This window comes from Coturnix japonica, chromosome 8, assembly GCF_001577835.2.
Source record: "Coturnix japonica isolate 7356 chromosome 8, Coturnix japonica 2.1, whole genome shotgun sequence".
Classification (NCBI taxonomy): Eukaryota; Metazoa; Chordata; class Aves; order Galliformes; family Phasianidae; genus Coturnix; species Coturnix japonica.
In genome coordinates, this window is record NC_029523.1 from 24,080,019 (window position 1) to 24,152,107 (window position 72,089).

The window sequence follows — 72,089 nt, forward strand, 5'->3', positions numbered from 1 at the left end:
TGGATTATATCATTCTCAGGTGGAAACTGAGGAGAGAGAGGATTCATTACTGACTTCTCATGTTGCTAATTTAAAGTTATGAAAAAATATTACTTAGAAGAAAGCAGAAAGATTTGCTTGACTTAAATAGTAAGTCCAAATACATCTGCTAAAACAACAACAGCAAAATAAAACTTACAAAAAACAACACAAAGTTACTTAGGGTGTTGATCAGAATTATTTAAACTTATTCTCTGTTATCTGCAGTTATCACCAGCTTGGCACGTGGCTCAGCCTCCTGGCCAGACCTCTGGAACCATGGCAGAAGAGGCAAGGTTCACCTCAGGGACTGGGCCTCATCCAGAGGCAACCGTGTAGCATTCTCTGATCCAAGTTATCTAAGTCTTATTTGCATCCACTTTGTTCTCTCAAGAGATGTGAAACAGTTATGGGTGGGAGCACTAGGGTGAGAGATGCAAGCAACTCTTTTCAAAACTGAGCAAAAACTAGTTCACTAAGGAGTCAGCAGATAGGACCGGCAGCAGGACGCTGCTCTGCTCAGCCTCCCCAAAAACCTACATGAAGCGTGGAACATTAACTTTGACATATTATAGTGTCATAAATCAATTAACAGAAAAACAAAATATTAAAGTGACAAATAAAGAAGTAGATATACAATAGAGGAAAAAACAGAGGAAGAAATTTCACTTAGGTGTACCGGAGTTTGCATGAGCTTATGCAATTAAAAAAAAAAAAAAAAAAAAAACTGGGGAAAAAAAACCACAACAATCATCCATGCAAAAATCTGTCGAGTGCACATCATGAAGTCTTGCTGTGAGACATAATAATCCCTATTTTTGTGCGAGATTTATTCTGAGCATTTGCTATTACACCTCTGAACATAAACATAAAACACATACGAGAGTTAATAGGCAGGACAATTCACTCATTTAGATCATTCAAAGTGGATTTGACGTGGTCCCTTGTCTCAGATGGCCATGCACATCTTTCTTGTAAGATCTTTTAACACGTTGTATATCCATCAGCACAAAAGAGACGTTTCTGCCTCTGGTGTTTGCATGCTGCTGTCACATGACCACTGTAAAATAGGTTCAAGGGGCTCATGAATCTGCCTTAGCCACCAAAGATAAACAAATCTGGAACTCATTAGTCTTCACACGGCAGTGTTTTGGCACACAGAGGAAAAGGAGTTATCAAGACTAAATTCAGAAAGGTTGATATATGTATCTACATCTCAAAATGTCTGTTAAACTGCCAACATGCTTCACATAGTCCCTGTGAGGTTTGTATTTTTTCCTGCATTGTTTAAGCTGTCAAATGTTAATGTGTTTCTGGCTTAATTTATTACACTGATATGACAAGTTATGAGCAAATGTATTCTTGTTTACTACTGTTAATATTTTGGTTATACTCATTAAGAGCAGTTTTAAGATTAGTCTTTTTTGTTATTTTGCATGGTAGAAAAGAAACAAAAGTCTTTACCAAGGACTGCATCTCACTTCAGCTTACAGCAGAGGCTTTTAAAAATAACTTGTCCAATTAACTATTACAGCATTGCCAACGGCTGGGATGAATCCCAACAGAGGGGTCTCCCGTATCCTGCCAGATACACAAAGTGTCTGACCACTTGTGGGATGTCATGCACAGAGGAGAGATGAACATCTGCACTTAGGGAAAATCCAGAGTATGGTCTTAGCCAGGTAGAGTGTCTTTCAGCATAACAGAGATTCATGGAATTTGCTGTAACGTGGGCAGGACCATCCTCTCTAATATTAGGGAGAGCACAAAGTATCTCCCAGAATTTTCCTTACTTTATGTAACATTACTTTCTCGAGTTTTCTAAGGGAGTGCCCATTATATGTTGGAGAGGCAACAGGGCTCATGGTGTGAATGTCCTGCTCTGCTCAAAGGGCAGAAGCTTCACATAACAGCACATGGCACTGCCTTATGTACACAATACATGGAAAACACATTCTTCAGGAACTGATGGACAGGTTGATGCAGCACACAACCAAACCTTTCCCATGCTGGCCTTCATTTCAAGCAACCCTGCCTCCTTGTCATGTGGTTACAAACTTACAGCAGAAACACTGGGACCACATCTGCCTTCAGGCCTCACCAACACAGCAGCCATTCCTGGCTGATGGAGACTGAATTCACTGCCTGCCCCCTAACACTGCTCCTGAGGTTTAGTGAATACACATATTTCCTAAACAATCATGTCTGTTTGTTGGCAGAACTCAGAACATCTTTATACATATACAGCACTGTGATGAACACTTATAATGTCAGGCTGTCATTCACACAGCGTGATATAACATGACATAGCTCAGTCACAAATACTATTGTGACAAATTTAGAAGTACAGTTGGATGAAGATTTGTAATTCTGGCACAGGAATGATTTTAATATTCCAAAGTTTGTTTTCATTCTGATTTGGAAGGAAAAGAAGGAAATCTAGAAGGTTTGAAAAATTATCAAACAATTTAGATAAGTTTCTAATTAAAATTCAACTTGGCTGCACAACATGAAGCAGTGAAAGTGGAAGTCCCAGATGAATGGGAGTCTCGGGGCTAAGGAGACAATGCTCCCAGGCTCCTGGCTTCCTATCCATACAAAAAGCCCAGAGCTGCAGCAACCTGCCCAACAGGCTGTCAAGTTGCCAGTCCACTTAGACTCCGATCTCTCTTCCACCCTACAACCAGCTGCCAGCCTGCTCTGGTGCTCACAGAAGCACGTGTCCAAGTAATCATCTGATAGAGGAACCACTGGTGGGGCAGAAGCAAGTCACCTGATCTCCCAGACATGTAGGCATCCAAGTGAATATCCAGAAACAGAACTACAACATTTCATGGTACTCATCGGTGTGATCCAAAGTTCCTTCTAATTTATCACCACACTACTACATCTTCCATGGAGAATTATAGCACAGCTTTTATATTTCTTTACATTTCACACAGATCAGGAGCCCTACATGTACTCCTCCTACTGCCTATCATCATATTCATGTATATATTCCTTTCAATTCTGTGTCATGTCTTCCATAAGAGAATCAAATTCCCAGCTGCCACAAGCCAGCACAGCCATCCTGGTAAAACAGGACCATTTGCAGAGGTCAGTAATATAGAGTTTGTCACAAACATAGTAATTTTCACCTCTAAGCAGAGGTATCTTTCCATCCAGATAACGGAGATTTCTAGATCATGGTGATGAGGCAATCATGATACAAACCTTCTCCATCTGCTTAACCACAAAAGGCACCACTGTCTTCTCAATGCCTTGTAGTATATTATTGGTACAGCTTTCATGCATCTACACCACCACTGTGTGAAGTAGCCTACAATGCTGACATTACTTCAGTCTGAATGTTTCCCTCCTTTATTTTCTTTGTAGTGTTTCCTGGCTCACACGAGAACCCTGCAGAGAACGGATCGAGTGCTTTCATCACTGAGCTCTGCTCAAGTTTGATCATTCAGTTCTCATTAAATGGAATTTCTTTTAAGGCATAAAAGTGCATTGTTTCATATGTATAGGAAAGTCAGTGATGATGGATAGATCTCAGCCTGCATTGGAAATGGAGTACCTCTCTAACAAGTTGTCAATCTCAATTAAGACATCAACATGTCAAATTAAGAAGATACCACTGCACAGCCTATTGTTGAACTGCATGTCAGGTGAAATAAGCACTAATTATACACTTAGCCAGATACGTCTATTCAATATTACTTCAAAACTAAGGTCACTGAGTTATTATGAAGTGGTAGTTTACACTATTTTGGATCCCACCAAATGGCAGGTGGCCATACAAATATGCAACTCAGCATGTTCTGCTTGGTCCCCACAGCTGTGCTGCCAATCAGTTAAGGATGGCTGCAAGTAAATGCTAATTAGCTTCTGTTGATCTGCATATTCCAGCAGCCTCCCAGGATTCCCATTTTGATATGCAAGATTGCCAGTTGGGTATGTGATTGAATTAAGAACTAGAAAAGATTTTATCTTCCATACAGGAAAATGTGGGTCTGAATCCCCAGCAGAGGTTGTTATCACTCTGATTTATGTTTGGCAGTGCCTGTCATTGGAGTGGTAGCAAAGGCTCAGTGCTAGAGGGTGCTGCCTGCCTTCCTTTGGAGAAAGAGCCTGCTTATTAAGAGCAAACACTTACCATCTGGGGTCCGACCCACTCCTGGCTTTTACATTTGCAAGGGTTCCGCCTGTCTCTTCCCCACTCAGTGTCCAGCAGATGCTCTTCTGTAGGTTGACTGCCTCTTGAAAAATAGAATATGAGAAATAAATAAATAATGTGTAGAAAGGTTTGGAGTTGTTGGAGATTTTTTTTGCACTCATAGGATTGCAAGAAGCAAACAGGAGAAGATTTAGCAGGGTTGTAAATAGCCCATTAATAGCTGGCTGGTTAAGTTCACAAGGACTACTTCAGAAAGAAATGGCTGGAAAGTTGTACTTCTGGGACCAGAGTGTTCAGATTTTGCACCTGTACTTCATAAGGGAAAAAAAATATGATCTCATTATGTAAACATTACAACAACAATTTTCAGAAATTTTGCTTGGCTCTGCTAATAGAGAGAATTGGTTCCCTGTAGTGAGGAAACAATATTTCTCAGAAACTGCTCTCTGCAAATGATAGCAAAATGAAATTCATCTCTGTTCCGACTTTTCTCTTTATGGCTTGATCCAACAATGGAAGAAAAATGATTATTTAATTATTGTGCCAAGTTTCTGTAGGTTGATATCATCTCTTGACTGTAGAGATGTTTTTTTATTATTATTTTTTTTAAGTTGGACAGTGGAACATTATGAGCTGCTTTAAAATGACAGGAAACAGTCCTTCCTTAGGGATTTTAAATTATTTTCTTTTTAAATGATGCCATTCTCACAGTAATAATGCTTGCTGGCAGCCTACTGTAAGCAAGATACCTAAGTACATGACCAATAGGCCTGTTCAGTAGGGTTTATAATAAATGCCAGAAATGTGCACCCAGTATTTTCAAAATTGTTGTATTTAGTTATAAGGTAAAAAAAAAAAAAAGATTAAGGAAATGCATCTTAAAATAAAGAATTACTTCCAAGTATTCTAGGTCAAACAAGATTTGCCATCCCCTCTTTTCCTTGTACAATTATGAAGCCAAAAGGAATCCTGGGCTTAATTGTGAGAATAACCTATGAATATGTATGTCTTTATTTATCTGTGGGATAAACCAAGGTGTCGTATGGGGAGAAACAGAACCCTGTGCTTGATTCCATCAGTTGAGAATTTATTTTAAAGAACAAAACGGACATTTTTTGTGCATTAAAGGTGCACTTTCTTTTAAGAAAGAGGAATTATTTACAATCAAAACTGAGTATTGTTAAAGTCTGGTAAATCCACATTTTTAGGTGAGGTGAGTTCTAATCAGGTACACATTATGACTGTATCCATAGCCCCTGTTCAACAGAGCAATGATGGTTAACCTGAAGGATCATTGAGAAGTCAATGAGAATTATATGCTTTGTTGAATTAGGGCCTTAGGCTTCTCACCTTATTAAAAGAATATATCGTATTTCACTTTATTACGCAAGAGTTCAGGGACCAGACAGTTTGGTAGGTGTCCTATTGTAGTGTTTAGTTGTTTTTTTTCCAGTGACACTGCAATTTCAGAATCAAGAGGAAGATTAAATGCCAGAGCTGCTCTGCACTATCCTGTGTTAGCCTCAGACTTTCTGTAAGATGGTTTATTTTAGCAAGGGTATTTTCATTGTACCCTAACTACACAAATATGATCCACAGTTACATCTGTAAATGAATAACCAGATGCACAAAAAACAAATTCCTTAAAGTGACAGAGTGAATATCAAAGAAATAAACAAAAAATCCCTATAATATATCCCTGTAATAAGAATTTTAAACTCTTTGATCTCTCTTCCCTAAGAAGTAAGAGCTGCTTTTCTTGAGTTCTCACATACTGTTAGTTTAACTCTAACCTTGCCTCAGCAGCGGGGGCTGAATCAAGATCTCAGATCTTGGGTATGAGTTGTCTTCAGGACAGAAACGCTGACAGGTGAAAAAACAACAGTTAGAAGGGGAAAAGTCTTAGAATGGTAGCATAGATCTGAATGATTTCAACCAAACCATAACCAAGCTACAGATATATTCAAATCAGTTTCTCAAGAGGTTGGACAAGTCAACTTTCAGGAGGAAAATGACCTGCCTAATTTCAGGGATATGAAATAACATAATGCCTTTTCTCAGTTCCAGGATTCCTGAATTAAGAGATGGTGCTGCAAAGCAATGGCTTACTCTTCCTTAAAAGGCTTCAGCATCTCAAGAACCAGACATAGGCACAGGCAAGACACATATGCCTTATGGTCTTGACAGCCTGACCAGAAAGAGGACATGTCATAGAAGGTCAAATAGATAAATATTCTGATGCACATTCAAATATATATAGATTTTTGTTATTACACCTTTTTCATGGACAGCAGTCCTTAAAACTGAACTGCTAAGATCCAAAATTTTGTAAATTTTGAAAGCTTTTAGGAACTTTAGCTCACAGCCACACATCCTTCAGTGAGAACAATGAAGGAGGACACTCAGATTGACAGCGAGGGTGTAAAACTCCCATTCTTTCCTTAAACACAAAAATGATGAAAACATTTATTATGAAACATATTTTCCATTACTGTATTGTAGAATGTAAACAAGTTCTCATGACATATGGGGCCATGTGTTTCCTTAAAGAGGTGTTATGTATGTCAGAAGCAGCATATGTACCGTGTGATACAGCTACCACCATGGTAAGCATTTGTTATTGCCTAGTGAACAGGTGCATAAAATCCCCATGTAAACAGATGTCATAGCTGCACTGACATCTCTTACTCATGTCTTCTCCTGCAGGAAAATGAGGGGGTTTGTTTCCCCCTCTTGGGTGTTTAATGTGAATGGCCTAAACTTACACATTTGCATCTTCCCGCTTTCACATATGTATCTCCTTCTTGATTGTACAGTAGCTTTTAGAAGGAAAAATAACCCAGATAAGATCCATGATAATGCTCCTTTCCAAAGCCTCCATACACACGCTGTCAACATCCAAGTCCTGCTCCATAAAGAAATTAACTCAGTGCAGAGTCCTGAAAGGTTTCACCAAATTTTCTTTTGATTTTTCTCCTAGTCCCTGGAAGACGTTTCCCCTTTTGAAAAAGGTGTAAAAAAAAAAAAAAATTAAAAAAAAATTTTAAAAAAAGGATGTTTCATGTGTGGCCCATCAGGAGAACTGAAAACACTCTTGTGGAAACACTGGGAGGGTGTTTGGCCAATACTCCTTAAGGTCTCACTTTGCAAGGTGATGCTTGCAGGTAGATGGATCAGTATGACAAGAAGGGATATAGCTGAAGTCTCATCACAGCCACGAGTCTGCACATAGATCCAACCTAAACTGACTCTGCTCATGCAAGAATATGGTCTTTCCCCAGTAGAGACCTCAGAAGTGCCATCTAGTCACACGAGGTTCTAGCACAGTGAGATTTACAAGTGATACAGAGCGGGACCCCTAATTTTCAGGTTTGTTTTACAAAAATGACACAGTTCAAACTGTTTTGAAAGCTTCTAATTCCACAGACTCTTTAAAATACCCTTGATCAAGGAAAGGAGGAGGTATAAATATGTCATTTCATATTATGAAACATTAGCATTCAAGTTAAACAAATTTACCTTTGCCAACCATGGTATAGCTTCACACAAACAGATACAGTCATAAGCGCCATATCTGGCTCTTTCCTTCCTTCTCTCATTCTTTCATTTAAATCAAAACATTTGCAAGAGCATTTCAATACATGCCAAGGAAGTCACTCTCCGCTTTCTCAGACGTGACCAGATTTGTGTTTGTCCTTGCCTGGTATGTATTAAAATAATAAATTTTCCTCCCTTTCCCCCTTCCATAACAAAGTACTCCACTTCTACTCACATACTAAATTTTTAATGCATTTTTCATTTTAAATTCCTTTAGCATCATTTCTGTGGTTCTTGCTTCCTTGCTTTCACACTCCCCTTAGCTATGATTTGGTGCACAAAGGAAAAAATAATAAAGCCAGCTTTTTCTTACGAAGTTACTTAAGAAGACACTGTAATATGATCATGAATGCAGGCCTTAACCAAAGCTGGCTAGAAATAAACCTATTCTTTGCTTTTATTTCAATGAGCTTTAGTTCAGTTACTCCTTCAGGAAAAGTTTCTCAGCATATATTATTTATGTTTTTAGCTATGACAGGCTTCTTCCCAGTGGAATCTGATATGGGCGTTAACAGGTAGGGTAAATCTGAGCACATTCAACACCTTTTTTATGGCACTTTCTGACTGAGCAGCCAGGTTAACCAATGCCCATGAGTTGGACAAAGGGCACTGACTGGATACAAAAGCATCTGCAGGAGCGAGCAGACAGGTGGGCAAGAGATGTCACAGCCCAGGTGCCTTGGCTGCAGACTGAGGACGTAACATATCTTCCTTAAGGTTTCTGTAGATTAACTGTGGCAAACTATGACAGAGCATGAGCCTGCCATTAATAGATAACATCCTGTGACCTCAGTTCTGCTGGCAGAGGTGAGGTGATGCAGTGAAGCAATTGGATCACAAGTCAAGGAAATAGAAAGTAAATCCATTGGGTACCACTGGGAAACGGGGTCTGTCCAGGAGAAAAAGGGTGAGATCCAGGAGAAAAAGGGTGAGATGGAGAACCTTTCCTTAAGTGAAGAGAGATGGACATAGGACAAAATACCCCCCAAAAATATATGTCCAGATATGACTAGAGATTAGATTTGAAACAGCATCCCTTTTTTGAAAGAGCACAGGAACATTACTGCTTTCAGCAAAGCCTCCAAACACCATTACAAATCCCATCCAAAGCACTTGTGCCTAGAACAGGAAAAATCCTGTCTGGAACAGCCCCAATGTAGGACAGAGAAGCAGAGAACATGCTTCCCTGGTACCTTCAACAGCCCTTGCAGAAAGCATCAAAACTCAATTAATTCAATCATGTTCTTGGAGTTGCCATTAATTAACAAATTGCTCTAAGTCAGTGCAGAGGTATTAACTGTCAGCTCACACACTGCAGGCCTGGGCAGATCAAGGCAAAGAGCATTGGCACCCACAGCCAGGCACCTGCAGGGGCTGCAGTGGGATCCTGCACTGCACCCATGTGGACATGGCACTGCTCTACTGGGTGCTCTTGGCTTGGGGATTCAATTGTGTTAACAGAGGATGAGGGTGGCAGCATCCACAGTCACAGGCAGACCACCAGATTTTACAACAATCCTCCCACATCCAAAAAGTCCTGCATCCCCTTTATACACAAAAGGAGCTTATAAGCAGGAGGGGGACAATCTCTATATGCAGTCTGATAGCAGTAGGACAAGAGGGATTGACTTTAAACTGCAAGAGGAGAAATTTAGGTAACATTTTAGGGAGAAATCCTTTATGCAGAGGACACTGAGACCATGGCACAGGCTGCCCAGAGGACTGTGGTTGCCAGATTCCTGGCGGCGCTCACAGCCAGGCTGGATAAGGCCCTGGGCAGCCTGATCTAGTGCTCAGCAACCAGGCCATGGCAGGGAAGTTGGAATTTGATGGTCCTTAAGGTCCTTTCCAACCTAAGCCATTCTACCCTACATTAGCACTATCCAGGTGACTGCACTGGCCATCCAGATCAGCACTAGCTCTACCATCTGAGGCTGAGAAAAATCCTCCCTTTTTCATTTTATAGTCCTGTAGGTTCATCATGTAGGGAAAAAAAAATAGAAAATCTTGCATTCTGGCAGAAAGATCCCAAGGAGAAGGCAGCAGTTTACAAACACGGAATGAATTGTACTCAAAACACAAAGATCAAGTCAAGAAAGTTTATCTTTTTTTTTCCAGAGTACTATCTCAGGACACAGAAGATATGATCTCACATTTCTGCACTGCCAGAAATGTTCTTACCTGGCTCTGGTCAAAACATCTCCCCACAGCATCCCCCACCCATGAAATGGAGCAGCAGCATCTCTAGGGGCAGTGTGAGGTGTTGCACCACTGACTCCAGAGTGCCAGTCATCACTGCTAACTGGGTTGCAGGTGTGCTGCTACACGTGGCAGGAAGCTCTCTTCCCTGACACTACCTTCCCTAACCTCTCATTTCTGGAAACATCTCTGAAGTTTTTTTTTTTTCTGGGAACATTCTTAGGCAGGGTCTGACCTGACGTGACACGGCTGTGCCACAGATCAGATGAGATCACAGCCTAGAGCCAGAGGTATGGCTGCAGGTTGGAGCAGGACCCGTAATGCAACACAGAACTGGGAAAACGGTTTCCTTTCTTCTCTGTTTCCTTTTGTTGCCTTTCCAACACACTAAGCACAGCTACGGCAGGGCGCTGTCTGCCAGCTTACAACGATATTTAAATTTCAATTATTTAAATAGAATTAAGAGCTCTAGAGATGCTCTACAGCCATTTCCCAAGGAAGTTTTTTTCCACTGTTTATATTTCTGAGCAAAGGAACAAGTTACTCTTCAGGCCTGAGCCCACGTAGGAAGAATAACCATCCTGCCCCTGCGGCCATCTTTCTCTCCCCACTGTTTGATCACTCCACTAAGTGTGAACAAAACTGTCTTTATCTGATACCAGGAAATTCATACCAGTCTTTTAAAAATGCACTTTTAGGTTCATATCAAATCTGAAGATCTAAAACAAATATTAACATGCCCCTCTGTGCTGCATCTTTGAATTTGCATATCCTTCCTGAACTGTCCTGGACTCTCTGGGAACAAATCCCTCATAAAAAGTTGATTGCTCCATTTTTCCCTGTGGCAGGAAAATCTTTGGCTGGAAGAAATGGAGGGATTCATCCCAAGATCAGTCCCTCCATCCCACTCCTCACTCAGTAACAGGGCTGGGACAGGCAGATGCAAAGAGTATTGACTTCAGAGTCAATATTCAACTAGATATTATGGCAGCATGAAGGAGGGAAGACAATCTTTCAGAGAGGACTGAAATAACTTCTTATCACAGAGCTGACTAAATTTTTCCAATTAAAAGTAGGGATAAGGTAACTGCACACTTTTATTAGAACTACTGAAGAAAAATAACTAAATTAATAGTAGGCATTTTTAAACTTGGATCCTAGAATGATAACTTTGGAGACAGAAGTTTAGAGCAAGTCTCAGCAGAGTCCTCTGACAGCTCTTTAGGCAAGGAACAGCAGAATTAATATCAAAAGACAGATGAAACAGGAAGCGGATTATTTCCAAACAGTTTTGTCATCATAAAGCAAGAAGTAAAAGGGTGAATTATGGAAGGCATTAGATACTGTAAAGTTCATAAGCTACAAATTACTGGGGAAGATGGAAGAATGGAAAACCAAATACTCACCCCATCAGTTAAGAATTGGTTTTCTAGGAAGAATGGAAGCACTATGACATGTGTTATACTGTGAAGTATCACCCAAAATCTATCAAAATGTAGCTCCAGGGCCCTGATTTTACGTTCCTCCAGTCATTGCTGGTGTTTGTTTTTGCATAGACTTGGCTTGCAACATAATGCTGCTACTGATCAGCATCCCCTATGAAACTCGATTCCTCAATTTTATGTTTATAGAATTCTCTCCAGTGATTAATTCCTGAACACATATTTCAGCCTTTCAGTTGCATGTGGCACAGGAAGCAAAAACGTATTCCACCTATTTTATTTCCCTTCTCCCCCACCTCCCACGTGGGACTAAATCATTTCTTTTTTGGCTGAGCAGCGCTGCAGTGAGGTTTTGCTGTGCCCCCACAGTTTTTAGCACAGTAATGCTGAGACACTGCAGGTCAGTCTGCTGACAGCTCACCGACCATGCTAGAACTTCACTCCACTTCTCCCAAAACCATCTGATCCAGCACCCTGGCTGTGGCATCTCACAGCACTGAAATTACCCAGTTATGCATCGACTGGGGCAGGCTGACAGAAAACTGGAGAAGGCATGTTCTATATCAGTTTTCTGATGGCTGATTTGCACCCCATATTGTGATGAAGTGCTGGACACTGACACATAGCAGATCAAATAGAGCAGAGGTGGAGCTGCGTGACAGCTTGAAAAAAAAAAATAATTAGGGAAATAAAAGAGAAATAAGTGATCCTTCATTTCTAAGGACTTCCGTCTTATCTCTCCAGAAGATTGCTACAGCTAGCTCAATTATTACTTTCCTGGGATGTCTTGTTTGTTTCCACTAGACGGAAGTAATATAAAATTATGCAAATCAGATTTCTTGAAGTAAAGAATCATGGACCAGTCAATAATGTTTATGCATTAAGAAAGGGCAGCTCCTCCTGGAAGAAATAACACAGGGAGCCGATCATAAGTAAACATTTCTAAACAGACAAAGGGCTGGTCCCTGCAGCACAATATATTATCATATTTCCACATAATTAGTTTGTTTTCCACTTGAAATCAGAAAACGATTCGACATTGCATTCTGTGCCTCAGGATGGTGCATACAGTACAATTCTCATGTGCAGGTTCATATGTTGAATAATTAGTAAGAATTAATCTGTTGAAATTAAAGTTCGGAATATTATAGAACTCATGAATAGTGCATGGAACAATCAAGTAAATTAAACCAGAAACAGAATTTAAGAAGCCAGACAATAGCAGATGACTGCTGGCAATCTGTTTTTTAATCAGTGAGTTACAAGCCAGAGGGATGAATATTGTTACCAGCCTTAGAAAATATTGTAAAACCTTAGCAGGCACAATAAAGAAGGCTTACTAAGGAAGAATATTTTTATGATATTTCATAACGAAGAGCACTTCAGAAGGATCTGCTGCCACTGACACATACCTGCTCAGACCAGGAAGGACCAGCCCTACAAATTATCCCATCCATCTGCTCTGCACCACAGACACACTTAGGATTTCTGAGAGCCCAATCTTGGTCCATTTAAATGCTGTATTTGCCTACCTGGAGCCAAAGATGTGTTTAAGTTCCTTCCTAGTTTCTTTGAAGTAATTGTTGAGTTACTATACATCTCAGCCCCATGCACTGACTTCTGGTTTTAAGAATTCAGGACAGTTATGTAATACTTCAATTTTATTTAAAAATCATCTATTAATTATAAATACATATTTTTTTAATGTTTTACTATGAATAAAATACTGGTCATGGCTTAAAGAAACTAGGAAAAAATAATAGGAGAGCAGTCAGAAATCTTGAGGAGATTAGGTCGATTTGTGCTGCAATGTAAATAATCCCCATGAAGAGAACAGCTTCAAACCTAAACGCATACTTGACTTTTTCTATTGTGTATGATCCTGTTAAATTGGAAGAGGTTTCCAGATCTGTTTGAAAAATGGCCACTACAGTTAGCTGAAACTTCAATCTTGAAAATGAATGAATGGAGCCGGTCCAGTACATTGGCTCTGGACCAGTCTTTAAAATACAGCAGAACAATGAATAACTGAATTCACAGCCAGCTGGTATCATAGTTGGGCAGTGAAAGTGTCAAAATATTAGTGACTTTTTTACATTTGTCAAAATCATTGCCAATATGGGAAGCATGGGCAGCTTGCAAATGTGAATCTTACACCAAAATAGTTTTAAAATCTTGCCTCAAGAATATGTGCACAGATCCTGCTTTTATATCACCCATCAAAGGACAGGCGGAAGAGAATAACATATCTTTTACTTAGAAGATATAAGCTGTTATTGATTTATCATCAAACATCAGCTCCTAATGTGGTTGAGTGGTGCTAGATGCCCTGCAGTAATAATGGATTAACCAGCGTTTCTACGTCTTATTTTTTGGAGTCATATAAGCCCCTTCAGTCATTTCTAGGACACAGCAGGTAAGGTATCCATGCAGAATAAGTACTCACATAAAATTTGTATCTATAGATACTTATCCATGCACACTCACACAATGTAAAGGAAAACAGAGTTTGGCCGTGTTTCAGTTACAGGAGAGAAAAAGAAAAAATAAACATATGTTAGTCGTGTCTGACACATCTTTCTGCTCCAATAATTCAAAAAATGTTTGTTTTATTTTTAAAACAGAATTTTGCTGGCAATCGCTGCATACTGTAGTTGAGATACTTTCACTCTCTTTGAAAGAAAAAAAACTTGCATGACCAAGTTACTCTTCTGCAGCAGAAGGGAAAAATGCCATACACATGCAGCAAATTTATTCTCCAATAAGATGCACTCGGTGAGTTTCAGTGCCTGTGTATTTCTTCCTTTCCTTTCACTAACACAGTTCTAGTCAGGCACCGGGATTTCAATGAGACTACATAGATTTCCTTCTTGTGACAAGGAATAAGGCAGCCTAGAACCAAACCAATCTGCCATCGAACAGTATGATTTTCATAGTTTTGGAGCCTCAATCCACCAGCTGTTAATTGAGGATCTCTGAAGGCCTGATGTGTAAAACAGACAAACAGTTAACTCCTGTGACCACTTATACCTGCATCTAAAGAGCCAAGCAACTTCAGAGCAGCACCTCTCCATCACACGCAGATGGACCTGGGGGCTCACCTGGCACCCTGCAAGTACAGCTCTCATTGATGGAGATCCACGTGCGTCTTTGATAAGAACAGGACATTCCTCCTAGCTTTGTTCATTAAAAAAGACATTTCAAAACAAGCAAACATATGTGGATGCATGCTTTGCATAGAAAAAACGTTATACAGATTGAAAGAAGCTTTTTGTTCTTTCTGAACCCAAATAGCTAATCTGTTTTTATTTTTCTTTTAGAATCAATTAGGTAAATGAATAGCCTCTTCATGTTCCTTTATTAGCTTTGTACTAACAAACAGGAGCCTCTGCTACCTTTCCCTGCTCCTCTGCAATGTTCTTATTTCAGCCAAGTAAGGTTTGAGCTGGAAAGTTTCCCCAAGAAGATTTTCATTTCTCATCTTGTCTGATGCAAAGTAAAGACTATGCCAAGTGCCACTGACCTTAACTCTCCCGAATCAAAAATATCTGATGTGATATATAGGAAACTTTGATGTGTAGATATGCTAATCAGTAGAGAAATGTCAAATTTGCATACATTTCAAGTGACCCAACAATATTTACCTTAGAGCTAAGTTTCATATTTTTCTGACAATTGCAGCATTGAACAAGTGACTCATTTAGCATATCTAAGCAGCATTATGTCACAGGGATTTACCTCAGAGTTGTTTGAAAGCATCAAAAAGATGAACATCACTGTCTGAAATTAACAACAAGCCTAATTTGATTTGACAAATGATGTTGATTTAGATAGGGTCACTAGCTATTGAAGATGCGGAGGACAAATAGTGCCTTGAAGCCTTGATAAAACTGAATATTTAAACAGTTCATTATGCAAATTTGCCCTCTACCTGTCAGTAGCGACTAAAGTATAGGGTTAGAGTGCTGGAGAGGTTCTGTGCTAAGGAGACAACTAGTATACATGTACCTGGCTCTTCTTAAAAAAACAGCTCCTTAGACATTTACAAAGTGGATGTGCATCAGCTTCATCCTCCCCAGGTTTGACAGTGACGAAAGAGACAAGGGCTTGATTCCTGCAACTTCTGGCGTCAGCACAGAAAACTTAACTTCATCAAGCCAGCAGGCAGTCACATACATTTGCCCATGGCACACTCAAGGCCTTGTTCTCCAGGCCTTCTTACTATTCCACATCCAGGGACCTAGTGGACTTCAGCAGAGTTATCTACACAAATGTACCTTCTGCTTGGGTAGGAGGCCTGTGGCATAACCAGAGACAGGCTGCCGTCCAGAAATGGCTGGGAACCAGAGAAGTGCAGATTGCTTTACAACTATGTGCAACACCTACACTTTTGCTTTTATCACTACTCCCACCATCACTCGGCAAACTGGCATCCATGATAAGGAGTGGCAGCAGAAAGGAGGGAATATCTTCACCAAGGACTTATGAGTAAAACCTTAAGTTTCAAAGCAACAGCTTGAGATATTTTGTCCATTCAGAAGACAGGGATTTAACTCTAGAGGGTCCATTCTTAAAAAAATTAGTCATAATTAATTGCATCGACCTTGCATAGTTTTAGAAGATCAAGAGCCTTCTAAACTGGTTGTGCTTAGGAGTGAACTGTGCAGAAACAGTAACGGAGCAACTCAGGAGTAGGTGATGGTACTTACACATTCCAGATCTTATGTGCAGATAAAAACTAATTCTGAAGGCAGGCACCACAGAATTCCTAATAATCTGTACAACAGTGATTCCTTAAGAAGTCATTTCTCATTGCTTTGATATATGTGCACTATAACTTCAGACATCCAGTACATCAGTATACCTCAGGTTCCTGGCACCACATCTCTAGCTGTTTTATGCTTTACAAGTTACCTTTCTGTAAAATGCTTTTCTCTGTATTTTAATCCAAACTCAGAAAGTCTCGGTGGTGTAAGATGGGTTGAAATTTTGTCACAGCAAACTCAGAGAAGCGTATGAAAATGTCAGTTTAAGTACTGGCAAGGAGACGATATTGGAAGAGCAGACAGAAGCTATTTAATTAAGGAAGTGTGGGCAAACAACAGCACACAGTGTAGATACAAGAATACTTCTTCATAAACTAGATCCCAAGAAAACCTTGCATGCATGAGCCCAGCCAGCCCTGAGTAATGATACCCACACAAATTGTCTGCGCACCCACTGACCCCATAACCAGAAGTCCCAGAGCAGTGGCCTGCTCAGACTCAAAACAGGAGAAGTGCTGCTTGTGTGCACAGCCCACAGACCATGAAGTCTCTGCTGGAAAATAAGTTGTCTTAGGACTGCAGCATCAGACATGTGTGTTTAGGCTAAGGTGCATCGGTGCACTCTATAGAGTTCTCAGCTCAAGAGCTCATTTACACACACAGCTCTAAGTCATCATAGACCTTTTCCCTTTTTTTCCCCTTTTAGGCCTTTATCACATAGTCTTATCAATTCATTTACATATGTTTTGTAGTAAATGTGTTTTCTTTATCCAGGTTGCCCCTTCCCCCTCCCCCCCCCCCCCCCCCCCCCCCCCCCCCCCCCCCCCCCTTGCTAGTCAGACTAATTGGGAGATGACTGTATTTACCATTTCACCAGATGCAAGAAAACATGTCTTGTGGGTAACTTTGATTTGTTTATAAAGTACTCCCCTCACTCTGCTGAGCTTGTAAGTTCTTGGCTAATTGCTCTCATGTCCATGAAACGGGAGAAACCCAAGTCTGAAATACATGGAAACAATTAGGGCAGCAGAAAGAAAAAAAAGCTTTCCCTGTAAACAGATGTCCATGCCAAGATACCCTACCTAGAGCAACTGGCACATGGTATGTTTGCAGATGGAACCACAGTAGGATCTAGCCACTTATATTTAGCATGCAGTGTTATTTGTTTTAGCTAGCCAGCTAGCAGTAGGTGAGAGTTGGAAGGGGGAACCCCTAATTTCTGCACAGAAGTACACCTGTATCCAACCCCCTACCCCCATAACAATCACATACCCTAAACCTTAATTATTGCAAACACATGAACATGAGGCACGACAGGAAAACCCACCTTCTCTCCCACACAGTTAGGGGCACAGGAAAGCTCGCATTGGAAGAACACAGGTAGTATCATTTGTGATGTGTTATCTTGTTATAGAGTTCTTTTCACATTTCATTTACATGGAAATATAAAAGAAGCACTAAAAGGCAGCAAGTGTTACAGCCTGTTTCATAATGTTGGTGATTTCCACTGCACATTTACTGTAAACTACTGTTAGCATGCATGAAGTAATTCAGCAGTCTGAAGGCCAGGAGGGATCATTTGTTCATCTAATCAGATCCTCCTCCACAACCCATGCCACAGAATTTCCTCATGTTAGCCCACTGTCAATGCTCCTGCCTTCTTGCTGAGCTAAAATGATATCAAATCTTGAAGCCTACGAGTGATGAGAAAGATCTATCCCTTTTGCATATAAACTGTTCAAAGATCAAAGTTTAGCAGTGTACTTTCTATTTTTTTCCCCATTCAAATGCAATGGTTATAAAAGCAGAACCACCTTTGAACTGGATGTAACTGTAAAATAACACAGTACTCCTGAAGCAAGAAGATTTTATTTATTTTTACAAGAATGAAATCACCTGGAGAGAGTAAGAACACTGAAACATCAGACCTGGTCTTTGGGCTTACATCCAAATGGAATGGCTAAATTTCTATGATCTGTACAGCAGGACTAGATAATCATAAAGACTTCTTCTGCCCTAAAATAACCCAGAAGTCTACAAGCTGCCAGCCTGCAATTATTCCTTTAACAAAATCCAATCTAATGTCAGAATGGATAAAAGTATTTTATTCCTGCCAGCTCGTAAACAATGGCCTTAATATTAATCATTTTCTTACAGAAGGATGTTCTGAACACTGATGATCCTCGTGGTACTTTTCATCTCTATAAAAAAGTAGAGGTCAAAATTCCCTTTCCCATAGGATGGCGGTGACTGAAGAACTGTTATGATGGAAAAAGTTCAATATCTTTAAAACAGATGGATTCTTTCAGACTTTTCTTTTGCTGTAGGCCAAGTTCTCCAAGGCATAAACATAGATAATATTCACTATTGCACATACCACTTTTGAAGTTATTTCAATTTAAGACAATTTAAAGCACCTTTCACTGCATTTATTCTTGCAGCTTAGTGCTGCCTCTTCAAGCATGAGCAGGGTAGGCAAATGACCAGTCACTTGGGCTCGAGTAACAACAGAAAAAAGTGGTTCTCTGCCATCGCTGAAGGTCTCCATCAGACAAAGTTCTCTGTAGAAACACGAGTGCAAGCATCTCATCTGAGTATCCCATAAAGGATGAAAACTGAAATGCATTATAATGGTCTGACAGTACATTCCGCTTCCTAATTACAGTGTGAAGTTTAAAAGAGTGACTGTTTGTGAATAAACACATACAAGTTATTAGTTTTTAATCATTAGAATTTAGGACTTTAGAGGAAGCTGGAATCATATGTAATCTTTAGATGATAAAACCCCCCACAATGTCTCAATTGTAAGAAGTGGAAGAAAGTGAAGAATACCAGGAGGATGAACAGAAAGCAGTGGCCTTAAAAATATTCCTGGAATGAATATCACTCCAGTGACTGGACTGCTGCCAAGACATTTTATTCTGTGTTTTTAAAAATGCATAGACTACGAGAGTCATAAAAGAATGTTTTGTCTCTGGAATATGCTGGAAAAAAAGCCAGATATGATTAGACTTTGACATGGGCATTCATCATGCTCCAAACTGAATCAGTTATTAATTCTGAAGGTATTAAATATGGAATGGGTTGTGTGTTTAACAAGTCTGCAGTACTATTATAATAAAATGTTGGACTGATGGAATTTTCAGAAACATCCTTCTGTACATTAAGTTATGTGAACTTGACCAAGTCACCATGCAGCACCCTGAGCCCCAGACACTACAGAAAATCTTTGGGGACATCTACCACCAAACTGATAACATGAAACAGGGGTGTCAGGATTACTTCTAAGGAAATGGAGAAAGAATTCCCATCCAGAGCACAGGATGTACAAATTTCTTAGAAGGTTCTCTTTTCGGAAGCTTGCAATGCACTGGCTCCTTCCTCCTCAGCAAGTTCACATCCTTCTCTGATGGCAGGGACATCTTCACAAGGGTTCAGCCCATCCCACCATTTTTCTCTGCATCCTGGTAGCAGGAAGGTGAAATCTCACCTCCCTCATCCTTAAGACCATCTCTGAGGGCACATAAGCAACTACTTTTGCTATCTAGTTACTCATTGAGCACAACCCCCAGGGGAGATAGCAGCTCTCACGTCCTGACTTCTGTGTTGGCGCTGGTATGTCTGCACATTACAATACATTGAAACCTGCCAATATTTCTTGTATTGGTAGAGTGAGTAGTAGTGTTACAACTTCAGCATCTTGTAGCATCATGCCATTTCCACAGATTCTGCACCAAAGTACTATTCCATTTTTCACTGCAGCATCTCTGCTGTACTGAAAAGAGAAGCAGGAGATCATTCCTCTGGCTGTTTATTAGCACCATTACCTATCACCAAGAGAAGCTCCCTGGGAAAAAACCTACAGCTATAGCTCATAAATGCACAGAACTTCTTCAGGACACCCTACCCGATTCCTTAAATTCAAAAGGAAAAACACCTTCACAGACTAAGAATTTGTTAAATATACATTCACATAGTCCAGTTTTCAACATAAATGCATATCTCATGGAAATGGTTCTTACTTGTACCACTGTCTGTTTTCCCTTTTCTTCAATGCCTGACATACATCATCTTCTGAAACAGAAAAGATGGGGGGTGGGAGGGAGAAAAATCAAGCTTTGTCAATAGTAAGAGCTGATCAAGATGCCCTGGTAGGCTCCCTTGGAACATTCTCCATTTATTTATTTATTTATTTTTTAATGTGATGGCAATAGCAGTAATAATAAGTATTGATGGTGAGCAAAATTGCCAGTGGAACCCTTCACACCGTGTGCTACAGGAGCAGATAAGGGACTGTCACTATGCAGAAGGGCTTTCACTCTAAAATCATAACTAGGCAAAGGGATCATGAAGCATATGAAGCACACAAAGGAAAACTAGGACGCTGCCCAAGGGCCACCGTCCTATGGACATCCCAGAAGCTTGCTCGATTTTTAATGAATCTTACTTTGAAGACAGGACAGAGTTTCCTGCATCACTTTGTAGACCTTGCTAATAAGGAAACCACCACACCAAAGTACTCTCCTCCTTCCTCTCTGACTTCTGCTGCCAAAAGGATTTTCTCAGAATGGGAAAAGTCATATACATTAACACTGCCTCAGACTTCATTACCAGAGGAAAGCGCCTTCTGAACCATGAATTTCTGATACTGAAGATCATCAGTGGAAAAAGCCTTCAGCTTTACCTCTGACATTCAAAGGTTTTGCTTATTTCAGTAAGCATGCACGCAATTTTCAATTCACAGAAATAGAAGAAAAAGATGCTTCCTTATGTCTATGCAGAGTAATAGAGCAGAAGAGAAAGTAAATAGGGTAGTTTTGCTGTTCTGTAATAAACAGAGCTGAGAAGCAATGCAACTTGTTCTCTATGTAACATTGTAGCAGTAGGAACACAGCTGGGGTCTCAGCACCACTCCTACCTTCAGTTTCCAGCAGAGTCTGCTCACAATCTTTCACATTTCTGCTATAAAGGTGTTCAAAACCAGTTTGACCAAATGCTTGTTGGTTCTGTGCTTGTGAGAAGCTTGTTTTACTTAACCCAGTAGATACCAGAGCAGTTCAGAACAGCAGATGGTATGCATGAAGTGGGAACCCTTACAGAATTTTTGTGTAGCTGAATTAAAATCAGCACGGGCTGAAATAAGTCACCCTCAAGCCAGATATGAGCACATACATACAAATAAGCAATGCTCTAACCAAACTAGGTTAAATTCACTCTTTATCAAACCAGTGCAAGCTTGCTTCTAGACAAGGCCCACTAAAATTTGCTACGCTGTTTTAAACTTTTAATACTTCTGGGCAAGCAGCTTATACACCCACTGTGTAGCTAATACTAATGGCTGAGCTGTAAATCCTTCACAAGGGACTTTGTGGAAACACTGATATATCCATTAACACCACAGGAAAATGCTGCTGGGCTCTTCTGTAATTACAGCTTCTTCAAAGGAGAAGTGCCTCACTTGGTCTGCAGAGAGAAGCTTTGAAAGCCTACATGAGAGCAGGCTGATTTGTCACAAGTCCTGATGGCAAGGACATGAGTACATCAGCTCCCAGAGATCCTCACCCAGGTGCTAAAACAGCAGAGAAAAGCAACAGTGCATTCTATCTTTCCTCTACTTTCTTGCTCCTCTTCCTCACTTAGTATACCCACACATTTTTCCATAACCCAACATCCAGCAATGCACCAGTCATACCTTACCTCTGTGTATCACTTCCATGTGCAACACAAAGCTCTTTGCAAGAGGCAATAAACGAGCTGCTTCCTCTGCCTAAGGTCAACCAAATGAGCTGTGATCAGTCCAGGGCTTGAATCAGGTATTTTCGGCCCTGGACTAGGGATGGGACATGCTGTACTGATCAGCTGTCTTTGAGGGCACATACAGCCCTCATGGAAATATCTGAGCTTTTACAGGGTGCCGACACTATTCCAAATCAAGTAAAAATAATGAAAACTATTTTCTGTCCATTTGAGGCACTTGCAAATTACCATTCACTGTCATATCTGAGTGCCAAGCACTATCAGACACACTGACAGGCTTTGAAGCTTCCAGGATGAGGTTGTGTTAATGCAAGCCTGCCTCACCACAGTACTACAAGAATTATGCAGGGGATACTTACACATTTGACCCTGTAAATACAATCTTATTCTTTGCAATTGGTTAAGAAATAACCAAACCTTGATAAGGGGTGAGGAAACTGAAAAAGGGTCATTCAGCTCAGCATCACCACATCCTTGTATGATAATACAGAAAGAAGCACAGCATAAGGATGTCGTGCTCACGTCCTGCAAGCCGTCAGCTGTGGGTGGTACTGCACGATGTCCCAAGGAGTAGGTGGCTATTTCCAAACAAGTCAATCTAGCTTCCCGCTGGCACAAAGTTCAGCTGGATCTCAACTGTGGTAAATGCTGTTTTAGAGCCTTGCTAAAAACATTGCGTTATTGGCCTGTCTACTTCTAGTTTCATCTTCAAACCATAAATAACCAAAGAAGAAATGCTACCTGATGCACGCAGTAATGGCCTCTCACTCTGTTGCTCATTGCCCAAGCACATGGATTGACCAAAATGCACAAAGTTTTTAAAAACCTGTAGGCAGACATCAAGAGCCTACAAATACAGGAGGTAGAGAATCTGGGACTTGAAGAGGCTGCACGTATCGATCCTGCATGCTGGCTTCTGAAAGAATCTCATGCTCATGTATAGCCAAGGAGAGTCCTTTACACAGTCCTTTATCCACATTTTACTGTCACAGAAAGATACTCACCCAGGTCCTGGATTCAAGTTCATCTAGTACTAAGCTGTAGCAGCATACAAGAAGCTTGGACTCATTTTGATGCTTAATGCTCATTTTCACTGAAGATTTTGAACATTTTCTACTCTGCTTACCTCAGATATAACCAGCTGTTACTGAAGAAGTAGTTTGGAACATAGTACAGGGGTAAGAGATGCCATTCAGTTTTTGATCAAAATAAAGTAGAAAAACTCAAGCTATAAGCAAATCAGTGTCTTAGCATTCCCTATTAAATTGTTAGCTGAATAAATTCAGTGATTTGCTGCTTGAAGAACAACTAATTCTTGCCTACTCTGTGACAAAATCCCACAGGTAAGCCAAGGCAAAAATCCTCTAAAGGTTGACAGTTACAACATATTTAGCCCTATGACTGGCATGGAGATAAGAGTCACTGCATACTAGAAAGTTTTCTTCATGGAGGAATGTGTGATACAGTTTCATATTAAAAAAAAAACAACTTTTCAAACAAAGAATTATTTCTCCCCATCGCCTGAAATCATTACAATGTCTGTTCTATCTCAGGAAGCTCTGACCAAATCTTTATTATCAGCATGGCTGTGGACTTCAATTATGCCTTGTGAAGGATTTCAATAATTTATTCAGAGTAAAGGTAAACTCCAGAATTTCCAAAAAATAGTCAAGATATCAAAGTGCTCCATGATGAGATTGTTCCATTTGTATTTTGGCTTGGATTTCGCAACGTAATCAAGAGTCACTCTGATAATTAAAATGGTTAATTTGCAAGAGTCCAAATTGAACACAGACTGCTAGAATTTCTTCCTTTCTTCAGAAAAGGGAACACAAATGAGTGAAATCTCACTAGAATCAATGAAAGAATTCCTGGAAGTAAATTATGTCAGAGCCATACTTATCCTGGGAAAAAAATAATCCACAAATTCATCTAGACAGTGCTTTTCTGCCCAGTATCTGATTAGCTTTACTTCACTACATCTGTAATGTTTCTAATTGTATCTCCATCTCAAAGATGAGGATTAAAAGTGCTTTCTCCAGCAGTATTTCAGGCAGCATACATACCTAAGGTGCATACAATCAGTATGTGTGTACCATGTGTACCATGACATGCAGTTGCCTAAAGAACACACACAGCAGGTGTGACACCACTGAGAAAATGCAATTATATTCCTACAGTATTTGAACAATTTACTGTGATTTTAATTACAAACAGAAATAGACATTTTGGGGCTTTATTTCCCTTTCATTTAAGCCAGACAGTGAACTTGCAAAACATGATCAAGCTAACACTTCAACATAAAGAAAAGGTAATGAAGTTCAACACAACAATTGTCTGTTTGGTCCTTTGTGGACACCTCTAAGACAAGCCACACTTATACTGATACAAATTAGGCAGGGATTGAATACAATGACCTGCATATACCTCCATGTTACCAAAAACACACTCAGGTCCCAATTTCTCTCATACTGCCGTTGGGGATCCTTTCAATTTCTGCCTACATAAGTGAGCCAAGGGGTGGTAGCCTTCAGGTCACGCAGACTAAAAACAAAGCAAATCCATGTTAAGCAGCTGCAGTTGTTTCTGCATATGACTACCCCAAAGATTACTCACAAGCTTCAGCTTGTCACTGCTTTGAGGAGCAGAGCAGCATGACTAAGTTACTCCTCGTGACCTGCTGTTTGCTGCTAGGTGTCAGTCATCAATAAAGCCTCACTCAAACTGGAACAGAGCTTTGTTATTGATCATTTCACTCCCCACACACCATCTCAACAGTCAGGCTCAGAATTAAATGCATCTGCTGGCAATCCACCGACTCATGTTTACGAGAGGAAGGCTGATGCTTGAAGCAAGGGGTCACCAGATGGCTATTCCTTGCCGGCAGAGCAGCACAGCTCGACCTTCAGAGAGCACTGTTGTGTCCTACAAAGCACCGCTGAGCTTCCAGGCAGAGCATAAGATGCATTATTAGGTCAAGCACTTACTTGGCTGAAGACCACTGTGGAACTATTTATTATGGCCAATTGGGGCAGACTGCACTGGGCAGGGACAAACTATAATAAGCACATTATACCAAGCATCATATGCCAAGATCTGACAAAGAGGGGTGAAGAACATCAGTTAATCCTTCAGTCATCTATTTCTCCTGGGTAACTGCACAAGCAGCTTTCAGAACTTCTGCTCACACTTCATCTAACCTGCTGGAGATCACAGACCTCAATTTCCCAGCCCCAAGTGCTATCTGATCCATTCAATCCAATTCCTCTGCAGTCAGAAAAATCCAGACTGAACTACATAGGGTTAAGCACTGGCCAAAATATCAGCAGAAGCAGGAGGCTTGTGTGCTTTGAAACTCTGTTCAACATATGTCTGAAGGATTTTTGGGACTGCACAGAACTGTAGAAGAAGAAAAGATTGGCAAGGCAGATGTTCGTTGTTTACTGACCCCTGATGAAACCTGCCCTTTCCTTTACCCATTTGAGATGTTCAATAGATACGTTGGTGCTGATTTTTAAACCATGTGCTGCCAAAAATCTGGTGTATTTCTACGTCCCTGAGAGTTTGAAAACAAGAAGTACACTAGACTAGTGTGAAAACACACTTCCTTATGGCAGGTTTATAAGCTGATCACTGGAAATGAATTTCTTGCAAAGTAACATGTTGAAAACCATGACAGGCTCATTGACAACAAGCAAAGCCCTCACATTTCTATCTCAGGAAGAGGGTCAGTTTGCAGAGCAGGCACCAAGCGATTGTTTATTGGAGCTTCTGCAGAAAAAAAATTGAAATTTTGCCTTCCGGGTATTTATGTGGAAAAAGCTGATACTGTCACAAACACAAATAACACAAAATCAGGACTGTGAGAACTCCCGACTATGCTCAAGCTTTCCTTTCCACGCCATTTTCCTATATGGCTAGCATGGCAACATTAGAGCCCCAGCCAACATGGTAACACTTCCATCTTTGGAAGAGGCCAGCATTTTGCTGTGCTTGATTTTCCCCACCTGTCAAGCATGTCTTGTCCAAGAATATTTCCCAAGCAGCTGAAAAGATGGAGGTGCAGACATGACAAGCAGAACATAATGAAGCAACTTCCTAGCACAGCTCTCAGCATTGCTTGGGCAGCACCAGCTATCAGGACTCTCATTCATAGGAAGCCAACACCATGGAGGTCCCAGATGGAGTAACTCAGCATAAAGTCACAGGCACTATTTCTGTTGCGTATTCACCCCCTGCTTCTGGAGTGACACTCAGCTTAGCTTCCACTTTTAAGATCTTCAGACCATGTGACTGCAAGGCAGTGAGTCCCACACAGATGGCATAGTAATGCTGTTGTGAAGTCTGTGCAACCTCAGAAGTGAACCTAACAATACTCAACACTACAGAGCAGCATCCTGGTATCCCATCCAGGAAGCTACCAAAACCCAAGACCAACCTATTCACTCAAGAATGCATATCAACAATTTAGTTATGTGCTGCAGGATGTGCTATTGTCTCAATTTCTTTTGTGCAGATCTGGGTATAAATAATTACATGTCCATGTAGTATATCAAACTCAGAAAAGAACTTCTGCCCTTGTTAAACATGACACAAAGTTGAATACTAAGCTGTGCATAGTGCAGACAAAATAGCATTGCTCAATAATATCAGCTAGATTAAATGAAATATCATCCCATACATTATGGAACAGCAGAAACAGGTTTTTTGAAGGCCAGGCCTTTTACCTCCAGCAGCAAAGCTGCCTCCTCCCCCAGCCTGCTGAGCAGCTCGCATGGGGCCAACACTGCACCCCAGCTGCGTACAGAGCAGGGATTCTGCACCCCAAGGCAATTCCTGCCCTTACATTCCAACTCAGCATTGCTTAGTTCATTCACCTCATCTCTCATAGAAGGGAAGGAAAGTAGAGAGAAGGCATGAAAAAAAGAAATCAGGAAATTTTTATACAGAATTAGGTACAAAAAACAGGGAAAGAATGCATGGAATATTAAACAGAGGAGAAGAAAATTGATGTTTGGAGTCCCTGACCTGGCAAAACAGCAGGGTGAGAAAGGAAGCAGGAGTTCAGACAGTTTGGCAGCTGCCATCATTGTTAATACATCATGCATTCTCCATTAAAAGCTACAAATATGGCAAAGGCCAAAAGCTTAACAGAATACATGTGTCATTAATACTTCATGATCAGTAACGTGAAATATTGCAGACCCTTGAAAGCATACAGGAGTGCTCTGAGAGGAGGAAAGCCTCCCTGTGCTGCACAGCCCTGTCAGAGGGAAGTCAGTACAGAAGAGAGAGCCTCAAGTACCAGAATGGAGAGTGCTACTGCATCAATGTTACCAAACTATAAACACAAAGCAAAAAGATTGCTTTAATAAGAACCAAGAATCCTGAGAGGAACCAAGGTTTCCTGAGAGGAAAAAAAGCTTTGGACAATTACACTACAGATAGCACAGGAGCTATCTGTATTTTACTGGTTCATGGTTTGAGCCTTTAACCAGGTAAGCAGACAGCTACAACATCCAGCCCACTGCACAAGTTTAGCAGTAATTAAGCAAGTGAAGTTTCCCGATGAACATACCTAGGGATCTGCCATTTGGCTGCTGCTCTTTGTTGAGCTTCCTGTTTTACAAGTAAAGGAGGTAAACACAAAATTAAGCACTCGAGAAACAAATCATTGACATACTCCACACCAGATGCACTGGATAACGACATAAGCAAGTTTGGGGAATATTCCCTACTCGCTCATATCAAATTTCCATCTCTTCAACAGATAGGAAGGCAACAAGCTACCAAACACCTTAAGCTGTTGTTTTCAAGTTTTATTAATGTATTCCTACTGCCATTTTCAGCTCCTAGTCAATGGCTTTGATAGCTGACACATCGTTTCTATCACATCTTATTTTGCTGAAGGCATTTTTCAGCTCCCTTAAGCCTCTCCATTTCCAGCTCCTGTGCATGCTTTTGTGCTACTATTAATTTAAATGACCTTTTTTTTTCCCCCCTCTCTTTTTCAACCTTAATGAGATCCCAGGATTATAACTGCACTTATCAGCACCCACAGAGCTGTGCTCCCCACTTTAGGTTGCGAACACTGGAGTAAGTAAAGCATCTCACAGACCAAAGAAATCCTACAGGCAATGTAAGGCTCTATGTATGCCACACACCTTTCTGCTCTCCAGGAACACCCAGAAAGTTCTTGCTCCTTTTCATCTCTGGCACAGCTGGACATGGAGAGAAGCAGAAAGTTACTGAGCTTGTAACCTAACCCAGTAGAGACTCCTAAGTAAGTTACTTGCAGCACGCTCATGTGAAGTGTCAGCATAAACATATACAGAATATAGTAGCAAGAATGGGACTATGGAGAAAGCAAGTCAGAGTTTTGTGGTAAGAGTATAGAATTATACAAGTGTCATATTGGATTATTTACTTTATTCTTAACAGGAAACATCCTTTGGTTTCAGGAAGGCATTTAGCAAGCTTTGATTCTGTTTGCTTCTCACTAAGAGATAAGTAGAGATCCAGAAAGATTCTTTCCAGATTTTCTCCAGCCTCCATGAGAACGATGAACATCAGATTTACTTTCCAGAACCTGGAAGGTCACACATCTAGCACTGGGGTTAACTGAGAACCCACTCCCCTTTATGCGATAGACCAGCAACCCCATACCCACCTTCTCCAGCTTCCAAGACAGCATCAGACAAGTAAAGGACCAAGTCTTTCCATCCCTCCTTGGCATGCTGGCCTCCCACAGCTTGCTTCTCCAACACCTCTCCACCTACCACTCCTGTTCCTGCTGGGCTACAGCCTCTTATAGCAGCTGTTTTTTGATTGGCACTTATTCACATATGGGGGAGGCAAATAGGTCCTTCATTAACCCTTTTCAGGTTGCTGCCAAGTGTGGGTGTTGGGGGTTATGTGTCATTTTTGTTAATGAATTGCCTTCTGGAATTGAACCCTGTGCTTCGTTTTCATAGCTGTGTCATCTGACACATCAAACTGGAAGGTAGAAACAATATATATTCTTAATCCTATTTATTGTCAGTAAACGAGGCAGTGAAGTGGCTGGATGCAAAGGCTGGCTCTGAACAAGCATTATTTCTTTATCCATGGTAAATTTTAAAAATTCAAGGCTTTGGAAAATAACACAACTATGAAGTCTCCATAGCCCTCTTTCTTTGATTCTTATTTTGCTAGATGAGGTCTAAGATGAACAAGAAGGAAGAAAAGAAGCATTTCTTTTCCCCAATTTTTCTTTACATCTTTCCCCAAAAGCAATTCGTGTTTGGGTCCATCACATAGCATTCAACACACATTTGCAAGGAAGGCTCCCCGTGTGCTGGTACTGTGAGAGAGAGACAAGCAGTGTGTGTTGCTCCTCTGGCTCACTGATGCCTTGCTGTTGTTGCCTTTTGTTTTACATAAGCTCCTGGCCTAGTGACCCATAGGAAAAAATCAATTGGAGGAGGTTTATCTAAATAAAAAGGTACAGCACCCCACATGGGGATGTATGGAATTTGGCTACTTGTGAGAAGATGAACAATGCTATCAATAGCCTGAAATATAAGATACCGGTGATTTAAATAAGTATCTAAAAGTAATTTTAAATCTTTATTTACCCAGTTTAACATGGGTTAAGGACAAATTTGGGTGAGAAAAGGGTGGGACCAGCAAGGTGCTCTAACTGCTTCTTTTGTCAGTAAAAGTAAAGAGCAGAAGTAATGGACAGAAGGTAGAAAAATGCCCTCCATCTTCTCAGGAACAACAAGATCGAGCATTCTACAGTGATGTGAGAGGGCTGATCACTTAATTCACCCCTTCAAGCAGCTTTGTGGCTATTTCTAAAGCCACTTGCTAATCACTTCCCATTCAAAACTTCACTTACCATCACGATATTCTGTCTTAGGTACCACTACTCCACACAAGTGCAAACCACAAACAAAAGTGCCATGCTGATATAGATACTCATGTAAGTCATTTTAACAAATAGTCAGTTTTACCCAGTTTTGAAGGAAAAACACAGCTAATAGTTTATCAGTTCAGCAAAAAGCATCTAAATAAAATGTATTTGATGTCTTCTGCATGATGATATAATACATCAAAAATCTGATTTAAAATTTTTTGACAAGTTGCCGCAGGCATTATATCAAAATTAGCCTTGTGATAATGTTGCTGAAAGGAAGGAGGAGGGGGACAGCAGAACACCATGAGTTAAGAAAATGAGCAAGTAAGTGGATGAAAAGGATGTTAAATGTGGAAGTGGCCCCAGCACTACAACAGTTCCAGGGAGTGATGTCTACATGACATACTGTGCACAGACATGAGCTCAATCTGTCCACTTCCCAATGTGGCCAAAGCCTTGTGGTTAACAGCATGCCAAGACTGAATGGGAAAGCCCTGCCAGTGACTAAATATATTAACTTGGGCTTGGTGCTGTGTTAGCACAGCCACATGGAATTTGGACAAACTGGAACACAGACAGAGGCTGCACATGCTGATGAGATACTGGCAGATGAACTCTATGTTCATCCGTAAAAGCAAACAAAAGGCTTTCCTGCACAACACCATTGTGAAACCACTCAAGGAACCCTTTCCAAATTTCACCACAAAACTGAATAGGCAGGATAGAGTCCCTGCAAGAAAGAATGCAGAGGATGCACATCTGGATAGGCTTCTAATTGGTCCAAATGGTGCTCTTTCTAGGCTGCACTTAGTGCAAACTCTGTGCACACCATCTTTCTCGCTTAAATATACAAAAATCCCCCTCCCATGTGGACATGCAGAGCTTTACACCTTAAAGGTGAAATTGCTTTGAAGGGCTCCAGTGCTGGCATTCTTGATGACTGTTAAAAACGTGGTATCTGCACAGGAGATCAGTGCTTAGAAACCAACACCGGTTTCCTGATAATTTTGTTTAGATTCATCTTTAAAGCTTTTCTTGATTTGATGCCTGACACCGAGCAGTGAAAGAGCCACTAACACAGGGACACTACACACAGTCATGCTGAATTTATAACTCTGCAACTACACCTCATCTGGAGGAATGGCCATTCTTTCAGCTACACTACTTCATTCTTTGTTGTGAACCTGGAAATTGACAGTGCTGCATTTTTTATTTTTATTTTTTTTTTAATATGCTGCATATATTTGGAATAGGAGAAACACTCACCTTTTACAAGGACCTGAATCAGGAGCTGTATGTGGTATCAAAAAATGCCCTGAGTTCCCTCCCTTGATTTCCCTTACCTCTCCAGTGCAATGCCACACATCTTGGCTCTAATTAGGAATAGCAGTACCAAAGCTGAACAGGATTTAGAAATATTTATTTATTTACTTTTTTGTAAAATCAGAATCAGGAAGTATCAAACATCCTATGAGAGGGCTGGTTCTCCTGAGACCTCTTCCACCTCAGTTTAGTTTATTCAAATAGCTTTGAATCAACATCTGAAGCAGCTGAGAGCTTTATCCCATCTTAACGTCTGACCCCCATCTCTAATAGTGGAGTGGACCACTGTGAAATTACATCCAAAAGGAATTTCTGTTTTCACAAGTTCTCTGTTCAGTGAAACTTCGCATCCATAGACCAAATCTGCAAATTGTCACCGTGCCCAGACAAGTTACTTGTCATTACGATGATCTGAAAGGCATCCATACAAAGAAATCATTTTGACTGAGCTTCGTTCCTCAAGGACAACGCCAAGGTTAATTTATTTGTTTTTCACTTTGAGCTGGGGGTGGACAGTCCCTGGAAGAGGAGAGTTGTTTGTCAAACCCATTTCTGTGAGTATTTGCTCACCGAGTACTGCTACTAATCCACACCTTCCCAAATATCCCCAGGAACGTAGGCTGTGCTCATAAGCTCAGGTTTTTTTTTTCTTCTGGGTAGAATTCTCCAAGATTTGTAACAGTGACAACTGGGATAGCTAAATATCAGTGACTTGTGACACAAGAAAGATACCAATAAATGGAAGACATCACATTCATGATAAGTAAGTGTTGAAATAAGGAACAAAAAAGAAAACTGAATACTAAAAATGATATAGCCCCGTTTCACTTGGAGCATAGGATCACACATTTATAAAGGGGGAAGTTTTCCCTCCCTTCAAAAACTGCTCTCTGGGGTAAAGCCAAAATACTTAGTCCTTCTCCATGGCCTCTTTAGTAATGTGAGATGGAAGCTCACTAGAAGTCTACACTGGTATTGGTGAAGTTTTCTGAGGTTCCCTCCCACTTACAGGGTCTTTCTGAACTTTCTATTTGTTGTAACCTTAAGGCCCAGTATTGGATTTATTGAACAATCAAATTCCATGTTACCTAAGAAAGGATTACAAGACTGTGGTTAACTCTTCCCTATATTTTCCTTTAGTTCTGATATTCAAAAATGCAGTTGCAGGTGTATAATAGCCAGCTACAACAGCACCTCTAGAAAAAACACCTTTCTTAAAATAACCATTTACACTGAAAATTTTGGCTCTCATCAACATTGTGATGCAGCTCAAGGAATCTACTTCTAAAACACAAATGCATATGGTGAAGCCACACTTAAGGTAACACCGTTAAAAGACTGCATTTTGAACACACCATGTATTTCATAGCAAAAAGTAATAAGCACAAGCACCTATCAATAGAATTCTATTTTCTTGAGCTGAAGTTCAGTATCTACCAACTAATGAGTGTTTGGGCTTTTCTGACCTTCTGCTCCTCAACCACATTGCTAGGTTGAGCAAAGGGGAAAGTAGGAAAGGGGAAAAGATTGCTCACCTGTAGCAGAAGATTCCAGATTTGCAGGAAAAAGGTTCACTAAGTATGAATCTCCAGAAGAAGGAAATAATAATAATAATAATAATAATAATAATAATAATAATAACTCCCCAATGGCAGTCAGCCCTTAAATGAGGTCTAAGAGAGGTGCAGACAGGTTTCATCCCTTCCAATCCCACAGCTGAATTGCTTTTTCCTGTGCTTCCAGGGCTGACTGGGTCCTTTCCCCAGGTGCTCAGTGATTGTTTCAGTCCATGACTCAGCAGCTCCCATACAATCAGTAACTGCTGGATGATAGCATAATTAAGATGCTATGTCACAGATATATGTACAGTGGCAGAAAAAGCCTTCAAAAATAGGTATAGGGAACACTTCAAATTGAGTGTAAACACAAACAAAATAACAACATTTTGCAACGCGATTTTGGTATTTGTAGTGGGAAATGTCACTTGCAACACAAAATAAACTATTAAATTTCAGCCCCACACCAGATCTCCATGCTCTGTGTTTTTGGTCAAGATGTGGACTTGGACTCAGAACTCTCCTCAAATTTACAGATGTGTGTTTAGCGGTAAAATGACTTTTTATTGACAATGTGTGTCATATCCATTTACATTCTGGCCAGGCCTCCAGTATTGAAAACCATATGGCTGTTGTTTTAAATAGGTTGAACTCTTTTCAAAATCCATTACAAGTGTGCTAAACACCAGCTTTCTGAAATGAACAGAGTTTGTTTAGCCCTGTCTGCATCAGCAGCTACATGTGTATAGTGGCTGCTGAGGAAAACCAAACCTGCTGCCTCCATCTATAATGGGACATTTTGTCAGGCCACAATATTTAACACCCTTGAGACATGAAGGACTCAGACTGAAATGAAAAATTTTCACAGTATGTCTGTCCATTAAGAAAGCTTGATGAGGAACAAATGAAAGAAACATAGTTTGAGGTTGACATTATTATCCCAAGCTGAAGAACTGGGCTGGAAAGTAATACATGTCCCAGTGTCAGCTGTTCAAGATATGAAAGAAATTGCCAGTGGTCACCAGATACTGAAAATTGTATTAGCTGAGACTGGAAGGTGATGAGCAGAAGCTGCAGCTGGGCTGTTGTTACAGAAACTGCAGATCTGCTTTTAGCTTTGGAAGAGCATCAGAACATCTGCAAGCTTCATGGGATCGAGTGCTCGTGACGAGCACCTCTCTGCAGGACAAACTCCTTGCTGGTCTGGGAAGTCCCACCCCCACCATGCTGCAGTCTCCCAAGTAATCCAGACTCAAATAGCTTCCCATGCCAGATCACTGCATCACTAAGCTATTTTTCTTTGCATTTACTTTTATTAATAGGCCTTACCTGTAACTTTGTTAGAGCTTGTGCTTGCATCCCCCCACTGAACAGCAGTAATAATTAATAGAGTTATTTATTGTAATAAAATATGAGTGACAAAAGTGATACATGATAACCAAAGTTTTCCAAAGAAGAGGCTTTTCTCAGATGGAGCTCTTGTGTCCATATATCCCTAAGAGCCACAAACCTTCCCAGGATCCCAGAGTGGGAGCACAGCACTTTACTGCCCCAGGACAGGATTGTCCCATCCCAACCCCAAAACGTCTCAACAGTCCGTTCTAATCAACAGCATCACTCACAGGAAAGCAGGATGCTGAGGATTCTGCTCGATCCTGAGGAGATCAAAGACAGTACTGAGCTATACGTGTCTTGCTGATTTCAATACATTTGTTTTGCCATGGATGAATGCAGAATTTGGCCAATATTAATTACCAAGCCACATAAATAGCAAGGTGATTATTTTCAATCTCTCGCTTAGCATGTGGCTCAGTGACTCAGCTACTTCACTTGGCTACAGCCTTCTGCAATTAATTACAAGTTGTTGGACACAAATCCCAACCACAGGAAGAAATGAACAGTGCAGCCACAAAGAAAGAAAAGCATGTTTTACAAGGCTCCAAAGAGCCTCAAGTTTGTTGTCTTCAAATACTCCCAGGGATAAAGAAGAAAATAAACTTGTGCAAACAAGGGAACAATGCATCTAGGGGAAGCCCTGACTTCTAGCACCATATTACTTTGTGCAATACATTAATGTTAATCTGACACAGCACATAACTGGAGAACTCGAGTTAAATAAATGAAATCAGCTGTCTGACTTCTTTAAGATAAATGATGTTATTACAGCATAATTGTATAACCCCATATAGCTTACAGCAGCAAAAGGATGTGTATTTCACATGCCCTACTATAATTACATTCCCATTATAATTTTGCAGTTAGTTGCTATGAGCTCTGGTCATGAAAACATGCCAATTTTGTATGGGATTGAAGTCTGCCTAATTTTAGCAAATTGAGAGCTGCACAAAAGAAAAGAGATAAATACTATGTTGTTATTTTTCATTAGAGAATTGCTATATTAAGAGGCTGTGATCCAGCTGTGTTTGTTTAAATAAAAGTGTGATTTGAATACCTCCTACAGCTATGTTCCTGCCAATGAATAAAAGATAAAATGCGGCTCTGGTTGGATGTTAGTCTCTGAGTTCTAGCTGACTCAGAGATTTATTGTTTAACATAAGGAAGTGAAAAGCATGTAGAGCAGACCACACACAGGGCTCTTTTGTGTATTGTTTCAAGCCATACCACTAATAGATTTGTTCCACCAAGGCTTGCAGCAATTCAGCTGTGCTAAAATGCTCCACTTAACTGTGAAAAAAATAATAATAAAATAGTAATTATGTCTAGATGGCAAATGCAGCTTAGGCTAACACCATGAGAAATGTAAACAGGAACTAATACCATTCAATGCTGTATGTTATCATCATTATGCTAATGAAATTAAGCTTTTATTTCCAAAAAACAGGCCCTTTAACATACTACTTAATATCTGTACAAACACACTTACTTTTACTCGCAGCCCAATATGACTCAAGTTGCTGAGCTAATATTCTTCTAATGCTATATATGTATATATTTGCATATAAACACAAAATGTATTGTGCATGCCAGTAATCAGTCTGAAACTTTTCTCTAAGTACTTGAGACTCATTGTGTGTTGGAAAAGCTTTTTACAATGCAAATAATATGATGCATATAAATGCTCCTTGCATTATAGCTGCCTGTTTTGTGGATTCCTCCATGATGATCTTAGACTGAGGTACAGCATTCTCAGGGCTGTATGTTTGAATGGATTTTGTTATAGGCAAGTGCAGAAGTGAGTGGCTGTGTGCCAGTCTGAACTGACTACAGAAGTGCTTTGGGTGTCAAAGGGCTGACTGGGGCTGTCTGAGTTCATTTGAATAACACAGGCTTCTCTGCTTGGGGAAAGGGGAAAAGGAAAAAGAGAAAAGATAAAAGGGAAATGGAAAAAGCATCAAGTCTTTTTTCACTGTAATCTTTATGTTGGATTTGCAGCTATAATGGATCAATAATGCACATTACACATGTATACATGTTAGCTCAGTGATGGATAACTATATTCCAGACTTGGGATAAACTGAGCAAGGAGGTTAACAAGGTTAATAAGGAAGTAGCAATTTCCTTGAATAAAATAAGCAGGGTACAGAGTATTCAAAGCCAAAAGGACTATGAATGGTCAATGTGAGACCTGAGATATACAGAAGGAGTAAAATCTTGCTGTTCCAACTCAGCAAGCTCATCTTGCTTTATATGAGGAAAATGAGCTTCATACACAATTGCTCACTACTCTGGAGAAGACAGAAAGCACAGAGAAAGAGCAGAACCTCAAGTCCAGTAAAAGCTATCTGGACAAACACAGAGTTGGTACGTGCTTAGGAGAACTGGAAACTCATGGTACAGTGCAGGCAAATGATGCATTCCCATCTTCTCTCCTCACAGCACCCCAGATGCAGATGATTCAGCCCCAAGCTGAAGTCATTAAGTCCCTGGGGCAGAGCAACCGACACCCAGTTCTTTGCTCAAGCCTGTGCTGAAGAACAGCCTGTAGCCTATGAGTGTATTAGAGTTGTAATATGTGTGTTTTGAAGATACAATCTCAGCTCACTCTACAGGAGTTTATGCTTCAAACTCTCAAAAGTCTTAATAACAATATAGGCTTCTTTTTATGTAGCACCTGTCAACCCGGAGGGACCAAAAACACTTCAAAAACTGTGTGCTGTTGCTGTTAAAAAACTCAAAAAGCCCTGCTCCAGTTGCCTGCAGGAGGCTGAAATGGAGGATATTTATCATTAAAAAAGAGCAAATAATTAACTATGAATAATTTATCCTCTCAAATCAACTTCTCTTTGACTTTATTGAACATCTGCAAATAGGTCCTCAGCCTCACTCTTAAGTTTATTTGAAGGTTCCATTTCACTTTTTTATGTTACCGCATACTTTTACGAGCCATCTACCTAAAAACACTGAAGAGAGCAGAATAAAGATGAGAAAAAATTAAATGAACTTGTTATAAAAATGACAGAACACAGTAGCACGAAGATAAGAGAAGCGGGAGCTTTAAAATAACAATATGGACAAAGGAAATAAATATTGAATAAAAGGATGGGAAGAGATAAGCGAGGTGTGGAAGAGAGTGAGATGAGCAAAAAATGGTTGGATAAAAACATTTTATGGAGGTGTTTAAATAAATAGTACTCTGGAGCTGAAGGGGAGAGAGAGGAGCTGTGAGAAATGTGGTTGTTTGGGTATGCGTGTGTTTGGAGCAGCCATCCCAAAGAGAGCTCTCATCATCAGGATGCAAGGAAGGGAGGGAATGAGTAAAACTGGGGAGGGACACATCAAAGCTGTGTCACGACAGAAGCTGTTTCTGAAGCTATGATTAATTCACAGCTTAAAATAGATGGATTTAGACTTTTTCCCTCCTGCTCAGAATTTGTCTATCAACACGCTTTGTTTATTTGAAATTGCTGCAATATTTTCTGAAGATCCATTTCAGTTAAGGGCTGATGACCAGATATTTGGTTTCACCTGTTTTGAAGTAGTGTTTGTGGCATGTGATGGGATGCTCTGATCATGCGAAACTCACACTTTCCAAACAGGAGGGAAATCACAGCTTGCCATTTAAGCACTTTCTACTACACATGAACAGTGCTGGCATGAAATTCTACCTATATACACACAAGGTAAGTGCAGCGAAGAATCTGTTGGATGTCTTTTTTGAATTAGTACACAGAAGGTTTCATCTGTTCCAGGAGAATTCCTCAAAACAGCGAGAGGCAGCTTTAGAATGACACCCTTACTAAATGCTCTAAGGAGAGAAATGGAAGTAAAACTTGCTTTCAGCTTCTCCAGATCACTAAGAAAAGCCCTCCTACATGTGATTGCTTGAGACAGAGTACTCTCCCAGGTCCAGCTTGCTTTGATCTGCTATTCCTGGCATTTTAACGTGATCAGTTCTTTGTGGGTTTGCTGGAGTTCTGCTACTAATACAGAGTTGCTGACATTTCATTATTCTCTAGGCTTTACTATTTCAACCCTTCACCTTTTCCCCTCTTTCTTACTGCTGGCAGGGTTTACTTGCAGTTGCAAAAATACCGAGGAGCTGATTTTCTAGCTGTGACTGAACTTAAATAAACTGAAAGAAGCAGAACTATTGTAGGATTACAGCAGTTCAACAGTTTACAATGTGAAATGATTTAAGTTCTGACACTTATTTCCTCAGCTATCTCTCCTTATCGAAATATACCGCAAATAACAGCTCAGCGTGCTAGCGCTGACAGTAGTGCTACTGCCTGCCGAAGGTTATAGCACTCCTTGCAGGGATCCCATTAAATGAGCAGCATCTGCCAAGCACAGCCCAGCTGCCTTCATGCGTGGGCAGAAGGTGCTGGGGAGCAGCGACAGGAGCTGCTGGGAACAGGGCGGCTGCTGCACACCTCCAGCTGCACAGAAGTGGAGCATGGACACTGAAGTCAGTGTAGGTCCCTTCCATGGGGCCAAAAATGCCTCACAAAGCTGTGAACAAACCTTTGGGTCACTGCTGCAAAAGAATGGAAAACTATCCACTGTCAAATGGGAGCAGGAGGGAGCAGGACTTACTCCGGATCCTGTGTGCTAAGCGCATGCAGCTAAACCTGCTTCTCACCTTCAGCAATTAGGAAGTACCACTGCAGTCAGAAAAGTATGGGTAATAGGGCACTTGAACAGGAACCCCAGGTAATTCGTTCTGACACTGAGCCTGACAGAGTTCAAGAAGTGTCTGGATGCTGCTCTCAGACATAAGGTCTGATTTTTGGGTGGTCCTGCGTGGAGCCAAGAGTTGGACTTGATGACTCTTATGGGTCTCTTCCAATTTGGGTATTCTGTGATTTCTATGGTTCCATGATATCTTTTGATACTAGACTACTAAATACTACACCTAGGTTACTGGTTACCAAATATAGTAGTTAGCCTGTTTTCTTGCTTTAAAGAAAGTAGAGGCCTTAAAGCATGGAATTAGTTAAATGCCACTGTAATACAACACAACTCATGTTCACCAATCAAATCCTCTTTCACCACCCTTTTTGCAGATAACGAATCAATAAATCAAATATCCAAAGCTTCATGATCAGAAACTGTGGTTTTGAGATTACCACTATCCTGCTTTGCAATCTCTTCCATTAGTTCATTAAGTTGTTCCTGAAATACTATCCTTCTGGTGAGGCCATTTTACAACCTCTGGCAGCCACAAAATTTCTCCTAACTTACAATCTAAAAATATTGAGGACAGTGTATATTCATTTGATATTGTACTGACTTCATGTTCCCATACATGGTGCAACTCTTTATGGAGCCAAGTAAAATATTCTAATGCTTCAGCACTGTATTAAGGAACACTCGCTCACCTTTTACAGCAGTATTTACCATAACATAGTAGAATGAGACTCCATCATGCTTGGTGCTGCAGAAATATATAGAAAGAAAGAACTCCTGCCTTGCAGTTTCCAGCCAGAACAGAAATGGTACACAGAACTTGAGGAGAGAGTAATATAATGGAATATTTATTTTTAAGGTACTTTTAAACTGTAAATATTATTAGTCCTTCCTGCCTCTCCTGTTTCACTGACTTAGTTATCACAGAGGTGAAACTCAAAAGAACCAAAATGAAATGGTGGTACTCACTGCACTATGCATGAGGAAAAAAAAACATGAGAAGAGAGCAGTTGGTACAAAATACTGTTCTGTGAGCAACTTGCCCAGTTGCCATGGTAGAGCAGAGGTGGATGGGTACTGCAGCAGAAGACATAAGAATATATAAGCAGAAGAATATAGTACAGGGCAAGGTAAGGAAAGATCAAAATGATTATAGAAAATGTTGAACATAGTGATGTAAAATAGAATGAATTTGTCAGATGAATGGGCAAAGAAAATAACCTCTACTTATGTTACTCCTTTGGACCAGCTAGATGGGAAGTCCATGAGATGGAAAAGAATGAAGTCCAGGCTTGATAGGTTCCTGGACAGAGCTAGAGGTTGGCAACTCTGCTCAAGGCAGAGGGCTTGGAACTAGATGATCTCTGACCCAAGCCATCATATGATTCCATGATTTTCTGGGCCAAATACTGGAATGAATCAAACCTGATTGTTCCAGGCTGCAGACATGAGTGGTGCAGACAGGGTTTCTAAAGAACGAAGGGGATGACAGAAATATTAAGGATATGTCAGAAGTTAACAGCTGACTAGAAAGTATTTCATCTGTAGCAAAATAGCTGGGAAGACATGTCTATGCCCTGGGATGGATGGATGGATGGATGGATGGATGGATGGATGGATGGATGGATGGAAACACTTCAGATGATGGGTCAGTGGGTGTAAAGACAACAGCTAAATATGCTGAGTGGCTGGAATAAAAACAGGCAAAAAGTAGGAAAGGATGAGAGCAGTGTACAATGAAAAGAGCCCTGGGGTACTCTCACTTGGAAGGATTAAGACAGGAGAGGGCACAAGAAGAAGCAAGGTATAAAGATAGAAAAGAAATTCTGAATGTTTAGTGTCAGAGCAGAAAAGTTATCCCATACATCCTGCTCGGATTTCCACCCCATGTTATTCTAACTTAATTTTGCACATGAATAAAGATGTTCTTGCATACTGCTTTTTTTCTGTTTGTTTTATAACATTACCTGCTATTCTCCACAAAAGTGAGGACTGCTTATAAAAAACTGCCTACTGTACTGTACTACATACATCAGTTTATTAAATGCATGATTGGTAGGGATGAGAGATACTACTCAACAAAGATCAATTATTAATGTTCTTGGATCATCACTGCAGAACACAACAGTCATTTTCATTGTGAGGCTTTATCTCTCCTCTCCTTCTGTAGATACGATACGGTTTCTCACAGGCCAGAGCCACAAAGCAGGTTCAAAAGGGAGCCTGGCTAGAGGAATGTGTGGATTTTGGATGCAGTTTTGTTATGCCTTACTTCAGCAGAATATCCAAGGCAACAAAGAGAAAGGAAATGTGAAACCATCCAAAGCACTGGCTGAGCTGGAGCGCCAGGGGGGGAAGAAAGTGCAGAGAGACAGAGAATGCCTGAAATGTCTGCAAAATGTAACTCAATTATCAGAGATCAGCCATAACAAGGAAAAAATCACATAAGGCTGTAAGAGCTATAAGTATCAAATAGTTACGTTTACTGCATTTATAAACAGATATCTTTTGGCAGGAGACTCAAAGAGGCCTCCACAAGGCACGAGAATCTGGGCTTGAATCCATTCACTCTGTGAATTAATTGACTTGGTTTGAACTCTACTGTTTTCAGTTGGAGAATTCACTGTGAACATGTTGTACATATCTCAGATATCAAATAGCAAATGTACTGAAGCCAGATACTGAACTGGAGCCAGAAATTTTTCATTAATCAGTATTGTATGCTTTCTGTGAATAGGAAATAGAACAACAACAAAAAGCAGACAAGAATGGGGAAAATATTTTTCTCTCTCTCCCTGTTTCTACACCCCCACATATGCTATTATTATTACTCAGTATTTACATTACAGTCACACCCAGTGGTTCCAACTGAGGCAGGAGCCCCATGGTGCTAGGTACTGTACAAAATAAATACACTTAAAGAGACAATGGCTGCTCTGAAGAGCTTAAAATCCAAACAGATGGGATGGATGGGAGAGGCACAGAAAGGTGACTAAGTTGGCCAGAGGTCAGACAGTGTATCCGGGGAATTCTGAGAATCCTTTTCTGGGGCAAAATCCTGAAATCATTGTTAATACCTCTACATTATAGGGGAAAAAGCAGTTCAGAACACAGCATAACAAACCAGGCTTGCACCTTCACCAGACTCCAGCAGGCCTCCAGCGCTGCCGATCAAAATTCACTTCCTGGCAAAATAGGGAGCTGAAAATAACAATAACAGATTATAATATTGCATTCAAATACTCTCATGAAAGGGCAGATTTAGCAATGAACTGAAAGTACAACAGCCCTCACCACCATCTGACAGAGAACAGGCTGCTCGATTCCCCATGCTCCTTTCTAATCCACAGATTTACTCCAGATTTACACCACTGAAGAGGTCAGATCCAGTATATTCACAATCCAGGAAAGAACGGTAGGCTAGACTTCAGTTTCTTTGCAATACTCCTTGGCAAAGCATAGAGGAGAAGCACCCCACAGCTGGCATTGAGCACAAATTAATGCAACCACACTTTTTCAGCAACGAGGCAGCAGCCATATGTTTTGCAAAGCATCGTGTTCTGTGCTTCAGTCTCATCTCCCACGTAACCTGTCCTGCATAAAGCTCCATTACTGTTTGTTTAGATTGTGATATGCCATGGCCAAAACATTTCTCTGGAAAATACAAGCAAAATCTGCAGGAAGATAGTGTAAATACGTGAAAAATCTGCTGGAATTCGATGATAGTTTCTCTGTCTTGTCTCTGCTTTTTAAGCTACCTATTTGCAAGCCAAATATATACATAAAAGGGAAAGCATATTACACAGTTGCCAGAGGGAAGGATATTTCTACTTACACAAATGAGCAGGGGGAGATGGAGACAGAGAGAAGAAGACCATAACCAGGAAAATAAACGAGCAGATGGAGAAAACAACAAATGAGGAAATAGCACCAGGCAGAGTCATGGCTGTGATTCCAGACAGCCCACCTGCAAATGCTGCATGGTGAGCATGCATAAGAGGAAGAACGTTTCCATTGGCCATCATGGTCCTTGCCTCCCAATACTGACACATCCTAGTTGCCCTGAATGCTGCTGAACACTGAGGAAAAAAACCAAAACAACAACAAACCAACCAACAAACAAACAAAACCCACCAGAATCAAGCTGAAATAATGACACAAAGAATTTATTAATGATTCTGTAACTTGAGGCTTCTATCAGCAAACTGGGTAAGTCACTCATGGAAAATGCTGACCTGAAATTTTCACCATATTCCCTTACCCTGACCCTCAGCATCCCATTATCTTTGTCTCCAGCTGTTTCAGAAGTTGGGGGAAAAAAATAATTACAAAAAAAATAGTTTGACTTCCCAAACTATCTGCCTTTGAAATTATAATCATACTTTGCAGAGCCAGACCAGAATAGCTTGATGTGATCATAAAGACACGTAATTGTATACTGCGCAAGAGAACCAGTACCGTGGTGCCATATATGTAGACATCTAGATAAAGGACTGCTTGGAATAAATCCATTATTAAGCTCAACTAGATGATGCATGTTAAAATACAACTGATTTTTTTCAGCAATGTTTTAATTTGGTTTAACTCAGACTGGCTAAGAATGACTTTTTATTCCGTGAAGATATCTGCAGTGCTTGAATGGCTGCTACAATAAATGCCTCTGCTCTCTTCTGTGGAAAAAAATATGGCATGAGATTTGTTAAAAGCTGGTAATTCTATTATTTCATCCGATTCTTTTTCTGGTTTATATGGAATGCACAGCCATTTCACTCCAATTCCCAATTTCCCACTCCAATTTCCCAACCAAGAAAACATTCATCAGCTCCCAGCCCTCCTGACCAGTAGCTCATGTTATGGACTTAGGAAGGTAAACAAACACCAAGGGAGCACAGAAAGGAAACCTGAGCACTTTTCTTCCCACCCTGGCCCCTTATTGCACAAGTCATTGGAACAGGTAGGAAGGAAACCACTATTCTTCCATATGTTCAACACAGAATCCCTGAATGTCTCCCAGTCTGAACTCTCTTTTGCTTCACACTTAAAAGTTTTGCTCCACGTTAATGGTGAAGATTTTTGACAAATCAAAATGTGGCATGGAGTTCAATGATTTAAGAGAAAATACCTTTAATTTGGGAAGGACTCTTCTATTTCATTATTCTTTTCTTTTTTTTTCTTTTTTTAACTAGATGTTTTGATTGGTATCTTTTTAGTCAAATGGCCCCTGAAATCACCAAACTTCCTCAGGGTAGAGGAATGCAACTCACCAGGAACTGAACTCCAAAAGCAGTAAGAGACCCTGACATAATTATCCATGCTCATAAAGCATGCAAACTATTCTTCCTTTCAGCACCCCTTTTAGCCTGTTCCAGAAATAAGTATATTTGCTTGTAGCAAAGTCTGAAGAAAGCGCAGTCAATAGGCAGATGTGTTACATTTTTGGGTAAGAGTCCATTTCCTTTCCTCCTCACCTCCCATTTCTGGTAGCTATGCACTCTGAATAAACTATGAGTAAAATCCCTTATTTGGCATGGGGAGATTGCCAGCTGTTGAATCCAAAGCAGTTCAATTTAATCTAGACAACCACTGTCTGGTTCCAATGAAATATGAATATTTATTGTTACTAAATACATGAATTATTTACATTATTTATATCAGCCAGAAAAAAAATTGCAAGCATCTTTAAAAGAAGAGATGGCTAAGCTGCTGACTGTAAAGAGATAGAAATATAATAGTATTCTCCAAGTATTTTATTTATGAATTGAACATGAACAGTTTGCATAATGATCTAATTTGGGAATCTATATGGCTAGATGCATGGATACAGGAATAGGCCTGGAGAAATATAAAGAAAAGCAATGTGATCCTGAGGGGACCAGACTGCTGTAGGATGAAAGCCAGGCAAAGTGTTCAACAAACAGGTGATAATAAGCAAGAGGTTGAGACTGGGGGAGAGTGTATGATGCAAGTGTGAAGGGAGAGGGAGGAAAAAGGGAGAGCATAGAAGAATGTTAAGGGAGAAGTCATAGACCTTGGGAAGGAACTCGGGTAATTCACTGAAGTTCAGTCAGGGAAAGGAATCTGAAGCTGAGAAATTTGTTATAGGTGGTGATCCTGAGAAAGGAGAGCCTTTCCATTTGGTTTGTGTAGCAGGTAGGCAACTGCTGATAACAGCCTGTCTAGAATTTGAAAGGAAGAGCAGAGGAGGAGCAAAGGCACTCAAGGATTCAGCCTGAATGAGAATGGCTGGAGCATGGTCGCAGCTTAGTGCTAACCAGTGCTAATAAAGAATACGTTACATTTCAGAAATGCGGAGCCTTCTTGTGTTATTATGCAGCATACTGTATGCACACACATGTCAGGGTCAGCCCAGTGGTACTCACAGCACAGGGAGAGGAGATGCCACAGGAAAACAAAGCATCACAGGAGAAATGGATTAAGTAGGCAGTGCTGGATTCACCCAGAAAGATGGATGTGCTTTGAACAAGCAAAGGTAAATTTTTGTCTGCTTTTTCACCCCTTTACTTTCACATCTGGGGAGTGTTTGCTGCAGAGATATGTAGGAAATGAACTGCTTCAGGAAATAGTTAGAAATGTCCAACACTTGGGAAACATTTTTCCACAAATCCTTGTGAGCTTGCTCTCATAGGGCACCTTTGATTGAAGGTGAGCAACACAAATGCCCTCTGAGCTGTTCATGAGATTTAAGAGGTATGAACACAGAGACAGCATTGAGTATGCCCATTTCACAGGCTGCATCCAGAAAGTCAATAATTCAGCTATGCAAAAAAGATAGATTCCTTAAAAATACCTTTATTCAGATGCTACTATGACCAAACTTTGTGTATTTTTTCAAGACCTATTTGCTAAGAATCTATGAAAACGTGAATGAAGAAAATGTGAGGCACCAGAAGAAGAAAGAAGGAGGCCTCATGGCTCAGAGCACGCAATATGTCTGTGGAAGTCCAAGTGGGTCAAAGACAAACTTGTTTGCAGCTGCTTTATAAGCAAGATGCAAACAGCAGTGCAAACTGCAGAAACATGAGAAAGACTTTTGCTTTTAAAAGAAAAGAGAGGAAAAAAAGCATTCTGAGAAGAGTGAGCAAGAGCAGCATTGAAGAGGAAGCCATGGGATTAAAAAATGATATTGCTTTCTGTTTCATAACAACTGGCAGACAGGGAACAGCTCCTTGGGCGTGGAAAGTAAGCACAGGAAATTATGTGTAATTTCCCTATAATTTAGAACTTCTCTCATTCTGTACCATCATGAAAACAACTCCTCTGCATACAGAAAGGCATAGTAACTCTTGAATGGATCCTCTTCATTCAAGGCCTAAAAAAATTTGTTCTTTCAGTTGTCTGAAGTGTTTAAGAGTGTAAGGAGCACCCTCTGCTGCCCTGAGTCACATAAAAATTGTGTAGATTCTGGTGCTTTATTAGGATTTTAGTGTGAGCACTAAAAGTCTGGCTCTTGGCAGTCTGACCTGTGGCATGCACTAAAGGTGCCATCTTTCTGTGGTGCCACACTGAAATTTCCCTTTCAGAGCAGTTTCAAGATACTTAAAGAAATGGGCTGCATCTGCTGCATCTGAGAGGGAGGAGTGTGGTTATCTCTAATGTAAAGATCCACATTTGACCCAAACAAAAGGGAATGGAAGAATGGAATTTTGCTTTAGATTCTTGTATTTACATATGAAAAAAACAAACAAAGAAACAAATTCTGGTTGAAATCCAAGTGCTAACATTAAAGAAGTGACCAAGAAAAAGATGAGGCTCAAGTTGTACTGTTATACGAAAATGAAGGACAGCTGCTGTTAAATGATGCAAGAAATATCCAGGACTTTCTGAAGCTTTAGAAGAGGCCTGTCACTGTCTTTGAAGGGTTAAGAAAAAATGTTTATGATCAGAATATTTCTTAAAATCCTGTTGCAGACTTTTCTGCATGTCTTTGGACTCAACTGTAGGTATAGTCATTTTGAAGTAGTGTTGATGTGAATTTCAAAAGAAAAGGATGATTTTGAGAAATTCCATGCTAGGCAAGCAATACATGCTTACATAGCGCTCACTACTTCAGCATGTAAAATAACTTTGCTATATTATCATGTTAGATGCTGGGCAGACCAAATGTACTAATGGTCCCTACTTGGAATAGCATTAAACTGAGACTATCATCTTGCTGAAGTTATCACATGTCCTGTTTTAACCTTTTCTGCAATTTCCCATGCTGATGTTCCTCCTTTATACATATTGCCACAAAGATGCACTGTTCCTCACCTACCAAACTGTATGAGCAGCTGGGAAGGAAGGTGGACACGTTCCTTTTCTCTGCTCTAAATCTAGAAAAGATACTGAGAACAGCCTCAGCTAATCTGCATTTTCCTTCTCTTATCCAGTGTAACACCCACCCAGTTAAAGCACCCAACACATTATGTAGCTGCTATTAGTAACAGAGCTCTAGCTCAGAAATGAAAAATGGTGGATTAATATTAATTATTTTATAGGTCTCAACTTATATGCTATATATGTTTCAACTAAAGGTCAATATGGCATTCTTTAATTTTATATCCATCTGCTTCATTAGGTAAGGAAAAGTAAGCCAGGTATAATGGATTTTCAGGTAGTTTTAATCAACAATTTCATCAACAACACATTTTTCACCTGTGATAACAGCATAATGGGAAACTAGATCAATAAATTAATTATATCCATTGCTTTCTAAAGTTTTTTGTGTTTTTTTGTGTGTGTGTTTGTTTCTTTTTAGTGAATTACAGTAAGCATGTGCTTACATGCTTACATGCAGGTAAGCATGGAAATTGAAAAGAAAAAAAAAAAAGAAAAAATATATATTACCTTTCAGTGTTGGGCAATTGATCTCAAAATGACATCTGCCTACTCTTCTTTTTTAATACTTTCACTATTATCTTGTATAGAAGATCAAAAATTAGGAGATTTCTAAACATAACATCTATAGCATAACAAATATGCAGTATAATTGACTTTACTGGCATATTAGTCAGAACAGGATGATGTAACAGCAGACTGCTACAGGATAGAAATGGCAGCTATATTAATCTGAGGAAAATCCAAACTCTTTACTTCATGGGAGCTCCTCCACACACTATGACAAAGATAAATACCCTCATCTCTTCCATCCACCTGAGGTTTTGTTACTGACACAGCAAGGGAGGCATGGTAGCAGTCAGAACTGTAGGGAGGCACCTATACAGTCAGGATGCTTTCTTGTTAGGAAGAACATTTCCTTACTGAAAGGCTTATTTGTCTCCAAGATATTGAGTTCTTAATAGCCTAGGAAGAGGAAAATAGCTACAAATCAGCCAAGACTTCTCTGCAGACCTTAGCAGGTCTGAAAAACATTTGTTCTCGAGAAAGTGGAAGCTGCAGTTCTCCTGTTTGCTAGCCTTGCTAGCTCCCCTAATAACACACCATCTACAGTCACAGCTCTTCTGCTTATATCTTGTATGTGCTTTGTTGTACAACAGAGCACAGTGCAAAGAGCCCCAGGCAAGCACCAGGTTGGGCTGGTAAGTCTATGGTTCTACACAAAATGGATCCAAAAAGCAGCTCTGCCTCAGGATAAGGCTTATTAATTTGCAGTTTTGCAGAAGTATATTTTAATTTCAGATCCAGCCCAGAGAGAGCTATAAGAGTGTCGCTACCTTCTGCCTCAGAGATTCCAGTGATTACCCTGTACAAAATGGACAGGAACTCTAGTTTACAGTTTTGTTAAGCACTACATATGTGCTGCTAACTACTCTGTGTTCTTTACCTCAAAGGACATTTCTTTCTTGTGTTTGTTTTCTAGCACTGAACAATACTGAGAAGGCTGAAGTTACAGCAAGAAATGGGTTCAGCAAAATAGAAACAAGATGATCTAAGTTGGCAAGTCTTCCATATCAAGGTCTATTCAGCATCACGCCTCGATACTGCTTCCATCTCTCCTCTTGATTCTCCCAATAACCAAAAATAATCAATCTTTAACATTTACTTCTTAATGTGCTGACATATTCTAATCACCAGAAGAACTGAGTCCAACACTATTTTCTTCTCCTTGCTGGGCTCACTGGTTAATTCCTAAAGACATCTTGCTTCCAGGCATTCCCCGAAGCTTTCTGACGCAGAAGTCTGCACCATTTGGGAAGATTTAATTTTGTAGACAAGTATCACATCACCCTGATCCTCTGACCCAAATGACAGGTCAAATTTAAGAACATCTGGGACTGGATTCTCTGCTGGTTTTGGGGAGAGAACTGACTCTAATTCTTTGACTGAGCAGTGAAGGGAGCCCTGTACAAATATTAAACACATAAGTGCATGAGTAGTGGAATGGATTTAAATCTGAATTCTGAGTCTTATAAACTTGAAGTGAAATATGAAAACGTGACTTGGGACTGATTTTTTTTTTTCTCTATAGTTGTGTTGTGGATTATGCGGAGCCTCATAAAATTTAAGTTCATGATGCAACCTTCCTTTAGCTCGGCAACATAGAATTATTGGCTTTTGGCCACTTATGTTCATGAAATTTGCTATAATTCCATTGTCTTGGAACTTCTGTTTGTTATGTCATTCTTGGTTGGAAAAGGCCACTACATTCAAAAATTATTAGGGGGTACACAAGGACAGACACATGCACGGAGACAGCCTGATCACAGATGCCTTGTTTCCATAGGAAACCAAACTAAAAATAGACAGTTTCCTAAGTGTTAAAGATGGAATTTTTATTTGTTATTGCATTTGTAAACCAAACAGACCCACTATTCATATGGTTTTCCCACATGAGAAATTAGAAAGAAGCCTTTATTTTTCTGATAAACGCATCAAGATATGTAATACAATGACTAGTGACAAGCAGCCAGATGATCCAAATGCCATGATCTTCTATACTGGATTGCTGAGTAGTCTGTATGGCAGTATATATCATGTTTCTCTTTCTCTTAGCAATAACTCTAAAATCATTTGATAAGCATGGAGAGCTTGATTTGCTAGAAACACAATGCATGATGACAGTAGTATGTGTAAATTTTATTGCTTTGAATGATCCAGGCACAAAGAAGGTCTCTATTTTGCTTTTCATTCATCAAAAAAATGATAAAACAGATGTTAGCAATTCATTTTTCCCCCCATCAGTTGCTAAGTATCAACCTCAATGTGGCATGCGGCAGCAAATGATAGCGAGGCACGCCAAGACTGAGAAAGCACAGCTTTCCTTTGTAATCAAAATAATGTGGTCATTATAGCATGCGTATGAGCTGCACAGTGCAAGTTTTGGCTGAGTCCTTGTGGAAGGTGACATTTTACATATGGATGTCTTTAATGTATTTGAGGTGTTTGAGCTAAATCTCTTGGGGATTTATATAAGGAAATATATAGAAATGAGGTGAGCCTCTCAAGCGATGGATGGGAGAGATGGAGAGTCTGACTGACAACTCAGGCTATCTGCGTATCATCCAGCTAAGCACAGAAATCCTAAGACCACAAGAACTGTATAAATACAGATAATCTGAGAGCACTGAAGGGTCTCAAAGCAGAAGACTATTTTTAAAGTGGAGTAACAATGTGGAAGAAATAACTTTCATGGCACCTTGTATGTTAGCATGTGAGGTTGCTGCATGATAACAGCCTTCTAAACCTGTATTACTTGGACTGAAACAGCAGATGGTACAGGTTTGTTGTATTTATTGCTACCATCGCATCTCAGGTGATTTTGACCCACTGATATCTGATGGTCAGCAATCTACTGGAAAAGAGAAAGCAAGCACTTACAGTTAGTTGCACAGGGCTGTCTTGGCCATTAGCAGCGAATCACGGATGTGGCTGGAAATTTCACAGAAAGAAATGTCATGGCCTTCATTTATATTAACCACATAAAAGAACATACAGCAATGCAACAAGAGGAGGTGTGCGTCTCAAACATGCAGCTCAGAAAGGGCTGCCAGCATTTCTGGGTTCAAGCTGTGCTGTGTGTCAACTCTTCCACTTGTATGTCAGACCCACCTGAGATCCTCTGTGGTGACAAAAACCTATAGGGGACCTCAGACCTGAGAATTAGATATGTGGCCTGAAAAACAAAACAAAACCAAGAACCATTTTCAGGACTGCAGTTCCTTTTGGAACTAAAACTGAGGGCTTTTTAAATCTGTGTCAAGAAAGCGGGGGAAAAAAAACACCAAAAAGCATGTTAGGAGGTTCATTATAAGAAAGATTATATTTAAGCTCAAGAAAGTGAGTCAAAAGTTTTCCCCAACCTCCTGGAATGAAATAAAGCTTTCCTAATTAGGGACTGGTAGGGCAGGTGTAAACCCCAGTGTTGTGGTGCAAAGAGAATCAGCATTTATGTCACTCTATTCTTGCTTAATGTCAAGTCAGGTCAGCTGTAACCATGATATAATTACAGATGAATACATAAAACTACTGTAATTAATTTGTAGCAGTAATATTAGCCCCACTTACCTGAGTTATGCCGGCTGAGAAGCATCAGTCCCTCCTGCACAGGGCAGCTCCAAGATGGCGGCTGGGGGGGGTTGTGGTGAGGGGAGATTCCCGCCAGCCGCAAAGGCGGGAAAGAGGAGCCGCGCCCTGAGGGAGCAGCCGCCATCTTGGCTGGTGGTGAGGAGCTGCCTCTGATGGTGAGTGGAGCTAAGAGCCGCCTGTACAAACTTTTGCACAGCAGTTTGGAGGCTGGGTAGGGAAAAGGTTAGGAAGTGCTAGCTTAAATCAAGGATGGAGTTTTTCAAGGATAGGTTGTTACACACAGATTGGTGCCACGCTGTTGTCAACATGCCAGGGGTAGTTTTAGCTGTCAGTTTTGTCAGAGTCTGCCAACCAACTTTAACTTGTTTTCTGACTTTTCCAAATGTTTCCCAAGTTTTTGCTTTGCTGTGCTGAGGATAAATTGTTCCTCAGTTTCAGTAAAACCACATTTGTTTGCTTGTTTCCCTTTCATCTCCCTTTCTTTCTGTGGTTTTCCTTTTCTTGGGGGTGTGGAACTCAGTCCCTGTACCTCACCCAGCCTTAAAACAAACATAAATCCCCAAGGTTGGCTCATGAACCATGAAGTTTTCTTCATCCACCAGTGGTCCCCAAGTCCCAGTGCACAGCTGCTTCTCCCCAAGATGGCGGGTGGGTCCCCCCATGCCATTCTCTGGTATACTCCATAACAGCTCCTCTTTTCCCTCAGATGCTCCAGATGAAGACTTCAGGTGCAAGCATTTCAGAGGAAGAAAATTATTGTGGCTTGGTGAGATACCTGCCTCATGCCCAGCAGATGCAAACAGGTAAGTGACAGTTGTGCAGTTTCTCTCTATCCCAGAACCTCTCTGTTGCTGCTCAGGACTGACAGCAGAAGGCTCCATTTGGGAGAACCAATCACAGAAAAAAAACCACCGCAATAAAATTTAAGGAATATTAAAGGGAGAGGGGATTTCAAAGACCAAAATTTGAGAGAGCTGCAACTAAGATTGCATGGTTTCTGTACATACTATGTTTCCTTGACTGCGTGATTTTATATTCACATAAAGGATGGGTGGAACAGGCATACTTCTGGTTTTCCTTACAGTCCAATGTGTGGTCTAAGGCCTTGTTTACTGACCAGAGTTATTAATTTCCCCTTCTCCTTTTTTACTTTAAACACTAAAATTTATATGGACAACAAACATGATTTAATATATTTTTGTTATACTGCCAGAAGGTGAAGGGAAATGAGGTATAGAAAAAAAAATAAATAGAAAAGTATCCTAATATATCATTATTTTGGAATACTTGCCATCATTTCTTGATATTAATACTGTAATTAGGGAGTGCTTTGCAGAAAATGAATTCCTCTGAGCATGATTTTCTTAAAGTGCAGCAAAGTAGACATCTGGATCAACTGGATTACCAAACTGACAGAAGTCAGTCACTTTGCCCCTTGGAATCCAATGAAATCACAGTAGTAGTGTGTACAGAAAAAAACCCAAAAAAAACCCCCAAAAATACAAAGTAACAGGTTGAATGAGCCTTAAATGCCTCAGCCATTGAATATGAAGTCAGGACCCCTGCAAATAAGGTTCGTACAAATCTCCATTTATCATTGATTGTCTGAGTTGCTTTTCGCCACATGATGGCTTTAGTAATAGCAGTTAGAGAATTAAGATCTCAGTCTTCAGTGGATTTAACTATGAGCCTCTTCTATCACACGCAGGAATTTCTACCTCCTTTATTATCTCCCACTTCCCAATAAAGAGAGATTTGAAAGAATTTACTTTGAAACACAACAGTGATTCATCCTAAAGTAGATTAGAATTATGCGGATACAGACTAATGTCGTGTAGAAAAAAACTGCATTAGATTTTTTTATTATAGATAAAATGTGTATGAACAGAGAGAACTATATTATAAATAAAGGAGCAAAATTCATTCTGTAATCTCCTTTCCCACGAGTCCTTGTCATTGGAATATATCTAATTTTAGTATAATTTCTGCCTGTCATTTTTCTGAGAGGCTCATAAATAAAATGGGGAACAGATCTTGCATCACACTGACATGCCTGTGGGTCACTCCCAAATCAGGGACCTCTTGTACCATACCATGGACCTCTACCTGAGCTAATGGAGCAGTAAACAGCAGTGACAGCTTGCACATGCTTTCCCCCTAGGCTTCCAATTGCAGTTTGTTGCACTCACATCCTTTGAAAAAGCCAGCCTTTTACTTCTTTCCTTTGACCCACTGGTATTTCCTCCTGTATTTGATCCCAGATATTCCTTCAGCCTGCCTCCTCTCTCCAGCAGCACTCAGTCTCTTTAGGACTGGTTCTGATGTCACCACACCTTGAATCTCAGTTCCATTCTTTGACCCACCAGCCTGCAGAACTAGGCTGACTCCACCAGGTCTGTCCTAGTGTCTTCACATGAAACAGGTTCTATGTCAGCATTAGTTAACTGTGCCTTTGCAACTGCTGATGGAACAAGGAGACAAATACGATGCTAACCCCAAATGGATTTCAACAGGCAGGAGTTACAGCTGCCAAGAACACATTCTTGATGCATTTCTTTTAAAAGGCTATTTACTTGCCCCAGTCAGTTCAGGAAAGCCTTCCACAACATGGAGAATTTCAGCCCAAAGGGTTGAAATCCAGCAAGCTTGTAGGCAAGCAGAAGCAGAAGTTTTCAAGGTGTCTTGATAACAAAGTGGTTTAACTACTCCACTTAGAAGTATAATATAGTTTGAGCTCAAGTAGGACACAAGGCCTTTCTCAAAAGGGAGAATATTTAGGCAGTAGGAATAAATTTCTAACTTTAATTTTAATTTAATCTCTTTCTAATTAAAAAATGTGGGAAGTTTTACCCTGGAAATACCTTCTTCTGAGTTCTTACATCACTGTTAATAAAAATAACTCCAATCCTCGTTCTTTTTAGTTGTTGTTTTTATTGTTGATGTTGTTTCATTGCTTACTTGTCTGTCAGGCTTGTTGTTTTGTTCTGTTTTCTGACACGTGAATGCTCTAATGTAGAGTCTATACAGTGAGAGACTGGAAACAAGATCTATAAAGTGTGGCCGAGACCTCTCTTTCTATTACTGAAAGGCTTGACCTTCTCAGCTACATGTAAGAAAATTAATCTGGATCAGTTTGGAAAAGGGATCGCTGTAAATGTAAAGATAGAAGATAGAGGCATATAAACAAAATATTCCAGCATATATTTCAATGTGAAATTGGTGGACTTGAGTTGCTCTGCAGTAGTTGCCTATATGCTTGAGGTAAATGTGATATAATGTAGCCCTGTGTGAAATAAATTATTTTACATTTATCTCTGCACATCTGCTTGCATACAGGCAGTAATTCTAATTGATATGTTTTAAATTCACATCTAAGCTTAGTTCACAGTCATTTATTCTAGGCCTGTATGAGAATGAAGTAGCCTTACTTTGCATGTGTTGCACTTCACAAGTAAGGTCATTGTCATTCTGTGTCCACCAAGTGTTTTATGAAGGGAAACAGATCTACTCTAAATTCATGTTTCTTCTTAACTCAGATTTCTTTTTGTATAGATTGCCAAGTAAACAAACACTTTTCCACCTCTTTCAGAGTCATCATCTTTGGAAGAAGTTGTCACATTGCTATCCAGATCTACGGGCAGACCTGTCTTTGGTGGCAGTGGTGAGTCTAAGACAAAATTATCAGGGTTTTCTCACTCCAAGTCACATAAAACATAAGAGTAAAACATGCAAGAGGAGGTTGTACATGATATATCACAAAATGTGGTTTGGCACAAAGTACAGTAACAGTTTAGGGAACAGGCTGTTCTTTAAATAATTTGCTTTTGTTTTCATGTTAGAATTCTTCATGCTGCTGATTTACAGCAAAGGCTTTATTTATTTATTTTTTTTTTTTTTTTTTTTTTTTTTTTTTTTTCTGACTCATGTTTTCCAACCAACTACATTTTTTTTAAAGCAGACCCACAGCTAGTCCATCAAAAGGGTGCAGTATGTGGTTTCTTTGTCAAACATTTAAATAAATCATTCAGCTTTCATTGGAATATTTGTATCCTATTCACATTGGAACAGCATTGTTTTTCTTCTGAACTGTGAGCTGGATATTCAAATGTTGATGCATGTAGATGTACATGCACAAATACACGTGCCTGGCCTTGAAAATCTGATCTTAAACGCACAGGAGGTGAGTGAATGATGTGCGAGACAGAAAGAAATCACCAGTCCTCAACTAAAAAGTCTGAAGGAGAGGGAGCTGAGATGTGCTTATTGCTGAGCTTTGGCAGGGGTCAAGGAGGTGATTTGGTAATTGGTGCCTTTTAGATCTGATGTCGTGATTTAGCAAAGCAGAAAGCCAGCAGCTAATCAAAAAAAGAATAAAGAAAAAGAGAAGAACATTAGCTGCATTTATATCTGCCCTTAATATTGTTTGTTGGTTTTTTGTCTGTCATTCACAAGTAAGTTATGTTTTCACTCTGTATTGCTAGGTTTATGCTTCAGACACTTAGTAACTAGTGAGCAGTGCAGACATGTCTTACATACATTTAACCTCAGTAGTAGTAATATAGATAAAATTGTTTAAAGTAACATCTCTTTGGCTGTTAGAGGTTTGTGTGATGTTGCTACTACAGTCAGCTCTCTCTGTTTATTTTTGTGCTTGCTCCACAAAGTAAGTTAGTGATCAATGGATTTTTAAATTCCACTACAAAAAAAAAATAGGAAAAATATTCTCTGTGTTAACACAGAGTTTATCATTCACCCTTGAAAGAATGAATTTCTTTTTTCCTTTTTATATCAGGTATGATTTCTAAAGACTTTTGTCTTCTTATAAGCCTTGGTCAAATTGTGAATGCAAAATACTTTTCCTTTTGAGGGAAAATTCTACATCTTTCTTGACCAGAAAAAGAAAAAAATGCTTTGCCATTTAGAGTATTTTCTGTATTTTTGAATGTATTGTTGACCAAAACTCTTCTACTAACAAATAATTTTGGTCTCTTCAAAATGGTCCAAAACCAAAATCCTTCTTCTATTTTGCACATTTCATTTGTTGGGGGGGGGGGGGGGGGGGGGGGGGAGAGTGTATTTTCATTTAAAAAGGAAAGCATAAAAGAGACAAAATGACTGAATTTTCTTGGAGCTGGCCATTGCAAAACAGCTTCACATCTGTCTTTAAAAAGAAACTTGTTTTTCACTAGAGAGAAATGTGGCAGGGCCAAAATACCTGCTCTTCAGATGAACATGGGATATTACAGGCAGGGCAGATCTTCAAACACAGGGCTTACAGGTACATGAAAAAGGAAAAAGGTGTGCAAATGTCTGACTTGGTAGACTAAAAGCAGCAAAGGAGCACTTAGATTGTTAAGCAAATTGAAGACTAAACATGGACAAAGGGGAAATGCTAGTGATGATAAAAGCTGCTTGGACTAAATCATGCTGTACATAATGTGACTTGAGGCATCAGCCCTCGAATGAGTTCTCTCTTTCTGAAGCTCTTAATGTTGGTGAACACTACTTATAAAATGTCTTCATGATAATGGTAACCATTGTAATTGTGGAGGGCAAGGGTGAAATCCTGGCTCTGTTGACATCATTAACAGTTCTGCCATTGATCTGAACTGGGTCAGGATCAGTCCAAATTAAAGCAGTGGCCTTGCTGACAAAAGACTGCTAGTGAAAGGGGGGCCCAGTCATTGAGTTCATCAACCCCATGTGTTATGTTCAGCAAAGGTCAATAACATGGAAGGTCTCAGATTTAGATTGCTAGGAAGATAAGCGTGCCAGGCTGAAACAGGCTCCAGAGAAATCAAGGAAGGTATCATTTAGATATTTGCTGTGTTATTTGCTTGAGGATGTTTAAAATATGCTTTATCCAAATTCAAATCCAGAATAAACTGAAGTAGAAGAATATGATCTCTGTGGGAAGAGGTCGCAGAAACAATATCTGTGTACCTGCCTACAGATCTGTGCAAGCGTTTTGGAAACAGACAGCTACTGCTCATCTATTATTGTTTCCACGCAGATATCGATAAAAATACTCTTCTTACGAAATGCCACATATGAAAGGCTTAGGTTTGGATATCAGCAAAAGAAACAACTTCAACCTGTGTAAATGCTGTCTAAAACTTAAATGGTTTGGACATCTGGACTTTATAGTAGAGACAACTATCTTAAAACTATATATTATAAAGCATTAATTCAAAAGAATATACATTCCTAATAGTTTGCAAACTTTTATTCCCTTAAAGATTTTCTACTTTACTTTATTCTATGAACATTTAAAAATGTCTCCTGAAAAGTAGCTACAAACCAATCCTATCAACTATATCTATTAATTTCTAATAAATTCACCCGGACACAGTTTGGTAATACATGCTGCAAAGCTATGTATGTACCAGTACACACATGTGTTTCTCCACCATACGTTCTTTAATTTTCTTCCTGAAACCAGCACACTTTGGAATGATATTTTAATTTATTATTATGAAAGGAATGGCAACTGGTTTTTAATGGTTACAGAATGGTGACTCACAACACTGTCCCAGATGCTGTCACCGTCGCTATGAGAGCAGATTTGCAACATCTTGTCATAGGCACACATCAGTGCTCATGCCTGCTGCCTTCATCCCAGAGGACAGCCTAACACCTGCTGCTGGCAGCGTGCCGGCCCTTCGGGGAACAAATGTTCCATTGCTGCTGGGTGATAGGATAGGACAGATTCGAGATTTCAAGTGAACTGGCTAAAGGCACCCTAGGGCTCAGTGCACCCACCCCAGCACCCAGATGGTTGTCATTTTTGTAGGAATATTAAGAGAGCAAGTGGTGTGCTTATAACTGTGTCTTGTAAATACAGAACAGGAAAAAATAAGCAGCACTTTGGCTGATAAATTTTCTAGTATTAGGTGTAGTTCCATAGGAAATTAAACATTCTTTCAGTCCATATTGTACCACTGGAGTAATACATTCCTAGTCTGTATTTATCAGATTACCAGCTTGGAAGAATCTAACTGCAAATTCTCTTCTGAATGGATATAGTGCTTCTTTATTGCAGAGTATCCTTAACCTTATGCAGTTCACAAATCCTATACAAAATAAACAGCATTTTTGTTTTTCGCATAGTGTTGAGCTGCCATGCCTTTATGTTGCCAAATATACTGTGTTAAGTTGAGACATAAGGACAGAATCAAAGTGGGTAAATATATTTTGCAAGTGTTCCTTTCAATTTTTTTTCTTCCCAATACATTTATCACAGAGTTTTTAAGTAGAGAGTGCAGTGCACTAGCTATAGAGATCCGAGATTTCTCACTGAATTCAAGGGAACTTAGAGGATTCCTGGCTTGGAAAAAGCAGCTTTCTTTAGGATCAGGTCTTTCAGTGAACACACAGTGTATTTCTTTCCATTTATTACTCTGTGTCCAGTGGAGTGATAATGGCAATGTACTGATAGTTTCACTTCATGTGGACTGAATAGCAGGCTAATAAAGATGAGGTTGAGGTTTTTTCAACTATTACAAGCGAATTTCGAATAAGATCAGTTTATTGCTGCTTTTGAAAAGACTTTTTGTCACGCTATTCCCAAAAGCTTAGGTCAAAAACATGCCATGTATCTGACAGAGATACAATCCAAGATGTGGCATTAGTATTTCAGCTACCGTAGCAAATATGTACTAAAATGATAATTTTAGTACAGCATTTTGGTCTTTGCGCAGGAATTTGCTCTTGTGAAAACAGAATTCTTTAAAAATAAAAGCACTGATCATAAGTTTTTAGCAGGATGGCTTGATCCAAAATCTCTAGATAGCTGCAGTTGAGTTCAGAGTGGTTTAAATCAATGTGCAGTCGAGCCAAACCCAGGTGTTATTTCATCTTCACTGCAGTATGCTGCACTTTTCTGTAACAAATCAATCTAATCTATATCACAGTGTACTGAGCAACATCCTAAACTCGCAGCAGGAGAATTCCTGATGGCTTCCACCAGTTGAAAAAAACCCCTCATTTTCTCATATTAGAGTGTCTGGTTATTGGGATACACCCCCATAAAGCCTTAGGAAAGAACAGCGTCGCACAGATCTCTTTGTGGTTCTTTGAATAGGTTTGTATGCCATTCTTTCTCATGGTCTCTAAACTGATTTTCCAGGTGATGACAGTTGATAACAGTCTCTCTGCCAGTGATCTCATAGTTGTCCCTGGACAACTTGCATTGTTTCTCTTTGACCCATAATTCTTTCTGTAAAATGCTGCTAATAATATCCACAACCGAGAGGTGTTGGGTGAATCTGTGTGCTGCAGAGGGCTTTGAAGATGAAAAGGCTTATTTAAATGTTAAGTATCGCCACTATTATTGTTGAAGATTAAGGATGCATTCTGCCCTCAGATGGACATGTGCAGCTGCTGCTATTCCTATTGCCCATGTTTGCACAAATAACCATGCAGTGGCGCACGGAAGTACAGATCCAGAGACTGTAAGTTCAGCAAGTCAGCTTCACTGGAGCAAAGACAAGGTTTTTTTGTGCAGATGGCTGGCATGCAAATTTGATACAGGCACAATTTAGAGGTGCTTTTAAGGCATTTAAATCAAATGAGCTCTTTTCAGCTTCTATTGCTCTGATGATATTAACTATAATGAGAAAAAAATAGAATAAAGGAATGGGAAAAATTATTTATCTTAAGCCCTTGGATAAATCTCCTAATCAAAATCAGTGCATAGGATTCAGAAGTCAGCCTGAGCTCTCATGTCACATTTGGATCTGCTGCATGAATCATCTCTTTTTTAAGGCTTCCTTGTAAGCTATGGAGTTTCCTGGGTTCTGATGTAAGATACAAGCCTGAAGGTTTGCTTAATCTCAAAGAACACTACTAATCTGGAATTTCCATTCAAATGGAAAAATGATAGAGGCCTTCTTATCACTCAAACACGATATTCTATTATGCTAATGTTAAAAGTTTGTGGTTTTTTTTTTTTTTCAAACTCCTGCACGTATGTTTTACATAAGAGTTGCAAAGTAAGTTTTCTACCTGTACCATGTTGTTCTAGTGAAATTCAATTGCAGTTCTGCAATCATGCTGCCTTTGTTTAGCTTGCCAGGTGCAGCAACAGTACAATTTATCTGAGTAGACTCTCAGCCTTATACTCTTGATACAAACAAAGATCTGAAGGAGATACTGTCATCTTCTCTTTTTTTTTATATAGATGGCTTTATTTCAATTTCCTTTTTGAGGTTTGGTTGTTTTGTTCTGTTGTTTTTTGGGTAACAAAGCCCACTTGCGAAACAGGGATCATCTGAATTCAGAAAGAGAATAAAGGCAACTGCCAGTTGGTTGTCATCTAAAAGACAGTTATGGCAAATGGCAGATATGCTTCTTTTACCAGGGAAAGCTGCATTTACTGCCTCATGTTCAGAACATTCTCTGAAGTGAGCAGAAATGAGGCTGATGTATGCAAGAATCAGAAGTCAAAGAAATAAAGAAGTTCCTGCAGTTAATAATATTTTCCAGTGCATTTTTTAAGAATGAAAATCAGTAAATTAGTACAATGAGATACATGCATCTTCAGAATCCAAACATCCAGATCTGGTGTAATTTTTAATAAAAAAGTGGTGCATTGTTTGAGAACTCAATGTCACTACTGAAGAGCTCAGCATTAAGATAAGGGAAGCCAGGAAGCATGGGCCAAGCTGACTGACAGAGCAAGCTAGTGTCTGAGCAGCTGTGTAAGTGCTTAAAAGACTCTTTTTGCCTTTTGAAGTTGAAGACAAGAACAAAGGAAAAAGAAAATCTTCCTTTAAGGCTCTGTTGCCCTGGATCACCAAGGACAGATTCTGGGTGGTCCCTGTAAACTTTCTTTTCAGCCTGGCTACTAGCCTTGTGGGTACTTTTCCAGCATTTGTAGGGGATGAAATGGCACTGAATTAATTAATTTATTTTTTTTAATAAAAGGAACTAAAGGAGCAGCTAGATCTCTGCAACTGCCATTAAAGTCAATGCTGTTGGGCTTGTCTGAATGTTCTATGTAATGTATTTGGATAGTCTGGCCCTTCTCAGCAAGACCATCCTTGCTGAGCAGCTGAGCTTGGTAACCTTGAACACCTCTCTTGAGCATTTGCGTCGCCTAGTGTTCAGGAAGGTCTCTGCTAAATGCAAACAGTGGTAAAATATATACTGCTCACCTTGCTTCTTAGAAAGAGTATTAATCTATATAAATTCCTAACAAAAATCAAAGATGTATCCAAAACAACAAATGACACTGGGATAGAAACTTGATTCTACATTCACTTGCATGGACAATAAAAACTTTGTGTCTATTCATGACCTGAGATAGGCTTGAAGTAGTCCATGGACAGTTTCCAGCCCAGGTGCTCTTCAGCTACGCAATAAAGTCTGAGTAAAATCATGATCTCATTATAAAAAAATGATGATCAGTAAAATGGTATCAAAGAAGTTCTCATCAAATATTTGCGTATTCTATGCATGTAGAAAAAAAATTATTGTTATTGCAAAGGCTAACATTTCCTTTAATTCCATTGTCTTTTCTAGGAGAAACTGGGAAATTTCCCTAGGAAATTCTGTTTATCAATGTCATAAGAACATAAAATATTCCTTCATGCTCAATCCATTTAATCTAGAGTTATCTCAACAAAAGGAGCACATTTTGAGAGTAAAGAGCAAACTAGAGTGACCTTCTTGTTGTATAATCATTCTAGTTTTGAACAGTGAGTAGTTTAAAGACTGGAGGCTTCAGCTGGCTCATCCTGTTCAATGGCCATCAGTTGTTATATTACCTATGAACTTACTTTTCCTTTGTGTCATCAGACTTACTGTTTGCTCTTCAGAACTCTGATGGGGCTTAGGGTTGGATCGTTGCAAGAGTGCACCATACAATTTTTCTGTTCAAAAAAATTAATATCTAACTCAACAATACTGTTTTACCTTTTCTAAGCTTAAGTGGAAAGTTGATATTCTTTTCTGAGTAAACAGTTACTAATCAGCAAGAGTAATGGCATCTTAACTTTCTGAGTGCAGTTTTCCAGTGACACCTTAGATCAGCCCTCTAAAACTCAGCATGAGTTCTGCCTCCATGCATGGATCCACAGATAGAGCAACCAGAGAACAACAGACAGACTTACCTAAAAGAAGACAGTGAAATAGAACCATTAAGTCAAATGATCGTGTAGTAAAAACAAAAATTTCCTGGACACATTTAAAACACAAGAGGCTGAAAGGAGAACTGAGAACGACAGAGGGTAGGTACTGACCCCCATACTGAAAGATGTACAACAAAGGCATTTGCTAAAAGTTCTCATGGAAAGCCTTTTAGACAAATTAATTAAGCAATAAGACATGACAGGGTGTGAATCACTTGGTAATGATTTACGCCTATTGTGTTGTTAGGCAGAAGGCCAAAGGCCGAGCGCTGTCAAATCACCTAGGTGTAAATTATCATTCGATAATTTGAGCCCTGGAGTGTGTTATTGTAATTAGAAGATGTTCTATCATAAAAGTTCACTACTTTGTTCCATTTTTTTTCCCATTCTCACTCATTTTGATATTTAGAATTCTGTCGCTTTCAGTGAAAGTTCTTCGTAAGAAATTTCAGGCAACAATTATCTTGAGAGGCTTTAGATAACAAACCTTGTCATATACCACAATAGCAAAAAAAAAAAAGTCAGTGGTCAGTGCAATCATGTAATCATTGTAATTCAGTCATTGCAACTTCACTGATAATACAAATTCTAGGCAAAGGGAGCTATTAGAATTATAGGGAGACAAACGAGAGGAATGAGGCAGCTGCAGATGACTCACTTTTCACATTAAATAGCACAAAATAGTCACATGTAGTGGAACATGCTTAATCTTTCATGACTACATCACAATAGTCTTCAGTTCAGAGTTCCTAACACTAAACTGCTGCCCTCTAATAATGGATACACTCATAGGAAGATTATTGTTTTAAGCTGATATCTGTCAAGCCGGGATTTCAAAACCAACAAGAATCCATCTTGTAAGCGACATAATTGTATAAACAGAATGCTCCAAGTCTGTTCTTATAAACCACTGTTCTTAACATTATTTTGCCAGAGTTTGGTTTTAATGTTTACTCATTGATGGCATATGCTCTTTTTTTGTTGTTGTGATTCTTTTTCATTCTATTTTTTCCACTCATTCTATGTTGTCACAAAAGCTGACACACATCCTTATTGCATTCATTTAGTCAGAAGGATCCACATAGCAAGATAGTTGGTTTTGCCATCTTTCTGGCATATTAATAGTAGGTTAGGGTTTGGAAAATTGACAAAGAAGCAGATGTTGGGATTATTTTATGTAGCTTGAATACCATATTGATGTACAGTTGTCAGAAGATTCTATTTTCTCATTTCAAAATGATGATTATTTTATGAAGGAAATGGCTCAACTCTCCAAGACAAAGGGGAGAGAAAAATAAAATAAGAGTACCTGAGGAAAAAATCCATGGAAGGGTTGATGAATGTTTAGTCTGTGCCTGAAAGTCTGTGCAGAACACATGTAATTTATGAAATTGTTCTTTGGGAATAGTTCTGGCTATGCCTATTTCCCTCACAGATGCATGTTTGATGAAATTAGTGAAAATAAATCTGCAGTTTCAGGATTTGCACATCCTCAGTCTGCTGTAAATTGTGACACAAAGGAGGCACCATTTTAGTTACTTTCAGCTTTAATAATGGAATATGCAGGGATCTGCCTTTCTGGGGAGGATGCACTGAGTTTGTATTAAAGAACCTGGACAGGCTTTGCATGTCATCGTTCCTTTTAAGTTGTGCTTATCAGTCAGTGATGTTCAAAGGACAAAGGTCAAAAAAACATAATTTCCATGAATTTTCCTATTTAGTGTCTTACTACTGAGCTTTTTGATATGAAGTAACAAGATCAAAGGTTTTCTTTTAATAGTTCATGGTTTTGGTTGCTTTGTTTTTATGCCACCTACTCAAATTACATTTTATGAACACACTGAGTGACTATGGAAAATACTGTGAAAAAAACAGAGTACTCAGTGCTTTGATGTTTACCTCTAAGCATGAATAATCATTATTACATTTCTATACCTCTAATTCTCCTTTTCCCTCCCTGTTTCATCACTACTTTTTACTGTCAGATGTGAATAAGAATTCAATATCTGTTATTATACTATCATAATAATCAAGTCTAAGCAATTCTGGCATTTGGCTCCTTCTGTAGGTGAAACAAGTCTCAGAAATAAATTCCTTGGGCACTAGGAAAGCCAATATCCCTACCTCTTTTAATCCCACATGTACATATACATGAATAGGGCATGATACCTCTAACACTGACATCTATGGGAACACTCTGACTGCAAATAATTGTGAAAACAGAGCTATAAATGGATTGACAGGTCACTGCATGAAAGTAGAGAGCAACTTTCTTACACATACATGCAGATCTACATGTGAGCACAGAATTAGGTTATATAACTTCACATATCTCTCCTTATTTAACATAAAAGAGAAGTTAGATGTTCAGTCTTTAGAAAGCACACAAAACTAGTTGAAAATAGAGTAACTTTCAGATGTTATAGACAAGTAAATCCTTAGGAAATTTGCAAATATCTTAATTATTAATGCCAAATATTCTCTCTCTCTCTTTTGTAAGCATAAATCTCTGTCATGAAATAGAATCCATCATGCCTAGATTTATATGCTCAGCAGAGACTTAGATCTTTATGGATGCCTCCCAAAAACCTAATAGGTCATAAAAATGTACTGATCTAATAAAGTCAACAGGTAGTTGATACAATATTTGAATTTAGAGTGCACTTTCTAATTATAGGACTACAACACAGAATCATGTAGATCTGCCTTTGGACATTCATCAGAAATACTGCCTTTGATTCACTTAGCTAGCCATTGGTTTCTAGCTAGTATAACTCAATTCATAGGCAACTGGGACAGGATGTGCCTGATAGTAAAGCTATTTCCACTAAGATAGTCAAGAACCAGAACATGCATTTTTTTTCCATATGTTTTTAATAGAAACATCACTATTAATCATGATTTAAAACAACAACTGTTACCTGTATTTGATAACTAGATCAATCCACAGCTTTTTTTAATTCATTATTTTTTATTTATTTTAAAATATAAATTTTTTGGGTGTTACTGACAATGAAGAATAAAGAAAAGAGTGTCAGCTATCAACTGCTGCCCAGTGTGCTCCAGTTCTGTTCTCACTGCAGTGTCTTGTTAGTACTCAGCTTTGCAGCCTTAGAAGTTAAAAATAATTAAGATATTTCAAGAGGTTCGACTGAAAACTCTGTGTTCAGTCCTTATTTAGTCCTTGGGACAACAGTATCAAACTTCTGTATCTTTTTGTCATAGCCTATTCCCAAGCTTGACATTCAGACTAATCCAGAAGTAACTATGATTTAAACCTTATCTTTGTAATTGTGGTTCATCTTTGTGTTATTCACTTGCCACAGAACATCCAACTACTGCTAAAAATGGCAAACATGGATATAATAGTAGAGTCTTTCAACTTTCATCATGAAAGCTTCTAGGATTTACAGATCATCATTATAAGAAAGAAACCAGAAATATCGAGCATTTGAAATATGTGAGATGTGTTTGTGTAGTTTTACGTGATTAAACTACAGTGCAAAAGAATAGGAAAGAATTAGCTGTCAAAGACAGAGGACAGGAACTAAGGCTAAAGAAAAAAGAATTGGGATAACTTCAAACAGATTATTTTATCCTTGGGTGGATCTGTACGTAGGAGAATTCTATTCTGAGATTAGTCTTTTCCTCGGAGAACTAACCAGAATATTGTGATAGTCTTTAGAGCATTCAGTTTAACATAAACAGGAACAGCACTGTAACGTTCCTATATATAACAGTTCTGCTCCAGGGAACACTGAAGACAGCTATAAACATGGTTCAGATTGTACTATATCTTTGACCTATGAGTATATTTTATAGCTGAGCTGGTGTGAGGATTCTATCTGGCAGCTGCTCTGGCCACAAAGTAAAGCCCAGCTCCCTTGCACTACTTGCAAGCATTTCAGACATAGATTTTTTTGGGGGGATCATAAATAAGCAGCGTCTATTCCCATGGTAAGGTGAGTCTATTACACACGTTACTTCATGGGCCATATGGTTATACTTGGTTATATTCAGTCACATAGCATCATAAAAAGCAACTTAGTCCAGTATATCCAGATACCATGCAATACAAATGGAGCATCATTTTATGGCTTTAAATGCACCTTTTCTTTTCCACCTGGTGTAGACTATAGCTTTAAGTAAAACTTCCCATAAACTTCTAATACTCTTCTCTCTCAAAGATCATGCCACCTTCCAATTTAGAGTGATGCAGCTTATTATCTGTAAGTATATGTAAAAAAAAAAAAAAAAAAAAAAAAACAACAGAACAATGGCATCTTTAAATGGCTTTCTGGCAACTGAAATTGAAATCTCAACCAGTAAAGAGAAGTCAGAATAGGTTTGGGTTTTTCGTGTGGCCCTTGCCAAAAACAGCAAAGTGTCCCTGAGGCNCCTTCCAATTTAGAGTGATGCAGCTTATTATCTGTAGATGTAAAAAAAAAAAAAAAAAAAAAAAAGACAACAACAGAACACAGTATTCTTCTAACTGTATGCTGGAAACTGAAATTGAAATCTCAACCAGTAAAGAGAAGTCAGAATAGGTTTGGGTTTTTCGTGTGGCCCTTGCCAAAAACAGCAAAGTGTCCCTGAGGCCTCCTTATCCTATGAGCTGAGCTGAAGCCTTCTGGAAACAGCAGGCTCAAAGTTTGCTGAGCCAGACTCTCTCTTAGATAATTTTAAAGCTTATAACCAGAACATTTTAGTACTATACTGGGAAATAGTTCCCAGTCTCAAAAATGGCAGATATTGGTCATAGTTATGGAGTGTGCAAGACAGAAAACATTGCTCAAGAGGCAAGGAAAGAGTTAAGCATTCTGCACTCAAAGGCAGGACTTCTGTCCCAGGCTAAGTGCCCTCCAACACAACTTTTCATTGTTCACAGGTCTGGTGAGTTCTTGGGGTAAGGTACCTTTTTGGCTGTTGATGTCAGGAATGCTATCACTTTTGTGATATAATTTAGTTTTCTGTGTAATTGCATCCTGGCAAAAGCATATTTCTAATAGCACAGCTAGAATTTTCTGTTTAAAACGCATTGTTGACTTTACGCTGGACTGGCATATTTGGTTACATTTCACCCTCATTATAGAGCTCTCTGTACATCCCAGAACACAATAGAGTTATTATGCAGTACCTTGGCCTCCAGGTCATGAACTACAATTATCTTTTTTTCATGGCAACAATCTTTATAGCCTAGAAACTACTCCCAGGGATAATACTGTAAAGAAGGAGTGGCATATGCATAAATAAAGATGAATAGGTATTGGCACTCCTCAGAATTTTTGCCATTGATTATGGAATGTTGATTAATGCCATAATCACTACCTCCCCTCATAAACGATAGCAGCATTTTGTGCTGGCTTTACTTTTCTCTCTTCACATCTGCTGCTTTCTCTCCAGTCCCTGGCTCTTGTCACCCATCTGATTCATCCTTGTAGCATGATGACAAAAGTCACAATGTTTGGTTGCCAGCAAGAAAATTTCAGAGGAACAATTTTGAATCTGATTGTTCTCGACTAACATGCTGCTCCAACGGATTATAGCACTTTCATATGCGGTTGCTTTTTGCTAGGTCCATCTGTCTGCTCTCCAAGCTGTGCTCCTAAGATTTGACATTTCAGGCAGATCTGATTCTGTTTTCTCTCATTCAGCTTCAGTTTTTAAGAACAAAAATCCAGTCAGGAAGGTTATTTGGGGAAGAGTAAGTAAATAGTATGATTATTCTTAGCACTCTGTAGAGCTATTAACCACAATGCTTTGTATTTCATTGCCATTGCTTAACAAGAAATACAGCCCATCTATAATGCGGAGCAGCAATTAGCACCTGCTTTGCATGTTAGTAACTCACATCCAGGAATGAGATATTCAGTAAAACCGAATCTTTCACAGAAACAGTTTATAAACCCTAACTCACAAAGAACTATTTGGTACAATAAACCCCAGTCTCATTAGATCAGATATCTGAAAGTTCCTCTTTACTTCGTATAGGTTACTTACCTGCATTTGCAGGTAATGAACAACCTGTGAAATGCAGCTGCACTGACTTCACAGAATATGATCAGAATTCTTAGCAATAGAGATTCCTTTGCAGAAAGAGGGCTATGCTAGAAATGTGTGTTGGAGTAAAATAACTAATTTACATGCATTGTCATTTTATGCAACATATGTTCATTTTTTAAATACTTGCCTTGCCAGAAGCTAAGGAACCAGCCATAAAGATAAACTAAACCAGACAATGTCTGGTAAAGTTTAGAGTAAAAATTGCTCCAAGTCGTACTGCACTGTTCTTGCTGTCCCACCATGCTGTTTAAAATATATAGTTATATCAAGTTGATTAGGTTAGTCCAAACATGCTAGATGCAAATTACTTGGTATTAGTATTGGGGAAGTCTTCTGATTGCTTGAGAAGTAAATGCTTGAGGGGAGTTTGTAAGCCAGTCGTCAGTGTGGTTTTCGTCTGTATGAACATCCAGTGAAGTTTATGCCTGTCCACATGTTTTGTGTATCTGATGTGTCTGGCACAAGTGGAAGAAATGAGCTTTGCCCCTTTGGTCCCTCTGTCATGGGAAAGGTTTTCCAAAAATGGCATAATCCATAAATGTCACAGATCTTCTCCGGCAACAGGATAGCTAGGAGCAGGAGGGGATTAAAACACAAGGTAGACAATGCAAGAAGTGCAAAAATGTGTCAAAGGCAGCAAAGATGAATCTGAAAGATTTGTCAATCACAGAGAAAGGCAGAGAAGACAAAGCTGGATTTTGAAACTACAGTTGCTGAAATAATAACATTTAAAAGATGTTATTTTCTTACCTACATCAAAAGATCAAACTTTTTTTTTCTTTGTAAATTAGAGCAGTTGTCACATATATAATAGTGGATTAGCACAAGTATTGATGAAACCTTTCAGAGACAAGAAATTTCCTAAAAGAAATACAGGTTGTACAAACACTATTGCTTTCCTTTTATGTAAGAGTTGACATGTTCCAGGAGCTGCTGTGTCTTCATGCCTTCCCAGTTTTATAACCAAATATTCACAGTAGTGAATACAGTTTTATATATAAGGAACTACCTGTGTTAGATACAAAATTATCTCAAGAGCATCATGGTTTATTAATGGCTCCTTAGCTGATTTACACAAGAGAGAAACTACCATTCCCAGTAAGCTCTGCTGTGCCTTTAAAGAATTCATGTATAATGCCAGAACTTCAGGGCTTCCTTGTCTGCTGAATGATCTTCACTGAAAAAATAATGTTTGAACTAAGCAAACTTAACACAGTTATGCCGAAGAGATTTAAGAATTCCTGACCTATTCCTTCTATTTTAGGATTAAAGAAGAAATACATTATGTTTTTGTTCGATAGAATGCCTATTATGAACGAATACTATCTAAAAAGAAATCCAGAATAATGCCATTCAGCCTAATGACAGGCTGTATCTATAAGCGAGAACTGAACTTAGCTCTGTCTGTGTGGCAGCAGAGGTAAGATCAAGAAAATACCATTTGCAGAAAGGCAGCCAAAGAGCAGCAACAGCAGGGATGATGGTAGCTGCAAAGTGCCAGCAGACTCAGCTCTGAAGCAGATTTGCCAAGACTGCTGCACCATGTGATGACACAGATTCTGTGTTGAATGCACAGTGACATGGAAAACGGCTCCTAGTGGTGTCCAGGCTTCATCAGTTAACTCCTGTAATAGCTGTACTCCCCTTACTTTGTGTTATTACACCAGCTGTTGTCTATCTCCTCTTCAGAAAGAGTCACAGGCGAAAGTGGAAGCATCGTTAAAGAGCAACAGCATACAGACGGGAGAAGGGGGGTGTTTCATGTTATGAGCATGTTTGTGTCTGTATTCTATACACACAACCACCATTTTATTTAGCTACTTGAGCCTGATTTTCCTCTTGTACCTTTCTGCACCAAAGAGCTCTTGAAAATGCTTCCTTAGACAGAGCATGCAAAGGTTCACTCAATGGGTCTTTCATTCAAGGGCTGGCAGTGGAGGTGAGGGTATTTTGCTGGAGATCCCGACCTACCTGAGGCCTTCTGAAGTATGTGAATTCTGGCACCCTTTATATTGTTCTTTGTGAAATTCTCAGGGAGGCATGGGGTGATGAAGACTGCTGAAATAGTGGCAGTGTCTTTTGCCTTTCCTTTGGCATGTGCAGTGTCACCCATGCTGTCATGAGATAGATAGAATTTTTTAAGAGTTCTGAGGTTTTATGGCCTTAGAACCCAATCCAAACTAAGTCTGTCAGAGCACCCAATTTATTTAAGACACGCTAAATTAAAGATTTTTAACTGATTCCTAATATTTCTTTCAAGCTTTAAGTCTATAACTGAAAGAAGGATGTATTCATACATCCTGCATCTCACCTGCCTGTTATGTGTTTCATTAGTAAAAGCTTTCATTTGTAAAATGTCCCAGGAGATTCTTACCTTTGAGAATATCTGAAATCAGGCAGTCATAAGCTATTCAATTTGATCTTTTATAAGGAGGAAGCTTTAGGATTCCAGCTGACATAGTAGAAAATTGCCAGATTCAACAGTGTAGTAATGTATTGGGGTGGAAAAATTAATAAAACCATGTTAGCAATACTGGTATCTCACATAAGTTTTCTCATGGGTTTCAATGTTTTCCATGGCAACATGAAAGAATCAAGGAGCAATCACTGTAATTTAGTGTCATAATGAATTTTCTCCTTTTAGACTTTTCATTTAACATCCTCATTCAGTTTAGAACAAGTGTCCTCATTCCTTTTGTCAGTAGGCCTGTACTAGCACAAGATTCATGCCCAGCAGATAGTGAGGACATGCCAATTCTATATGATGGGTGCCACTCACTGGACTGCACCTGACTATCGAATGGTACCAGCATTTAGAAAGGAAGCACAATGTGCAAGGTTTTGCATTGACTTGGATAAAATTTAAATAAGAGAGGAGAAGAAGACACGGAGGAAATCTAGTCAGTCATTCTGAGAGGAGATTATGATACAGTGGCTGCAGTATGGATTCCCCAGCCTGTGTATTTATTGAAAATTCATTTTTTTTAGGCTTCTTTATTCAGAGCACAGCACAAATTCAAAGGTTAGTAGATCTTATTCTCTGTTGCCTGGCAGTTTACTTCACTTTTGCCTCCTCTACAAAGGAAAGGACAAACAAATGTAAAATATTATTTAGAATCTGTACGTGGTTTTTATCTCACTCTAGTTTAGCGGATATGTTTCTATACTGTCACTTTTCCTGAGTTCCCTTTGTGTGACACTAGTGGAACAATGTGACTCTCTTTTGTCCTTGCTCTACTTATGTGGAGCTTATGTTCTCATTAAAGTGACCCAGAGCCTCTTCTCTGCCTATAACTGCAGGTCAAAACATCAATTTTGGCAATTCAGCTGCCCACTCTGCCATTTGGAAGGAGCAAGGTGGAGACAGCTGGCAGTTAGGGGAGCGCTAGGAAGCATATGGTAACTCTGTGCAGTGCTGTCCAAGAGCTTGTAGGACAGTCATTTGCTTGCTTCACTGATTTCTAAAGTGAACATTTTTTGTCTTTTCTCATAAACCTCTGGGACAGACATCTCTTCACCAAGGATGAATTTAGAAGAAAATCCATACTTTGAAATTTTGGGGTCCCTTCCATGAAAAAAAAATAAAAAAATAAAA

General features: G+C 39.5%; 1 long non-coding RNA gene across 1 annotated transcript; it reads right to left on the reverse strand.

Annotated features, from left to right (window-relative positions):
• Window positions 1-4,166: 4,166 nt before the first annotated feature.
• LOC116653733 lies at window positions 4,167-51,354 on the reverse strand. The gene is made up of 3 exons (XR_004308099.1): window positions 51,279-51,354; window positions 50,592-50,642; window positions 4,167-4,265 (listed from the first exon to the last, which is right to left on the reverse strand). It is a non-coding gene; the product is annotated as an uncharacterized LOC116653733 (long non-coding RNA).
• Window positions 51,355-72,089: the final 20,735 nt, after the last annotated feature.